This window comes from Capsicum annuum, chromosome 2 (assembly GCF_002878395.1).
Source record: "Capsicum annuum cultivar UCD-10X-F1 chromosome 2, UCD10Xv1.1, whole genome shotgun sequence".
Classification (NCBI taxonomy): domain Eukaryota; kingdom Viridiplantae; phylum Streptophyta; class Magnoliopsida; order Solanales; family Solanaceae; genus Capsicum; species Capsicum annuum.
Window position 1 is genome coordinate 14,471,023 of NC_061112.1, and position 68,213 is coordinate 14,539,235.

At 34.9% G+C, this 68,213-nt stretch overlaps 1 protein-coding gene across 9 annotated transcripts; it reads right to left on the reverse strand.

The window, feature by feature from the left end:
- Positions 1-15,678: 15,678 nt before the first annotated feature.
- LOC107853316 (probable 3-hydroxyisobutyrate dehydrogenase, mitochondrial) lies at positions 15,679-42,947 on the reverse strand. Of its 9 annotated transcripts, XM_047404843.1 has the most exons (11): positions 42,721-42,913; positions 42,414-42,502; positions 41,826-41,940; positions 41,474-41,624; positions 40,473-40,555; positions 39,581-39,676; positions 36,708-36,850; positions 29,170-29,254; positions 26,945-27,024; positions 17,211-17,263; positions 15,679-16,003 (listed from the first exon to the last, which is right to left on the reverse strand). In XM_047404843.1, the coding sequence occupies exons 1-11, from the start codon at positions 42,823-42,825 to the stop codon at positions 15,864-15,866; spliced, it is 1,140 nt and encodes a 379-aa protein (XP_047260799.1). In that variant the 5' UTR covers positions 42,826-42,913; the 3' UTR covers positions 15,679-15,863. The 9 variants fall into 9 exon arrangements, 7 of the variants coding, with proteins under 7 accessions (XP_047260799.1, XP_016553804.1, XP_047260808.1 ...); XM_016698318.2 differs by lacking the exon at positions 17,211-17,263 and having other exon boundaries at positions 42,721-42,947; XM_047404852.1 differs by lacking the exon at positions 39,581-39,676 and having other exon boundaries at positions 42,721-42,914.
- Positions 42,948-68,213: the final 25,266 nt, after the last annotated feature.

Genomic DNA, 68,213 nt, shown 5'->3' on the forward strand with positions numbered 1-68,213 from the left:
AGACTCTACTTAACGCGGCTTGTCAGACTCCCTAGGACTCTATAAACCTTAGGCTCTGATACGAAGTTTGTAACGCCCCGTAATCGGGTCTCAGAACGTCACACGGTGCTTAAGGCTACAAGTAGACCCAAGCTAACCCTTTGAGCCTTCTACTTCATATATTAGCTTACTTAAAGATAAAAATTATGAACTCAACACTGTGACATCATTAAATAAGAAACATGAATGAAATACTTAGTCTGAATAAACTACAAATCAAAGAAAATCTTAAAGTGCTGATAATCTGATGACTAGTCTGACAAACCTCTACTACTCCAAACTAGAGAGCCATTGGGACAGGTCCCTAACTAACTCATACTCAACTGAAAGAATTAAAAAAACTACAAAATAAAACTAGAATTCTAAGAATAACCGATCCCCAAAACATGAGGACTCACCACGGCTAATATATAGATAGGAGTGCTCAAAAGGATCACTGGTGAGGCTGAGACTGAGCACCTGAAACTCTATTACAAGAATATATGGCACACAGACAAAATATGTGGGTCAGTACTTTGGGAATATACTGAGCATATCGGGGAGTGTGCAATTAAAATAATCACTATCATAAGCTTTTATAGAAAACCTGCATGGTGTAAAACATACTCAGATAGCTTGAAATAAATATATACCACAAGACTCATAAATTATCATGCTTTTACTTAAAACCTCAAATTATCATGACACCTGAAATTATTAGGTCCATAGCTTTCAAAACACGTATACTTTCCAAACTTTGTAACTTTAAGACTAAAACTCTTTGAAATTTGGAAGACTTTAGAACTTAGAGAACTTTAGGAACTTAGGGAGTTTCTCTTAACCGACATAAACCATGTGAGCTACATGGAGTCCAACATCTTACCCACGTTGGGGAGAGCTGTTCTATCCTTGCCATTGGATAAAACCTTAACTTTAGTGATCACTATCTTAACCTACTTGGGGTATATCAAGAACCTATGGGGGCACATAGTTCTGGGGCATGAGACCTCGGAATCACACCCAACTCGGAGCTAAATGCTACTCCCTTACTTAGCTCAGAACTTTAGAAAATCCACCTTAAAACAATTCAACAATATATATATATAATGGGAGTCAAAATGCATCCCCTTTACTTCAAACTCAAGAATGTGGATTTCTATCTTAACTTACAATCAAAACTCACTTCTTGATATTCTTTAAAAATCACTAACATCTCATTATCAAACTCATGATTTAACCATAAGATTCAATTCACAACAATAGGACTTGAAATTCGCAAAACATAATATAGACATTGAATTATGCAACTTAAACCATAAATTGATAATTTAAAACATTAATATGCATAATAATATTACAACTCAAAGCTTGGGTAAGACATTGTTTCATAAAACTCACAATATAATAACATGATAGGAATTCTCTATGATTTTACGAAATACTTTACGAAAATATGTAACTTTTAGGCACAATAACAAAAAGGGTGTTCTTGTTTAAAACTACATACCTTAAACTTGGAGCTTTTGGATTACTTCAAAAATTTCAGAAGGTTATTCACGAACTATTAGGTTTCCCCCGTAGCCCTCTTAACAGGAAATTCAAATATGCAAGAATTATTGAATTCTCACGGTTGAATCTCTAGATAATTGGATTTTTATATTGATACCCTAACCTTGTGGTTGAAGGTATGCAGAGAATTTTGAGATGTTTAACTAAAGAGAAATAGAAGAAAATATATCCTCTGAGGATTATAAGTCATGGGAAGTGCATGAAAAAGACCAAAATACCCTTGTAAAAATATCATTAAATTACTGAAAAAAATAGCTGACAACATTCGTGACAAGTCATCAGACTTGTGACAAGTCATCACGGAATGTCATCACAAAAAGGTGAATTTTATGATTTTCGGCTTAAAGGTTGACGACATTTTGTGACAAGCCATCAAACTCGTGACAAGTCATCACAAAATGTCATCACAAAATGTTGGATTTTGTGATTTTCTGCTTATGGTGATGACTTTTGTGACAAGCCGTTAGTCTTGTGATAATTCGTCACAAAATGTCGTCACGAAATTTTCAGGTTGATACGCTAGAGTAAAATGGGCATAACTCTTTGCTCCAATAACGGATTTTGGCAAAATTAGTATCGTTGGAAAGCTATTTCAATTATGTATCTTTTGGCATGATTTTAGAAATTCATAGTATAATGAGAGATATACTTTTTTGAATTTGACCATACCAATATCCATCTCAAGAATTCAATTGGCAAAGAATGTTTTGATTCGTCTAATAGCTAGGACACTTTTGAGGACCTAATACTCATCAAGCTAGATCATGTATCTACCAAATCACTAACTTTATTTATAACGAGCTTGGAATAGGGTTCTACTATTAGTTTAAATTCTCGGGGTATTACAGCTGCCAATATCTGTTCATCTGGAAAACTTTCATCAATTTCTAACCCATTAGCAACCTTATTCATAGCTTCCTCTTCTAGTCTAGACAAGTGATCTGCAACTTGATTTTCTATGCCTTTTCTGTCCTTCACCTCAAAGTTAATTTCTTGCAACAAAAGAACCTATCGAATAAGCCTAGGATTTGCATCTTTTTTAGCCATTAGGCACCGCAATGCTGCATTTTCAGTGTGCACAATCACCTTTGTCCCAATAAAGTAAGATCTAAACTTTTCAAAGGCAAAAACCACTTCCAATAACTGTTTCTCTATCACAGTTTAGTTCTTTTACATAGGATTTAGTTTCTTACTAGCATAGTCGATGGGATGAAGAATCTTTTCTTTCCATTGGCTTAGTATAGCTACTAAGGTCACTCTACTAGCATCACACATAATCTCAAAAGGTAAAGTCCAATCAAGGAACACAATGATTGGAGCAGTCACCAACTTGTCTTTTAGGCTTTCAAAAGCCTTCTTACATTTATTATCAAAATTAAATTTTACCTCCTTCTCAAGAAGCTTGTAAAGAGGATTATCTATCTTTGAGAAGTCCTTGATAAATCGCCTATAAAAACCTACATGCCTCAGAAAACTTTGATTCCCCTTTATAGAAATTGGGTAGGGTAATTTCTCAATCTTTGCTCGATCAACCTCTATGCCCCTCTTTGAAATCTTGTGTCCAAGAATAATTCCTTCTTTGACCATAAAATGGCACTTTTCCCAATTAAGTACCAAATTGCATTTATCACACCTTTACAGAGCCTTTACCAAGTGAATAAGACAGCCATTAAAAAAGTCACCAACAACTGAAAAATCATCCATAAAAACTTTAATGGTGTCTTCGACTATATCAGAGAAAATAGACATCATACATCTCTAAAATGTGGTTGGGGCATTGCATAGCCTAAATGGCATCTATTTGGATGCAAAGGTCCTATAAGGACATGTAAAAGTTACCTTTTATTGGTCCTCAGGTGCAATAGAGATTTGATTGTAGCCTAAGTTCCCATCAAAAAAATAGTACCATCATCTGCCTGCAAACCTGTCTAACATCTGATCCATGAAAGGCATAGAAAAATGGTCCTTCTGGGTCCATACAATTAATTTTCTATAATCCATGCACACTCTCTATCCAGTGACTAGCGTTATAGGTACTAGCTCATTCTTCTCATTAGGCATGACAGTTATTCTGCCTTTCGTCATAATGCATTGTACCAGACTTACCCAATTATTATCTGCAATGGGAAATACCACACCAGCATCCAACCACTTGATTATTTCCTTATTCACCACCTCTTGTATAGAAGGATTTAGTCAATGTTGATGTTTAATAAATGGAACATAATCCGGCTCAAGTTGTATTTTGTAAGTACACAAACTAGGAAGAATACCCATAATATCTACAGTGGACCATCCAATGGAACTCTTGAAATTCTGCAACATTGAAAATAATGCTTCTACTTCTGATTATCTTAGATCAGCTGCAATAATAATTGGAAAAGTTTTGTTGGCCCCGAAAAATGCATATCCTAAGTGAGATAGAAGGGGCCTCAACTCTAACACAGGTGGTTCCTCAATAGATAGGCAAGCAGGTGGATTCATTCTATTCTTCAAGTCTAAATCAAGACTTTTGGTGCAAAATTATAAGAAGTATTACCATATAGTGAACCTACTAACTCCTCATACTCTTTGATACCATCAAAGTTAAAATTCATGATCACAACTGTAAGTGTTTCCACAGCTAGTCTTTCTTCAATAGGAACAACTGCATCAGAACCATCATCCCACAAAATTATTGCATCAACATAATGGAATTAATCATCCTCCTTATCATGCATATTAATAACAGATATCACTCTCAATTCGTCAAGTTGCCTCATGGATTTTTATGCATTGAATATCACATATTCATCATTCGATCTTAATATCAGATATCCCAGCTCTAGATCAATCAGAGTCATTTTTGTAGCCAAAAATGGTCTTCCAAGAATAATTAGGACTTGGAAATCCACTTCAATCTAATACCACAAAATTAGTAGGAAAAATAAAAAAAGCCACATTCACCAATACATCATATAGAATACCAACTGGCTTTTTCATGCTTCCATCTGCCATAACTAGTCTCATGGTGATGGATTTTAGATCTTCTAACCCTAATTACTTGAATACAGCAAATGGCATGAGGTTGATGCTAGCACCCAAGTCACACAAATCACGCACAACTTTGAAAGATCCAATGGTGAAATGTATAGTGAAAGAACAGGGATCTTTCTTCTTTTTCACCAATGATCGAGTGGCTATAGCACTACAATGATGAATATTGTCAACCAGCTCATAACTGATTGCTCTCTTCTTGGTGATCAAATTCTTCATGAATTTTGCATATCCAGGCATTTGCTCCAATACCTCTACTAGCGGTATGTTGACTGAGAGTTATTTTAGCATAGATAAGAACTTCTGGTACTTACCATCTTCTTATTTCTTTTTCAATCTTTGCGGATAAGCAGGAAGAGGTTTTGGAATGGGCTTCGGCACAGGCTCTGTACCCTTCTCTTCTCCTTCATTCTGCTTGCTACTAATCCCTAAATCAACCAACTCATCATCATTGTTATACTCATCACCAGTGGGTACAAATAGATCTGTATTACTTTACCACTCTGAGTGGTAATGGCATGGCATTGGCTATCATTTTTGGGGTTTACCCTTGTATTGCTTGGAAGAGTGCCACACTATCTTTGATTTACTATGGCTGACATCTGGACAAGTTGTTGCTCCATCTACTTGATTGTTGTAGCATGTGACTTAACTTTCTGGTTCAATGTTGGCAGATCAGCTTTGATATCCTTCAGGCAGTTTTCTTGAATTTTTTATCCTTTGACCAGCTTAGACAAAAGATCATCTATTCTAGACTTTGTATCTCAACTACCTGGTAGAATATACTTGTCACTCTTCTCCTTGGAGTCATCCTTACATCACCAATCACCATCTTTGTCTCTACTCCTATCTCTATCATTATAATAGTTCCGACCTTTATTTTTTTACCCTTGGGCTCGAAAATACACCAATCTAAGATCAATATACTTTGTTTTTTCTTCAGATTTAAACTTAAATGGTTTGGAAGTAGACCTCTGTGCTACAACTACATTCACCTTCTCAGCACTCACTGACGTAATTTGTTATGTAAGCAACCCAATATCTATACGAAGTTGTACAACCTCTTGGCTACCATATCATTAGTTACTCCATAAGTATTTGTTGCTCCACTAGCATATGTACCACCACCATATTCTAAATCTCTAGTATGTCATCCCCTATTGGTCATAGTGGTATAATCTAGCATTTTCTATGCAGCATGCCAACGAAGATGCATAAATACTCCTTCTAAAATAGTATCCACCATAGCTCTCGAACTATTATCCAGTGATCTATAGAAGATTTTGGACAAGTTAGATCCTCTGATTCTGTGGTTTGGTACCATGTGCCTCATACATAGACTCTGCAGGTAACTATCTGAAATTGTAAATTTCATCCTTCAATTGTAGCATTCTTGTAGGAAGAAAAAATCTGCTCAAAAACTATGTCTTTAACTCGTGCCAAGTAGTAATAGATCCTCTTAGAAGTTTCCTTAACCATAGTGATGCTTCACCTGTCAAAGAGAATGGGAATAACCTCAATTTTAAAGCTTTCTGATTAACCTCTGGAATAGTATAAGATGTGCAGATCCCAATAAAATGTGTAAGGTGCATATTTGCGTCATCCTTCGTTATACCCAAAAATACACCCTTCAGATTCAAAAATTGTATCATAGCACTAGTGATATCAAACTTCACATTAGGAGCCAAAGTAGGAGGAACAATGGCTTTAGACTTAGTAGGCTCAACATAACCCAGATCTTCATCATCCTCTTCATATGGGTCTAAGTGTTGATATGTTTGAATAAATAGAGATCTGCCTCTCTGAACTCGACAATCAACCACCTGTCTACGCCTGACTGGTCCACCTTGCTGAGCTAAATCTGCCTCTGCAGCAAGTCTAGCCTCTTCGGCTTCTCTACATTCTCACTCTAACAGTTTTGTGTCTGTAAGTCTACAATATTTTATGGATATAATGGAGAACGAGGGAGTGCCATATTTGGATCCACAGGTGGGGAGTCTTGAACCCCTTCACGAACTTATCCTGACATCCTTCTTGATGTTTGAAGGATTCTCTGTGGTTCTGGATCAGAAGAGAGTAAGGGATTGTCTCTACTTCTATTACTTGGCATACAGTGATGTATGCCAAATCAAAAACAAAAATTAGAAACCCGAGAAATATCACCAATTCAATTCACTACTCAAACTGTTTTCCTCGACAACGGTGCCAAGATTTGATGTCGCCCAAAACCACACTCCAATTAAAAGTATAATATGGTCGATTGCAAATATAATATCCCCACTAGGTTGGGGTTGATCCATAGGGAAAATGTGAACATTTTCTTAACTTGATATAATCCACGAGCAGTACAGGAAAGTAAATGGGGGGATTTTAGTATCAATCGCAAATAGTCACTAAATCTTGAGTGCTTTTGAGTTGTAGATAATATGAGATAAACACTAGGATTGTGTTCCCCCTATATTCTCAGCTCTGTAAACTTCTCGTGATCAACCCAACTATTCTATTATTCTACGTGCAAAGTCTACAAGATAGGTATTATCAGCCGCCTTGTGGGCGCGAAGATAAATATCACCCTTTATCGGTTAAGTCTCAAGGCGTCGCCTTGTTGCTCCTTGCTACGACCTCAGTTCACCTTTTCTTTTGTAATAAAGTGATTAGATGAGATGCGGGGACTAAAAGGTGGAGATAGAAATCTCAAATCATTGTCTTAACTTCTTTTCCCAATCACAAACTCCCTTGTGGGGATGGACGCGAATACAGGCTATCTCAAGCTACTACAGCTACTTGAGGTTAATTGTCGTAAAGAAGATTAAGATACATGCATAAACCTTAGAACATATGAGTTTCACATTTTCTCTACGTAGGTAATCCACCAGGGTTCCCACAACCCTAGTCAAGGAGATTAGCCGCTCATTTTTGTGCAAGAAACCATGTTACCAATGCAGAACATATATAATTAATTGCACAAGAATAAGATGAATAAATTCCAAAGTCTTTAATTGAATAATCACCCAAAATCTCAAGAACAATTGTAAAAGTATTGTAATAATATGTAAAAGAGTGCAACCTAATAAAAGATAAACCCTAGGGTATTTATAGTATCTCAAAATAACCTACAAATCCTAATGAAAATGGGAAAGGTAAAGTTATATCGGCAGTCGATACGACTCGGTCTTCCTCATACCGGTATCATACAAGTCATACCCTGCCTTGTCATATCTGTTCTAGTATCTTGTTCTCCCAAGTTCTCAACTTTCTATTCAACATACGACTTCCACTTACAAGTCGTAACAGAGTGTACGACTCGTGTCCTTCACTCGTATCTACATGGGACAAAGTTTTTCCAAGTTTTGAATACTGGTTTGTGTACGACTTCCCTATACGATTCGTACTCAAACTTCTATCTCGTATACTTCTGAGACTTCAACTCCTGGATAGAAGCTCAGGTTTTGTTATGCTTACGACTATTTTGTACGACTCGTATCCTAGCATCTTTCCCATACTTAGCTCCTTAGGTTGGATTTTGGTTCTGTTATTTATATGATTCAGCAGATGAGTCATACTGGTTGTTTACGACTCAAGAGTTGACTCGTACCTTGATCAGACTTGGTCTTTTGCTTCTCTTTTTCATTCACACATTGTTGTAAACCTGTTTTACCTGCAATATACACCAAATTGCATCATATCTAACAAAATATCCTAAGTTTACGCGTAAGTTCGCGGTTTTACGCATCGAAAGTGTCGTGTTTCCACGGCACATAAGTAACTTATTATAGATTCCGACTTATACTCACTTAACATACTAACTCAATTCAAAATTTTACATAGGTGCTACACTTAAGATCTTTTGAGATCAAACACATTCCAAATCTTCAAGTTCAAGTAAGTTTATCGACGTACAAAATTTTCATACGTAGTTCACGTTATGGGGTAATACAAACATATCTAATCAGAACTCTCAACACGAAGAATAAAAGCCCTAAAGTTCTAGTTTGATTTTGCAAAAATTTCAACAACCAACTTCGAGATTACAGAATTCCAGTCTCCGCTAATCATACAATTTATCTTAAATCATACTTCGTAGGTTGTAATGCCACATATTAGATTCTTAACGTAATAAATTCCTAGATCAAATATGATAATGGAACCCAAAATAGATTAAAAAAACACTTTGATCAAATGACATATCCCGAGCCTAGATCTTGGATGTGACCAACACTCGAACCCACTACTAACTCAAGTGTATCCTTCGTCTGGCATATTAGTAAAAATAAACTAAAAAATACGCGGAACATCTGAAATATAAAGCAAGACCTTATCTTTTGAAATAAGGTAAATTATATTTTTATAATCAAAGACATAAAGTCAACTGAAAAGTAAATATAATTGAATTGATAATTCAACTGTCTAATGAAGCCTCTAAACAACTTAACTGAATAATATCTACCAGGACAAGGCCCCCGATCTATCTTTATTCAAACAAAGTGAACAATTGAACTATAGAGTACTGAGCTTGACATAACTAAGTCCTATGAATGCGAGTAGGACTCTCCAACGAGATGAGGAGGTGAATCTAATGAAGCCCCTAGTAATGGATCTGAGTAGCTAAATCTGCATCATTAAATGATGCAGTGTCAAATGGTGTCTATGCATGAAACGTACTGTATGTAATAAAGCTGAATTGAAGTAACACTGATAACTAATAAAGTTGTATAATTGAACACGAGTGTGACATACACCAAGATCCTGAAGTAATTGTATACTAAGTAGTAAATAAACTGTATGCAATGCATTACAAACCTTTTATAACTATTGACTTTGGCCAAATTCATACTTCTTGAAATAACTGAGTAATAAGTTGTATTCAAAGCATTATAAAAACATGTTTCCATTTGGCATTGTATCATTTAATGATGCAAATTCAGGTACTCAGATCGTTCACTAGGGGTTTCGTTAGGTTTCACTTCCTCAACTTGTTTGAGAGTCCTTCTCACATTCAAAGGACTAAGTACTGTCTTGCTCAGTTCAGTAGTTTAGTATTTCAATTTGTTTGCATAAAGGTAGATCAGGTGCCTTGACCCGCTAGACATATTCAATTTAGTTGTTTAGAGGTTTCATTAGATAGTTAGTTGAATTATTAATTTAGTTGTATTCAGTTTCCAATTGATTTATGTCACAGATTATAAAAAAAACATAATTTACTTTATTTCAAGTGATTAGTCCTTTCGTTATATTTGAGAGCTTCCATAAATATTTATCTTTTAGCAACATGTTAGACTAAGGGTACGTTGAGTCACTAGTGGCTTCGAATGTCAATCACGTCTAGGGTTTAGGCTTAAGGCGTGACATCCGATGGCATGCTTATTTTGAGGCATCATAGGGCAAACCATATTTCTCTTTAGTACCCTTCCTTAAGATGGTAGTGTTGATTGAAAAATCATCACACTTTTATTTGTCACTCTCTTGGTATAGCAATAAGACAAACATATATAGGGTGAAAGAGGGTACCTAGTTACAATTATTGAAACTCTATGAGCCCTCCCATTGGGCCTTACTTGCTTAAGCCTAAACTCACCACCCCAGTAGACTAACAAAGCACATTAAGGGGTCATCTGGTCGAGTGTATTAAAAAAAAAATTGTATTAATTTTGTGTATTACTAGTACCTTGTTTGGTACCTATTTTCAACTTATGTCTCTATTTGGTATTAAGATGTGTATAACTAACACCTCGGCATTAGTAATCCAGTGCGTTTTAATGCATGCATTAACATGGTTAAAGGACAATTCACCTTCAAAACTATTACACATCCTTTCCTACATATTTGTAATCAGTACTTTTTTGAAAAAGATTATGCACTGCATGTTACTTTTAATATACCAAACTAAACATTGCATAACAAAAATCTCAACATAAATGATATCAGCTTAACTAATGCAAGCATTACTAATACGTCATATTTTGTATTATTCTTATACACTCTACCAAATGATCCCTAAATGCCCGATATCACACTATAACTGAGCTCGTTGATGGATATACAACTAGAAATAATCATCATACAAATAAATATTTTAAATAATGTAAGCCCAATTTTTCAATAAATATAAATTCGACAACCTAAAATATCTAAATAGATATTTAAATTTAAATGTAAAGCAGTAGACTTTTCTTAACACTAATTATTCCACTAATAGAGCCTGTATCTGCTAATATCTTAACCACCATTAGTGGGAACTAGTGTTTTTGAAGGTTTCAGGGAGCAAATGAAAGGGGTGGATGCTTAGAGCGTATGCCCTAGAATATGGGACGTAAGCTCCAAATGTAAAAACGTAAGTCTTAGGCGTAAAGCGCATGCCCCGAACGTTAAATTTAATTTATTATTTTAAATGAATTTTTACTATAAATCATATTTTTATTATTGGTGAAATGGTATTTATATTTTATGCTATCATTTTTTTTCAAGTTATAGTGATTTTTTAAAAAAATATATCAATAAAGAAAGGAGCTTTCATAGAGAATAACAATGTCATAAATGTGTTTTGTAAATAATCATGCTGAACTAATAGGATAGAAATACCATAGCACAATCTTCCTGAGACAACTTTATTCATATTTTGTCATTGCTCTTAAAAAATTAAAAATTTTGTCCTTCTCTTTCTTTGAAATATATAAATAATAAACATTGCAAATATTAGTCAAGAGTAGAAAGAACTAGCAAATGTGGTGACAGATAATGCTTTCATTTAAAAATTATCTCAACTGTTATCATTCTTTCTGTTGTTACTCTTATAAAATAATGATTTTAATTTTTTTTTATATCATTGTTGATTTAATTAAATTTATTTGTAGAATTATTGAAATTCTACTTTTGCTTGTTTTCTTATTAATAAAATTATAGAATTGAAGAGACACTGAGATATACGCCTCATAGATCCATGAGATTTACTGTTGAATTTTTTTTTTAGTTACTGCAGTAGTTTTTAGCAAAACAAGTTGTTTAGTTTAGGATGAATTTGAATTTTGAATTTTAGCTAGGTCGTTTGAGTTGTTGAAACATTTTAGATAGTTTGAATTTTAAATTGACATTTTTGTATTGTAAGGTAGCTATTTAAAGCCTCCAATACTTAATAAATTATTAAAAATAATTTTAATCCATTGAGTCATTTTCCGTTGAGTCATTTTAAACCCCTCTTTGTTGTCCCATCATTCTAAAAAATTCAATAGTGGTGTCAAAACTTCATTGATCTTACGGAATCTGTAAGTTCTTTCAAATAACTAACATATTATTTTAATTCATCAGGCCTATTTTCAACCATATCATTTTTAACCCGTTTTTTAACCATGACAAGCAGTAGTATCTCTTTGAATGTCATATTTTCACAGGCGAAAACTATCAAATTTGATTAATAAAAATGAAATCAAATCTTCAAGTCGATAATCTGTAGGAAGGTGTAAACGGGAGATTTACCCTTATAACCTTTTTCGTGCAATTCCTATCCTTGTCCGATTAAATCTCATTCGGATGAAAATCATTACTTGTGAGACAGCAAAAGAAGCTTAAAAAAAATTAAAAAAAGTATCAAGGAAGTGATCAAGTCAGACAAATGTAAATTTTGAATTTGTAAAGGGATTTTGAATATCTTAAGATGCAAGAGGTTGAAACTATTGTTAAGTATTCTGAAAAATTTATTTGATTGTTAGTAAAATCAAATTGCTTGGCGAGGATTTTAAAGATGAGAGAATAGTAGAAAAAACTCTTGTGACAATTTCAAAGAGATTCGAGTCTAAAATCTCGTCTCTGAAAGAGTTTAAAGATTTCTCTACTATCTCTGTTGAAGAACTAATAAGTGATCTTCAAGCACAAAAGTAAAAAATGCCTTAAAATAAGAAAATGTTACTGAGGGTGCCTTTTACGCACAAAACAGAAAAGGAAAAGGTAGCAAAAAGAAAACAACATGAAAATACGTTGTTGGTAGAGACCTAATGCAATAAGGAAAAATTGCAAACAAGCAGGCCATGTTACAACATTGCGCAAGCTTAAAAACAATCCTCAAGCAAAAGCAACAAAAGCAGAAATTGAGGAGCAACTTTTAAATCACAATAACTAAAACAAATGAGTGTTGCAATTTTCTTTTAATTACAGTAGTTTTTAGTAAAATAAATTGTTTAGTTTAAGATAAACTTGAATTTTGAATTTTGAGTTGTTGAGACATTTAGGTAGTTTGAATTTCAAATTATGCTCATTTTACTATTAAAAGCCCTCCAATGCTTAATAAATTATGGGGAAAAAACGTATATAGCAATTATTAGATAGGAAATTACAACGTATAACATTCATTTTTTCAAGTTGTAGCAAATCTTATAAAAAAATAAAATATTTTTTTCTTTTTTTAAAAAATACAAAAAAGTAATCACTGAAAAGAAAAATAAAGATTTAATACAACTAATATGCACAATAATCCTTCCTTAAATATAGTTATCCTTAATTATTGATATCAATTCACCCCAAATCCCTCTAACCATTTTTCTTTTCTCCTATTTTAATACTTTCATTAAGAGTTTCCATCTTCATACACTACCTTAAGAGTTTCTATTAATTATTTTAATGAACAAAGTTTAGTTTTTGTATTTAAGCAGTTTTTTATTCGGTGTTATGCTAATTTAACAGTTGTTTTGTATTTCACAGCCCCCCAGACCCCACTTTGTGGGAACACACTGGGTTTATTATTGTTGTCGTTGTTGTTTGTATTTCACATCGTTGAATGAATCGGATATCAATTAAGTTTGTGTCAATCAGATTTACTACAATTTTTCTTTAAAAATTGTGATTATTTTTTTCAGAATAAAAGATGATAGTGTTCATTAAATCTTAATTTAATACAAAAATAGATCAGATGGAATCTTGATGCAAAGAGAGAAACACTAGTGTATGGAATGAGTATATAATTTGGTATCACCTAAATTTAATACCGCAATCCATAAATATCAATTTATATATCTATTTCATACAAATGTGACATATAAGAAAACATATAAACCGATTTCATTTAATTTATAATCTTAAGTATATCTTCTTAATTGAATATCACAATCATTATACTCACTTCATATAATAAATATAACATGTAAGAAACTATTTTATAAATCTTGAATATAATATTGATATTATACAGGTTTCATACATGAAATAAATCAAAAAATATAAGTTTGTCTATTTATTTCATATACTAAATAAATAATAACGTATAATATTTGGTGAAAGTCAATTTCTATACCAACTTCTGCAATCATTATATTTATTTCATACTTATTTTATATAGAATGCATACACGAAACAGTTTAATAAGTATATACAAGATAATTTTCACTATATTATTCTTATGAAGGATTACGATCTATATTTAAATCCTTATTTATGTTGTTACCAATACAAACTGATTGTTCAATATTTTTTTTCTAATATTCATTGACATATCTTTTATTGTTATATACAATGAGTATTTAATAAAGAAATTGACAATACTCCTTATATCATATTATTTTAAAGAACAAAAGGAAAAATAGAAGAAAGAGAATTTCTGATGAAGGAGAACAAATCGCTGGTTGAATAATGATTCACAAAAGAACAAATCGTTGGTTGAATATTCTAGGACTTCTATGCGATGGAGTAAAATCGGATTTTGGTTTAGACATGATTCACAATGGAGAATGAAAAAAACAAATATATCAAGTTTATGTTTTTCGGAAAGAAGATGAATATTATCTTAAACCCACTTTTTTCAATGAAAAAGATGAATATTATACGAAATCCACTTTTTTTCAATCTTGTATTTTCAAGGGAAGGATATGAATATTATATGAGTAAGTTAATGGAATCAGAATTTTCAATTAATTTTTGAAAGGTTGAGTAATAGAATTAGGGTGGGCATGATACGGTACGATACGATATTTTAAACTTGGGTACGGTAACTTCGATTTTCGGTATCTAAAAAAAAAATACCATTACCATAGAAAATTAGTTCGTTATTGTTCGATAATTTTAAATTCGATTTCGGTATTTTAAGGTATGGTAATTCGGTAACCATACTTTATTTGATTTCTACTTAACGTATATTCATATAAAAAAACTATAACTTTAATTTTAAAAACGTCTCAATTATATTAGACTAACAACTATCTTTGTTAATCAATTACACAAAAATAACATTTCGATAACGATTGAATAGTGCGAGATGCAAACTCTGAATAACATTACTTAAACTTAAGCATAGTACTCCTAAATAATAAGCTTCCCAAAAAATTTACTTCTTAACAAAAGTTACTTTTGTATTCAATTGGTTAATGAATGATATATAAATATATTTAATAATCTTAAATATAATATATGAGTTTTATATGTTATTTAAAAACTTTGGTGCGGTATATGATATTTTAATATTTATTGCATAAATACCAAATACCGTACCAAATGACAAAATAATTTAAATTTCTACCAAATATCATAACATCCATACCGCAATATAAAAAACTTCAGTTTCGGTCTGGTATTCGGTATATATCATACCATGCCCACCCCTAATTAAAATCGAGAAAGAGAACATATCTTTACCATAATTATCAATACACAATTTAAGTGAAATATTGACTACAACCCTATAAATATGGAACTAACTTTAAATTATATAATTAAAAACGAATTTTGAAAATACAATTAAAATAATATATCTTTTAATAAATTGTTATAACTTGTAATTAAATTGTTATTAACGCAATTATCTAAAAGTGCGCTAAAATTTGTTATTTTAGATCTAATAATACTATAGGGGATAATTTTCTCATAAATTATTGAAAGTCACTTCAATCTATTGAGTCATTTTAACTCCCTTCTGCTGCCCCATCTTTCTAGAAAAAAAAAAAAAAAAAAAGCACTGACGCCCCGGGGCTTATTCATTGCCCCCTACCACATAAAACATCTCGCCTGGTGTCCCCGCATTTTAGAACACTGGTGGGAACTACATAAAACATCACAAAATCCTATACCCACCATCAGATAGAACCTGAAACTCGAGTAGATAAAAAAATTCAGTTCACCAACTTCACTGTTCATCATTTATACACGACTCCAACAAAAGTGGATAGTTGAAATGCAAGAAAAGGATTAAGAACACCTAGTATACAGACTTGAATCTTTTCCGCAGCGCCACCAGGCATGTAATCATGGATCAAGCTTTCCGGATTCTAAATTGTGGAACCAGAAACTGGGGACAACAGATCTACCTTACTGAGAGGATTACTGCTCTTCCTTTCCAGAGTAATAGTAGCGGAATACACCGGAGAAATCCTTTGCCTCATGACCGTTATTGCAGAGCTCTGTGAAGCTGTATTCAGATATGGATTTCAGATACTAAGATAACATTTAGTCCAACAGACATGCTAATAACCAGAAGACAGTTGTAACAATATGATGTTTTGGGATATTGTTGTTGTGATTTTAGTCCCTCGGGATGGTGTCACCCAGCCGTTTAAATGTTACCAAAGTGTCATGACCTGAGAAATGGCAATAAAAGAAATGCAGCCACTCAAATTTGAAACTAGATACACAGCGAGGGAAATAACTAACACTAAAATCAATGGCCACGATTAGAATTCAGTTAATGACCTCCGAGGGCTCAGATGCGGCCAGCTGGACAAATTCTGTTATAAAGCCTAACAAACTCGTTGGGCAGAGCATTAAGGAATATCTGGCATCACTCTTTCCTCACCTGTTTCTCTCTCTTCGCTTCTTCCTCATTCTTCTCTCCTCTGCTCTTCTCTTCTTCCTCTTACTCAATTCTTTTCCATCTGCAGGTCCTCATATACCATGGCTGCTCGACAGTGTAGTTATAGAATTTTAGTTTTGTTATCTCTAATTATGTTATTCCTTTTTGCCGAAATTATAAACGGAACATTGTCCCAAAATTTTCTTTATATTCTGTTTACTTAATACATTAAGTTGAGGTCATAACACAAACCTTCCCTCTATCTATGCTATTCACCACTTGGTTCTATTTTATATCCTAACGAATATTTTTCATAGCATCAACCAAGTTGTAATGTGCCTTAACTTACTCTAGTCCTTCTTCATGCAGGGAGAATTCTTTTCGAGGCTTGAGAACTGAAGATAGTGGTGAAGTGTTCAGAACTTCATGGTCAATGAACAAGTTATAATGCTAAAGAAGTCGCAAGAAAATAGACATAATAAAGGTGTTGGTTATTTTAAGATAGTGCAGAAAAATGTTTAAAATATTTTGATTGAAAATGTGTGTATAATTTTATTGGATCGCTTTAAATAGCCAACTTAAAACACAAAATCTGCATAATTTCAAATCCAAGAAAACTTAAAAGATCTCAAAAATCTAAATCATCTAACAGAAATTCAAATTTAAATAAAGCAGACTCCTACAACTTAACGGTGTATTATTCAAATCAGCTGTAACAGAAGTAATTTCAACACGAGGACTAAAATTGAATAAATAACATTGATCGAGTTCACAGCCAAGATGTTTAACTGGAGAAAAGCACCACACAGCAACAAGGTTTACTGACCAGATTTTATTGCAGAAAACAATTTCCAAATCACAGAGAATGCACCAAGCACACTGAAAGCAAATAATAACAGATAAAGTATAGAGCACTTTCTGATATTATTCCAGCAATAATTATTTGCTCAGATAGATTATGAAATCTCTCTGACATGCATTATCATGATACACAGTACATTAGAAAGTCTACTCTGTTATAACTGTTAATTCGTGTAATATCATTTACCAAGTGCATTATTTAAATAGCAAATAGTTCAAGAAAACATTGTCAATCCCGAGTAAATTAGCATAGAATGTTGCAACTGGAATTGAATATTAATATATTATACCTACTTTTTCATGTATACGAAAGCAGATGCAACTGAGAATATTACAGATGGCAAAATGCCTAAACCCTGGATTAATGCATCGAGTGGGCAGATAATAATATACGGCCAGCACATGATTGAAGTCACTGTATAGCTCCTATTTCTAACTTCACATCCATACAATTTTCTGCTGTCAACGCCACATGAACTACCTTATGTACTTGAGAAATTAGAGGAAGAAGAGCAGAAAACTTGGGAATTAATGTCTTGATTATCCCCTCAAGCTAGTGGGATTAAATAGTGTTGCATAGAATGTAAATAAGGAAGAAAACTAATAAGAATATTGCACAAAATTTTAAGTGTCTAATTATGGAGATTTAGGGGTATTTTCATATCTACGCTATTTAGTGATAAGAGATATTCTCATATCTACATTATCTGATAATGAAATCATATTGAACACTCCCCTTCAAGCTGGAGCATATAAGTCATGCTCTAGCTTGCCACAAATATAGTTAATTCTGGATCTTCGGAGTGATTTTGTGAAGATATCCGTCAGTTGATCTTTTGAGTTTGACAAAACTTGTGGAGATATATCTAGACTCAATCTTCTCTCAAATGAAGTGACGGTAAAGAAATAGACCTTGGACCTAACTCAACTCCAATGCTAGCTCATGATGGAGGATTGTCCATAAGGAGACCAATTACCCATCCCTTATCCGATGTGAGACTCTTAATACTCGCCGTACACCCAAAACTTGTTAACTAGAGCATGGGCAATAATGGGAGCCCAACATCGATGAACAAAGAATTTGAATGGGTTTGACTCTAATACCATGAAAAGGAATGGACCTTGTCATGAGGGGAGGATTGTCTAAATCCATACAGCAAAATTAGTTACCCATCCCTTATCTGATGTGGGACTCTTAACAGCAACAATCTATCTCAATTTGCTTCGTTCTTCCATGAAACATGGCATTAGAAGCGATCTGTAGTGCAACTTGATTATTACAAATCAATTTCACTGGTTCAACTCCTCCCATCTTCAATTCTTGGAGAAATTGTCTCAACTATATAAGCTCACACAAATCCAATATCATAGCTCGATACTCTGCCTCTATGCTTGATCTAGCTACGACATCTTGCTTTTTTTACTTTTTTAGGATATTAGATTACCTCCCATTGGAACCCAAAAACCTGAAGTAGACCGTCTATAAGAAGGAGACTCAGCCCAATCCGCATCAAAATACCCAACAATGTGGGTGTACCCCCTGTCTTCATACAATAAACCTTGTCCTGGAGAGCTTTTGATAAATTGCAGAATGCAAATCACAGCGTTCCAATGACCATCACAAGGTGATTGCAGAAATTGGCTAACTATAATAACAACAAATGTGATATCTGGTCGCGTGATCGTAAAGTAGTTGAGTTTGCCAACAAGTCCCCGATATATAGTAGGATCCTTAAGAGGCTCCCCTGTCTTGGAATAAGCTTAGTATTTGGATCCATGGGATTAGACATCCACGTGTTTGCAATCCAACATACCAGCGTCTTCAAAAATGTCTAAGGCATATTTTCTTTGTGTAATAGCAATACCATTAGCAAACTGTGCCACTTCAATGCCTAGAAAATATTTCAAGTTGCCTAAATTCTTAGTCTGAAAGTGACAAGTGAATTGAAAGGTGTTGTTTGAGTTCAAAAATACCTATGAGATCATCACCTGTGATAACGATATCATCAACATAAACAATTAAAAAGATATATTTGCGATAAAATGAATGCCTATAAAATACGGAGTGATCAACTTTTGTTCAAATCATTCCAAACTCTTGGACAACAGCTCAAAAATGACCAAACCATGCTCTAGGAGATTGGTTGAGAACATAAAGGGATCAACGAAGTCTACATACTAGTCCAGACTCCCCCTGAGCAACAAATCCTAGTGGTTGCTCCATATAAACCTCTTTAGCAATTTCTCCATGAAGGAATGCATTTTTAATGTCTAGCTGGAAAAGCGGCCAATGTTTCATTGCTTCCATAGATATAAGGAGACGAACGAAATCCATCTTGGCAACGGGTGAGAAAGTATCTCCATAGTCAATGCCATAAATCTGAGTGTATCCCTTAACAACTAATCTCGCTTTGAAACGATCAATAACTCCATCTAATCATGCCCTTAATTGTGAATACCCAACGATAACCAACAATTATTTTGCCTTTTGGTAAAAGAACAAGCTCCCAAGTACCATTCTCATGCAAAGCAGTCATTTCTTCAATCATAGCCTGACACCAACCTAGATGAACTAACGCTTCTACCACATTCTTGGGAACTCTAAAAGTGGATAAGCTAGGAATGAAGGCATGACATGAATGTGACAAACGATGATAGCTTAAATAAGTATGAATAGGAGCTTGATTGGCAATAGTTCTGTGAGAATTAATGAAGAAAAATATTATTGAAATTGTGTGTTTACATAATCACATCGAGACCCTATTTATAGAAAGTATAGTACAATCATTCTCCAAGTAGAATTCTATATACTATTCCTATTTCTACTCATATTCTAACACTCCCCCTCAAGCTGGTGCATACAAATCATATGTACCTAGCTTGTTACAAATGTAATTAATACGAGGACTGGTGAAGGACTTGGTGAAGATATTTGCAAGTTGATCACTTGACTTCACAAATTTTGTAACAATATCTCCTGAGAGTATCTTTTCTCTGACAAAGTGACAATCAATCTCTATGTATTTAGTCCTCTCATGAAACACTGAATTTGATGCGATATGAAGGGCTCTTGATTATCACACACAAGTTACATCTTACAGGTTTCTCTAAATTTTAATTCTCTCAGCAACTGTTTGATCCAAACTAGCTCACAAGATGCTACAGCCATTGCTCGACATTCTGCTTCCGCACTAGATCGAGCAACCACACTCTGTTTCTTACTTTTCCAAGACACCAAATTACCTCCTACTAAAACACAATATCCGGGGGTAGAATGTCTATCAAAGGGTGATCCCTACCCAATCAGCATCTGTGTATCCAATAATATGCTCGTAACCTCGATCCTCAAAGAATAGTCCTTTACCTGGAGTTGATTTTATATATCGCAGAATACGAACAACTGCATCCCAGTGACTATCACAGGGGAAGCCATAAACTGACTTACAAAACTCACGGAAAGGATATGTCCGGTCTTGTCACGGTGAGATAATTCAACTTTCTAACCAATCGTTTATACCATTCAGGATCACTGAGTGGCGCCCCTGTCCTAGTAGAAGCTTAGCATTTGGATCCATAGGAGTGTCAATGGGTCTACATCCCATCATTCCTGTCTCCTCAAGAATGTGTAAGGAATACTTGCGTTGAGAAATGACAATGCCTGATCTGGACTGAGCAACCTCAATACTTAGAAAATATTTCAGTCTACCGAGGTCTTTGGTCTGAAAATGTTGACAGAGATGTTGCTTCAATTTAGTGATACCATCTTCATCATTGTTAGTGATAACGATATCATCAACATAAACCACTAGATAAATACACAGATTTGGTTGAGAATATCGATAAAACACTGAGTGATCAGCTCCACTACGAATCATGCCAAACTGCTGAATTTTCCAAACCAAGCTCGAGGGGACTGTTTCAGACCATAGAGTGACCTGTGCAATCGACATAAAAGGCTACTAGACTTCCCCCGAGCGACAAAACCAGGTGGTTGCTCCATATAGACTTTTTTCTCAAGATCACTATGCAGAAAAGCATTCTTAATATCCAACTGATATAGAGGCCAATGACAAACGGCAGCAATGGATACGAAAAGACTTACAGATACTATTTTAGCTACCGGAGAGAAAGTGTCACTATAATCAAGCCCAAATATTTGTGTGTATCCTTTGGCAACAAGGTGAGCCTTAAGCCGATCAACCTGACCGTCTGGACCAACTTTGACTACATAAACCCAACGGCAACCAGCAGGAAGGGAAACAAGCTCTCAAGTACCACTCGCATATAAAACAGACATCTCATTTATCATAGCTTACTTCCATCTTGAATGAGAAAGTGCTTCACCTATAGTCGTAGGAATGAAAATAGAGGACAAAGATGATACAAAAGTATAATTGGGTGATGATAAACGATGATAACTCAAGAAAGTATAATGTGGGTTAGCATTACGGGTGGAACGCATACCTTTTTGAAGTGCAACTGATTGGTTAGGAGAAGGCAAGTCCGCAGTAGGAGCAGCGTCCGACGCATGACATGAATCATCTGGGACTAGCGGTGGACGCGGACGATGATAATAAGTCAGAAGTGGTGGCACTGCAGCTGGAGACGTAGAAGTAACAATGGATTCCTCAAAGGTTGGTTTGGGTTAGTCTGGAGATACAGGTAAGACTGGAGATATAGGTAAAATTTCAGATATATCAGGATGATCAGAAGATATATAGTAAGGTCTAGATTCAAAAAAAGTGACATTGGCGGACATAAAGTACCGATGAAGATCCGGTGAATAACAACGATACACTTTTTGAACTCAAGAGTAACCAAGGAAGACACACTTGAGAGCACGAGGGGCTAATCTATTTTTTCCAGGGGCTAAGTTATAAACAAAGCAGTGCTTCCAAAGACATGAGGGAGGATAGAGTAGAGATGTGACTGTGGAAACAATATAGAATGTGGAACCTTATTCTGAATGGAAGATGATGGCATTCTATTAATTAGATAACAAGATGTGAGGACTACATCGCCCTAAAAATGCAGCCGAACATGGGATTCAATCAGAAGAATGCGAGCAGTCTCAAGAAGATGCCTATTTTTTCTTTCTGCTATGCTATACCACTCTGTTGAGGGGTGTACGGACAAGATGTCTGGTGAACAATTCCTTGATGAGTCATAAACTCCAGAAACTAAGAGGATAAGTATTCTAAGGAATTATCACTACGAAAAGTACGAATAGAAACACCAAATTGAGTTTGGATTTCAGCATAGAAACTTTTGAATATAGAAAATATCTCAAAACGATCTTTCATAAAGAAAACTCAAGTACATCTTGAAAAATCATCCATGAAACTAACAAAATAACGAAAACCGAACTGGCTCTACTAGGACCCAAACATCAGAATGAACTAATGAGAAAATAGACTATGAACAACTCTCAATACTACGTGAGAAACTAGCACGGATGTGTTTCCCAAGTTGACATGACTCACAATCAAATGTGGATAAACAAGACAAACTAGGCACTATCTTTTGTAGTTTGGATAGACTCGGATGTCCCAAACGTTTGTGAATTAGGTCTGGAAGGTCTGTAACTGTCCCGTACTGCGGTCCTGCATTAGAAAAGAGTCATCAAAAAAGGTTATACTACAATGAAGGGCACATGTCAAACGACTAATAGATGCAAGATTAAAAGGACAACCAGGGACAAAGAACAGAGTCTAGAGGGACAGAAGATAGGGGTTTGGCTTGTCCAACTCCTTTTGGTTGCGTTCGGATCCCATTGGCTAAAGTAATAGCAGGAAGAGACTGTGAATAAACAATATCAGACAAAAGTGATTTGTTACCAGAAATATGATCAGAAGCACCTAATTCCATAACCCATGATCCAAGAGTACTAGACTACGAAACACAAGCAAAAGGATTACCAACAACATATGCATCAGGCTGGGCAACCGAGGCTATTTTTGGAGATGTTTGTTTACTTGCTCGATACTAAAGGAACTCATCATATTTTGTTTGGGCAATATGAGCATTATTGAATGGTCAATTAGGCTGTGGAGATATTTGCTTATGTGCTCGATTCCGAAGGAACTCATTATATTCCTTTACAGCAATAGGATCACAACTGGGTGGTGGACCACGCAAACTATGACATATATCCTGAGTGTGTCCAACTTTATGACAATAACTACACTTCGATCGAGATTTTCCAAAACGACCTCCTCGCCGATTTTTCATAGGTTGATATGTTCGTTTTTCTATGGTTTGAGATGCAAGAATAGAAGAGTCAATAGCGGGTGATGAAATTACTTTGTGACTGGGAGGCGCGGCAAGACGAAGCAGCCGAGAGAACTCATCAATTGTAGGAACCGTAGGACTAGCTAAAATCTGATCACGTACATCATCATGGTCAGTAGAAAATCCAGCAAGTGTAAGAACTAAAAACAACATTTGTCTGTGCTCTTGTTGTTTTTCCACATCTGCAGCGACGGGCATCAATGTATCAAATTCTTCCATGACTGTTTGTACCTGTCCCAAGTAAGTAGACATATCGGATTCTTGTTTCTTCAAATTGATCATTCGAGATATCACGTTATAAAAACGAGATATGTCATTAGTGTATAAAGCACGAGCCTTTTCCCAAACTAAATAACACGTCTGGAATGGACGAAACAAGGGCATCAACTTGGAATCAATAGATCGCCATAAGAGACTACATAATTGAGCGTAACTTTCTCCCATTGTTCTTTAGCTTTCGCATCTTCCGCGCTAGACTTACCCTTTTCATCTACCACACTAGCCTTGTTCGTTAAGTGATCTTGGACACCTTGACCTTTGCACCACAACTGAACCGACGAAGCTCAGGCTAAATAATTTGAACTTCCCATTAATGGTTCAGAAGTGATCATAGGACTTGAACTTCCGATACCAGTAGTTTTGGGGCCAAAAACATCATACCCAAAAGACATCTTGGGAATGTTAACTTGAATGTACCCAGAAACAGAATTTAGATCTCTGAAAAAACTGTCACAAAAAAAAATATTTGAAGCCGCCGAAACCTTAATTCCAGCGGTTGGAATCTTCAAAAAAAAAATTGTCAGAATCTGAAAAATAAAGTAACTGGCTGGATCGAAAAATAACGGCGACCCAACAAAAAAGGAACCACTCAAAAAATTCTACTGGAGAAGACTCACGCGCCGACGCGTGATGTAACTCGCCGTATTTCCGACAGGCGCGTGGAGGGTGATTTTCCGGTGGTTTGGGTCGGATTTTTGTCGGCTGAGCTTTCCGATCCTCTTGGTGGTGTTGTATTTTTCACACAACCCACAAAATAAAATGACACAAATCAGTCACCGAAATTGACACACGGTGACTGAGTTTTCTTTTCTGAAGTTTCTCACCAACTCTCTAATACCATGTGAGAATTAATGGAGAAAAATATTATTGAGATTTTGTTTACATAATTACATCGAGACCCTATTTATAGACACTATAGTACAATCCTTTTCCAAGTAAGATTCTATATACTATTCCTATTTCTACTCATATTCTAACAAGTTCTAGTACCTTTGCGAAGAGCAACGGGAAGATCATTTGATGAGTGCTCAACCGGAGCAGGAGACATTATTGGAGCAGGTAATGAGTCACCAAGAGTGCCTTGTGTACCTGTATCAGAGTTAGAGATACTAACAGAATAAGCAGGCTCGGAAGAAGGCTGAGGTTGTCGAAAATAGACGTTAAGAGAAGGCGGTGAAGCTGGGGTTAGAATAGTTGGAATTGGAAGGACTATCGATATGGTCTTTTAATTTTCCATATTACGAGAAAAATATGGAGAAGACTCAAAACAGGTAGCATTTGCTGAGATCAAGTACTTATTAGTAAAGGGGTCAAAGCATTTGTAACCTTTTTGTAGACGAGAATACCCAAGAAAGACACATTTAAAAAGCCTTGTGCTGAAGTTTGTTTTTCCAGGGTGAGGTTATGAACAAAACAAGTGCAACCACACACGTGGAGGAAGGGGAAACAAATTATGGTCCGGATAAAAGATTGGGTGTGGACTATTGTACCGCAAAACCAAAAACGGCATATGATTGATTAAATAACAGGCAATAATAACGGCATTGCCCAAAAACGTAAAGGGACATGATTGTGAATGAGCAATGTCCAAGCTGTTTTAATTGGATATTTGATCTTACGCTCAGCAACTCCATTTTGTTGAGGAATACGTGCACAAGAAGACAAGTGCAATATGTTGTGAAATAACATAAAAGAAGAGAAAGCGGAAGAGAAATATTCTCGGGCATTATAACTAAGTAACTTCTTAATGATAGTACCAAATTGATTGGGAATTTCAGAACAATTTCTAAAGGACAGAGAATAACTCAGATCTATTTTTCATTAAGAAAAATCATGTGCATCGAGAATAGTCATCAGTGAAAGTCACAAAATAATGAAATCCCAAGGACAAACTGCCAAGACTTGGACCCTATATGTTTGAATGAACAATTTCAAACACAGAGGTGGCCTATTATTTACGCGCTTTGGGAAAGAGGAACGATCATGCTTCCCATGCTGACATGACTCACATTCTAACAAAGATAAACTAGATAAACTGTGAACCGTCTTCTGTAGTTTCAAGAGACTGGAATGACCTAGTGGATTATGGAGCAATTCAAAGGACGTAGTGGAGGTAAAAGCAACATAAGGTTGTGGGGTGGATAGTAGGTACAATTCCTGTGACTTTAGGTCCTTTTCCAATTATCTGGCCAGTATTCCAGTCCTACAGAATTCCAGTCCTACAGAAGAACAAAATCATCAAGAAAGTTATAACACATTTCTGGTTTTTGGTTAATTTGCTAATGGAAATAAGATTATATGGATATTCAAGTGCAAAAAGAACTGATTTTAAAGGTATGGAGGGAAGAGGGTGAGCTATACCTATCCCTTTTGCAACAATCTTTGATCCATAAGACAAAATCACAGTAGAGAGGATAGAAGGGGTAGTAAAATTAGAGAGTATTCTTGTCACCACCAGAAATATGGCCAGAAGCACCAGAATCATGAAGACCAACATAAGCAAAGGAGTTACCAGGTTCCATTGTGCAAGCACCTGATGAAGTTGATAACTATTGCCTTGATACTTTGCACTGTAGGTTAGGCAATGTAGTTTGTTGCAGTTAAAGTGATTGATATAGATAATCCGTTGCTGAAATCAGGTGTGGGCAAAACACCATCTCCATTATGAAACACATGTCTTGTGTATCTAGGGTGCTCATTATCGCGTGGAGGCATGATTTATCACCAAAAAGATGTAGAAATCAACTGTAACAAAAAACTGACAATTTTCTTTTTTGTGTCTGCTATTTTGTTTTGCATAACTTGTCAAACTTTTTTTAGAAAAAAAAGGAAAATAAGAGAAAGGAGGGCTCGTGATACCATGAGAAATTAGAGGAAGAAGGGAAAATAATTTGGGAATTAGTGTCTAGATTATTTTCTCAAGCTAGTGGGATTAAATAGTGTTACATAGAATGTAAATAAGGAAGGAAACTAATAAGAATATTACACAATATTCTAAGTGCCTAATTATGAGAATTTAGGAATATTTCTCATCTACACCATCTAATTATAGAGATATTCTCATGTCTAAATTATCTAATAATGGTATCATATTTAACGGTACTCATTACTGAAGTAGGAAGGACTTACATCTTTTCTGCTTGTGATGTCAAAGGACACTTGAATCCAATATCTTTTGCTGATGCTGCAGCAAGGTTCAGATCTTTAGCCTGAACAGAGGACACAAACATCCATAACTGATAGCATAAACCCCCAAAACCATAATACAAACTACACTATTGTTGACTTCCTAGAAATTGTGATTTAACGTGATTATGCAGCAAAGACAGAAAATGAAAACGAGTGGAAACGAAAAAGGAAAGTAGTTCATAACAAAGTGAAACAGATTCTTATTCAACTGAAGTTACCCTGTACACCTAATGAACTTGGTTCTCTCTCTGTAGTGAACACAGGAGTTCATCAAACACAGACACAGAAAGGAGCAGCAGATCGTTTGCATACTCAAAGTTACCACAATTACTGAGCAAAAATATTGCCAGCAATTGGACAGGAGTAAAATCCAACAGAGAACACGGTTAAAAGAAATGCATATTGATGGTGCGCTTAAAAGTGAACCTTAACATGCATCTATAAACAGTGGTGGATCCAGGATTCTATGTTTGTGGGTGCTCACTGCTATAACATAGAATTATTTAAACATGATCATCGAACTAAAACTATATGTCCCAAATTACTTGTCCAATTAAAGTTTTCACATTTTACCCCTACAATTAATAATCTTTGGAAGGTGGCGGAAATGAGAATGTTATGTTGGATGTGTGGGCTTACTAGAGGGGACAGAGTTAGGAATGAGATTATCCGGGAGAAGGTGAGAGTGGCTTCGGTGGAGGACAAGATGCAAGAAGGAAGGCTGAGATGGTTTGGGCATGTGATGAGGAGGGGTGCGGATGCCCCAATTCGTAAGTGTGAGAGGCTAGCTCTGGATGGTTTTAGGAGGAGTAGAGGTAGGCCGAAGAAATACTGGAGGGAGGTGATTAGACATGACATGGAGCAGCTTCAGCTTACTAAGGACATGACCCTAGATAGGAAGATGTGGAGGTCGCAGATAAGGGTAGAAGGCTAGAGTGAGTGAGTGGGTTGTAGCAAGCAGTCAGGAGAGATCTTGTGTAGCCGGGTTCGTAATCCTAGGACTGTGTACTTAGATGTCTTTGGTATGTGAGGGCATGTACTACCAGGTGGGGGTCCTATTTTTTATTTCTTAGTTCCTATTTTCTTATTTAGTGTTGCCCTTATTTCTCGTATTTCGTATTTTCTCTGATTTCTATTCTATTATTTCTTATTCCTGATTTTCTGTTGTGTCATCCATCCCCTTGTTTACTATTCTTTATCTTAAGCCGAGGGTCTATCGGAAACAGCCTCTCTACCTCTTCGGAGGTAGCGGTATGAACTGCGTACATCTTACCCTCCCCAGACCCCACTTTGTGGGAATACACTGGGTTTGTTGTTGTTGTTGGAAGTGTAAAAATAAGTTTATAAAGTTCCAAAAAGTATCTTAAAGGGTAAATTAGTAAACTATCCTTCTTATTTATGATTTCTTAAGAAACATGCAAAATGAAAGTGGATCAATTAATATGGGATGGAGGGAATAGTTTAAAGTTAATGGAAAACTACAATTAATATTTACCATTACAAAAAGAAATCACTTCTTGGGGTGGGGGGGGGGGGGGGATGAATTGGTTCGAAGGATTATTTTAGCAAATAACAAAAAAATCTTAAAATGAAACAAGAGAAGTGATTAGACCATGATTTTTCTTTTCCACCAAAAATTAAATAAACGCAAAAGGAAATTATAAAGTAAACTTTAAATACACAAAGAAAGTGAACAAGGAAAGGAGACCAAAGAAAAGAAGGAGAAAAATATCAAAGCATCTGATCCAACTGGGAATCGAACCGTGTACCTCCCCCACTTAAGAATCTCCACTTTGACGCCCAAAACTCCCATGTTGGTTTGACCAAGCGATTTTCAACATATCCTGGATCAAGTAAAAACTCTGGGGTTCCAACAAGCTACTGCTTGTCGTTAGCTTTTTCAAATTCTATCAAGATTTCCATTCCAGCAGCCCAACCATCGCGCCCATCAAATTTTTGGTTCAGTGGGTGCTGCGGGTTTTCCATTTATCTCTTTTTCCTGATAAATACATATAGTTTACGTTGGAGTCAATGGGTGCTCAAGCACCCATAAATTGTATGTGGATCCGCCCGTCTATAAATGTAGAACTGAGCTTCATGTTCTCCAAAATTTTAGCAGGTACATAGCATGGTTGTAATATATCAAGACAGGATTGAAAACGTACCATCAACTTAGACGCAAAACCTCCAATATAATTCCTGGAAGATGGCACTCCATCCATTATCCCAGGCACTGGATTATATGTGTCACTGTCATAAGAAACACACAAGCATAAAGTTAGTAATAAGCTAAACTATGATTTTGTATATGTTAGGAAGGGACAGATTTATTTAATGCTACGGACAAGATTTAACTTGCATAATTTTGCTTTCATGGAGTGTCATTTAACTATTTTCTATTTTGTATGCTAAGTAGTCCTCCTTCAGTTTTTCTTATGTTTAGAAATTAACTTACTTCAATATGAACCTTGAAGTAGGATAAGCTGAAGGGCTTGAGCATGAAAGGCAAGAAACTGAAGTATTGTTTCAGAAACATAGGTATTTTCAATTGTAAGAGACAAAGGTATGGAGAATTTCGTATATTATTTCTCAAAGAATACATGATATAAATACATAAAGAGACTAAAGCTAATTATAGTAACCAGATAGTGAAATCCCTATAAATCAGCTACGCTATCCTGTACAATCATACATATATGTTGTGATGCTGTAACACTCCCCATCAAGCTGGAGCATAGATATTGATCATGCCCAGCTCGTTACATAGATAATCAATTCGAGTTCCAAGTAACGCTTTTGTGAACAAATCAGCTAGTTGCTCTCCTGTCTTCACATAGCCAATGGAAATAAGATTTTCCTGAATCTTCTCACAAACAAAATGACAGTCAACCTCAATGTGTTTAGTTCCTTCATGATACAGTGGATTTGAGGCAATATGAAGAGCAGCTTGATATCACACTAGAGTTTTGCTTGTGTATGATGCTTTAGACCAATTTCCATAAGGTGATAAATCCACATAACCTCACATGTAGACTGTGACATAGCTCTGTGCCGGATCTAGATACAACACTTTGCTTCTTGCTCCTCCATGAGAAGAGGTTCCCTTCAACGAAGACACAATAACCTATAGTCAATCTCCTATCACTCTTGGATCCAGCATAGTCAGCATCTGCAAAGTACTCAACACGAGTATGACCATGATTGCTACACAATATGCCAAGTCCAGGAGCTCCGCTCAAGTAACATAGAATCTATTCTAAAGCTTCCCAATGTTTGACTGTAGGTGCAGACATGAACTAGCTAACACCACTTACTACAAAAGCAATATCCGGGCGAGTCACAGTAAGGTAGTTTAACTTCCCAACTAACCTTCTATATATCTTTGGATCATCAAAAAGATCGCCATCATCTTTCACAAGACGCACATTGGGAATCATTGGAGTACTGCAAGGTTTGGCTGCCAACTTTCCGGTGTCTACAAGTTGGTCAAGAATATACTTTCTCTGAGAAAAAAATTCCCTTCTTGCTTCTATTTACTTCCACTCCCAAGAAGTATTTCAACTGACCAAAGTCCTTTGTATGAAACCTAGTATGCAAGAAAGACTTGAGGGAAGAGATCACTCAAAATCGCTTCCCGTGATGACAATGTCATCAACATATGCAACAAGGAGGATAGTACCAGTTGTTGATTGCCATTAGAAGACTGAGTGATCACATTTATTCAGTTTCATCCCAAAATCCTAAACCACCTCACTAAACTTGCCAAACCAAACCCGTCGACTTTGCTTCAAGCCACACAAGGACTTCTTCAAATGACAAACTTTCCTAACTCTCTATGAGCAACAAAAACAGGTGGTTGCTCCGTTCACACTTCCTCCTGAAGATCACCATGAAGAAACGCATTCTTGATATCCAACTGATGTAAAGGCCAATTCTCGAAAGCAGCTAGAGAAATGAACAAACATATAGAAGTGAGTTTGGCAACAGGGGAGAGGGGAGAAGGCGTCTGAATAATCTACCCTATAAGTTTGAGCATATCCTTTAGCCACAAGTCTGACCTTAAGTCTTGCTACAGAACAATCTGGATTAACTTTAACAATGAAAATGCACTTACATCCTACTGCTTTTTTTCCCTTCGGTAAATCCACCAAATTCCACGTGTGATTTTCCTCTAAGATATGCATCTCATCAAGCATTGCATTAGACCATACAGGATTATTCAAAGCCTCCTTCAATGTTTTGGGTATAGAGATGGAGTCTAAAGAAGCAATCAAAAATCTAGACGTGGAGGATAAGCGACCATAGGAAACAAAATTAGCAATGGAATATGTGGACCTGTAATTACGTGTACCTTTACGAAGAGCTATGTTACTTGGACTCTTCAAAAGTATCAATAGTTACGTGTCAGATCCTCCAAAAGTAGAGCATTTTTGGAGGATTCGACACGGGTGCGGCAACATTTATGGAGAGTCCAAGCAACATAGACAAAGAGCAATAGGAAGGTCAAGATTTTCTGAAGGATCAACTGGAGGAGGATCTGATGACAATGAAACTGATGCAGGACATGTATTGTTGACCTCTTTCTTTCTCGAATAAAATTGAACAATTGGAGGTCTTGCTGACCCAGATGGAGGAGGACTAGGAGACATAGGAACAACATTATCTGATTTTTATGTCGAAGCATAGATAACATAATAAACTAACCACTCATCTTCCTACTCTTGACTTGTAGAAATAGGAGGTGCATAGAAGAATGGAGTCTTTGAATATACCATATCAGTTGACACCAAATACTTGCCAAGTTCTGTAGAATAACACCGATATCCTTTTTGAAGGCGAGAATAACACAGGAACACACACTTCAATGCCTTGGGGCTTGGGATCCAATTTGGTAATAGACGGTCAGACATCTCGAACATTGCATATGCTTCCAAATACCTTAGGTTCCACCGAAAATAGTGACTTATTTGGAAAAAGAACACTATAGGGTACATTACCATCCAACACAGAAGATGGCATTCGATTAATCAGAAAACAAGTTGTAGAAACAGCATCTGCGCAAAACTGTTTAGGAACCTTCATTTGGAATAAAAGAGTCTGAGCTGTCTCAAGTAAATGCAATTCTTCCTCTTAGCAACTCCATTTTGAGAGGGTGTATGAACACATGAAGACTGATGAAAAATACCGTGTTGTTTCATGTACGTCCCAAATAATTCTAACATGTACGTCCCCCCACCCCGTCCAGCACCCTCCCCTTCTCCCCACACCCCCGCCAGCACCCTCCCCCGTCCCCAACCCACACACAATACCACCACTAACCCCACGCAACAACACTAGTCAAACTTCCCTACCCCCCCCCCCCGTCCTCGTCCCCCCACCACAACACCAGTCAACCTTTCCTGCCCTCCACACAAGTCGTCCCTGCCCCCCTCCCTACCACCACCACCACACCAGCGACCCTTTCCCCTTCCCTTCCCCCCCTCCCGATTTTATAATATATAAATTTTAATTTATAGTATAAATTGATTAAGTTATATTAATATAATACAAATTGTTATTTTAAATTTTTAAATAATGATGGAGATGAATTTTATTTTAAAACTAAATTTTTCGTTTATTATTTAATGGTAGAGATGATTTTTTTTAAATGATGGTAGCGATGAAATTTTTTGTTGTTGAAGTTTTTGATTATATGATATATATGAGAAATCTCAAGTCAAAATCTCATCGTCGTTATTGAAGCTTTTGATTTTATAATATAATTACGAGATTTTATAATTTTGAATCGTAATTTTATGATATATAAATTCTGATTTATATTATAAATTGATTGTTATATCAATATGATATAAATTTTATTTAAAATTTTTAAATAATGATGAAGATGAAATTTATTTGTTTAATATTATTGATTAGTAATCCAACAAATTAATTAAAGAAGATATTATGACATGTTAGTGACATGGATATGATGTGGCATTTTTTTAAGGAGAGTGAACCACACACATGGTCAGAAGGGTTCAAAATGTTGGATTTTGATGGGTTGAAGAGTTCAGATGACAAAGGGCTAAGTAGAAGTATCCACTTTACAACCGGGAACAAGTACAAGAGTCCACAAAGACCATTTCGCCTAATTCTTATGTTGGTGACTTTATTAAGTTTAAGGATGATGATATCTAGCTATATAATAAGTTATTAACTATAATCGTTAAGTTCACTAAGAGTTAGTTGTTCCCATCTAAAATTGAGCATGACATTGTTAAATATGAATTCTCACTTATTGAAACAAGGGATAATGTTTGTGGGCGGAGAATATGGATTATGAATGAGTTAGATGATGATTCTTCTTTTATTCTAGTGTCGAAACAATTTTGTGTGATGACTTATAGAAATAGGATTTTTTTTCTATAGGATAAGACATAATTCTTCAAGTCTTGGTGATTGTAAGGTTAAAAAGATGTTAGTGATGAGGAAATACATGAATATTATGATACCCGTGATCAAATACCCTTTGTTGAACCTATTCATGAGTCCTTATTGGAGAACGTGAGCAATTACTTAGAATTAATAGAGATTCCATTTTGAGATTAAAAGGCTCTTCTAACCTTCTTGAAAACTCCTAATCCTTGTGTGAATAAGTTTTAAGTGGAAAAATCTTTAGAAAGTGTAATTTGATGATGCTTGGCTATATCATAAAAGTGTTCAATTTGATACATATCCTATGGAACTTACGTCGTCTTTGACAAGCCCATTGTGGTACGTTATTGATAGAGCTAAATTGGAGAGGCACATATCATTCCCTACATCATCTATACGTGAATTTTGTTGTGCTCATACAAGGAAGAGAATTTTCTAATGGGATGATGATGTCCATATGCTTTATTGGAATTTTCTATTTCGATAACCAAGACTCAGATTAACTTTTTGCTGCTTAGGAAGGGGGACAAGGCGTTGTACAAGGATTGTAAGGTCATTCCGAGTGAGAATCTCTTGACCCAGCATAGGCTTCCAGTGATGAACTTGATTATCAAGAAGGGTAAGAAGAGGAGGGGCGGGGAGGGTCGACCCAGAGTTAAGTAGGGTGGCTTGACGCCAGTTAATGCACCGGAGATAGGGGAGAAGGTGGTGGAAATGGGGGTATGGGAGTGTAGGAGGGACGTGGATAGTATGTGGGTAGGGCTGCTAGTTGCATAAAGAAGACAGCTAGAGAGGTGTTGGGTGTCTCGAGAGGCCGGGCCGAACAACATCGGGGGGGACTGGTAGAGAAATGAAGAAGTTAAAGAAAAAAGTGGAGATTAAGAAGGGGGCTTATGCTAAGTTGGTTGAGAGTAAGGACGAAGAGGAAAAGCGGGTGAAAAGGAAGGAGTACAAGTTATCTAGGAAGAAGGCTAAGTTAGCAGTTACGACGACTAAGACAGCAGTGTTTGAGAGCTTGTATGCGGGATTAGAGAAGAGAAGCGGGGGAAAGAGGTTGTATAGGCTTGCTGAGGCTAGGGAGCGGAAGGGTCGTGACCTTAATCAAGTGAAGTGCATTAAGGGGATGATGACAGAGTACTAGCGGAGGACGTTCACATTAAGAGAAGATGGCAGTCGTATTTTCAGACTCTTGAATGATGAGGGGGACAGAGACATTGTGTTAGGAGAGCTGGAGCACTCAGAGGAGGGTCGTGATTCAGTTATTGTAGATATTTTAAGGTTGAGGAGGTCAGAAAGGCTATTCACTGGATGCGAAGGGGTAAGGCGACGGGGCTTGACGAGATTCTGGTGGATTTTTGGAAATATACTGGCGGGGCAGGTTTAAGGAGGTTGATTGAATTGTTTAACAGCATTTTCAAGACTGCGAAAATGCCCGAGGCTTGGAGATGGAGTACTATGATTCCTTCATATAAGAACAAGGGGGACATCCAGAGTTGCAACAACTATAGGGGTATTAAGTTGTTGAGTCACACTATGAAGATTTGGGAGAGTGGTCGAGAGGAGGTTGAGGAGGATCGTGTTTATTTTTTAGAATCAGTTTGGATTTATGCCCGTCGCTCGACGACAGAGGCAATTCACCTAGTGCGGAGAGGGGTGGAGCAGTATAGGGAGAGAAAGAGGGACTTACACATAGTGTTCATCGACCTGGAGAAGACGTACGACAAAGTTTCGAAGGAGGTTCTTTGGAGATGCTTGGAGGTGAGAGGGGTCCCGATGGCGTACATCAAATCGATTAAGGACATGTATGATGAAGCGAAGACTCGGGTGAGGACGGCGATCGGAGATTCAGAGCATTTCCCTGTCTTGACAGGATTGCACCAGGGATCGACTCTTAGCCCGTTTTTATTTTCCTTGGTGTTGCATGTGCTGGCGTGGCATATTCAAGGAGAGGTGCCTTGGTGTATGCTATTTACGGATGATGTAGTTTTGATTAATGACACACAGGGGGAAGGGTTGAATGATAAAATTAGAGGTGTGGAAACAAACCTTTTTGAGTCTAAAGGGTTCAGGTTGAGTAGGACCAAGACGAAGTACATGGAATGCAAGTTTAATGACTTGAGGCAGGAGGACGGGGTAGTAGTGAGGTTGGATTCCTAGGTTGTTTGTAAGAGGGATAGTTTTAAGTATCTTGGGTCTATGATTAAGGGGAATGGAGAGATTGACGAGGATGTCTCTCACTGTATTGGGGCAAGTTGGATGAAGTGGAGGCTCGCCTCGGGAGTGTTGTGTGACAAGAAGGTGAAAATTCTACTAAGTGGGAGTCCGCCTGTCAATGCTGTATGGAACGGAGTATTGGTCAGTCAAGAACTCCCACATTCAAAAGTTGAAGGTGACAGAAATGAAGATGTTGCTTTAGATGTGTGGTCATACAAGGGGAGATAGGGTTAGGAATGAGACGGGAGAAGGTGGGAGTAGCTCAGTGGAGGACAAGATCCAAGAAGTGAGACTAAGATGGTTTGGGCATGTGATGAGGAGGGGCATCCTGTGAGAGGTTAGCTTTGGATGGTTTCAGGAGGAGTAAAGCTAGGCTGAAGAAATACTGGAGAGAGGTGATTAGATGTGACATGGTGCAGTTACAGCTTGACGAAAATTTTAGAAGGCTAGTGCGTATGGGTGAGTCGTAGCCAATAGTTAGGAGAGCTTTGGTGTAGTCAGGCTAGTAGTATTAGGGTTGTGTCCTTAGGTTAGAGCTTCTAGTTAGGAGGGTTTGGGTGTGTTGGATGCCTTTGGTTTGTTAGTATTACTTTGTGGGTGTCTTATTTCTGTTATTACATCTTGTTTCATGTTTTGTTACAACTTTGTTTGTTGTCTTTGGTCTTGAGCCGGGGGTCTATCGGAAACAGCCTCTCTACTTCTTCGAAGGTAGTGGTATGGACTGCGTACATTTTACCCTTCCCAAACCCCACTATGTGGGGAGTACACTGGGTTTGTTGTTGTTGTATTTTGTTAGACAAATTTTCAAACTAAAATAAGCATAGGCAATAATCACCTTTTCCGAGATGCATGGTATTGTACTACTGCAACAAAATGCACATTCACTTACTAAACATAGATACACGTGAAGATACCTTCTACCATAAATGAATGTCCTTATTAACATTACTAGAACATTGTGCAGAAGACAAATACTTACTAAAACAGATTATTTTTCGTGCAAATAGATCATTAGAACTTTTGTCTTATTAGGGATTATAATAGTTCTTCAGTACCAGGTTGCAGTGGGTACCTACTCCAACAGCGAGCACTTGAAGAATTGAATATTTTTGTGAGAGTGCTAGCTGCAATTCCCAAAGACTGACCAAGAGCAAAGGCTTCTGACACCCCAAGCATACCAATAGCCATTGCCAAATTGTTGCAGATCTTTGCAGTCTGAGAAAGAAAAAAAGTTTCCAACATTAATTTTTTTACACTGTTTTTTCTAGGAAGAAATGGATTTAAGGATATTCTATTGTTTCTCTCATAACCAAAGTTTCTCCGAATTTTGTTAGTTAGCATTAAGACAGATCTTTTGAAAAAAAAGATTTTTCAAAAACCTTCCTTAAAGAATCGTTTGACAAATTATTTTTTTAAATTTCCTTTCTTTTTTTAAGAAAAAGGTAACTTAACTTCCATATATCCACAGGTGTACTACAACCCCCTCCAAAAAGTTCTACTTACAACACCAAGGATCTTCTAGTTACAGCCGGCCAATAGCATTAAGAACATCTTTTGTATTGCCTATCAATACATGCTTACACAATGTGAGAAATATAAGAGAAAAATATTATTGAATTGTTGTAACTACATTATTACATTGAGGTGCTATTTATAGACACGACATTACAATCCAATTCCAAGTAGGATTCTATATGTTATTCTTATTCCCAATCATATTCTAACGCTCTCCCTCAAGTTGGTGCATAGAAGGTATGTGTACCAAGCTTGTTACGGATGTAATTAAATACAAGGATCGGTGAGGGACTTGGTGAAGATATCTACAAGAAAATTGATAAGGACTGCTTTGGACGTCTAGAACAAACTAAAAAAGTGATCCGAAAAGTAGTAAACATCGCCAGAAAGCCAATTTGTCGCTGGAAAATTGCAGGAAACTGGTATAAAATATATGAGTCATCTCGTAAACAAGATATGAGTAGATCTTGAACAAGAAAGTCACCAAAGAACTGGTCGGAACATGCTCACGTGCCGGATTATTAGATTTGATGGCTGAAAAGTGGTCGCAATCTGAGAAAAAATTATATGCGTAGGGTCGGATGATGACACGATCCCACTCAGAAAGAGAATTACATAGGTAAGGTCAGATGATGGCACGAACCTACTGAGAAATAGAAATTATATGGGTAGGGTCAGAATGACGACACGACTCTACTTGAAAATAGAAACTATATGGGTAGGGTCGAAATGATGACACGACCTTACTGAAAATGAGAAACTATATGGGTAGGGGGAATGACGGCACGACCCTATTAAAAAAGAGAAATTATATGGGTAGGGTCAGAATGACGGAACGGCCCTACTGAAAAAGAGAAATTATATGGGTAGGGTCGGAATGATGGCACGACCCTACGCAATCAGATCTGAGGAGTCACCGTAAAGACGCATGGAACTACGCAAATCAAATAAGAGGAGTCACCGGAAAGACGCAGAATGCTATGCAACTCAGATATGAGAAAGTAGTTCGAAAAGATGCACGATACTAAGCAAATTAAATATGAGAAGTAGATTGGAGAGATGCACGGTGCTACGAAATTTAATATGAGAAAGTCGTCACTAAATAGATGGACGCTGCTGCGCAAATTTGATATGAGAAAATAGTTACTAGAAAGATACACTGTGACCCAACTTTTGCGAACATAATCATTGGTCAAACGGGTGGCATATATGGATAATAGCCGCCCACCGGCAATGGAAACTCTTTAATTCTTTACCAAGATCGTGGAAGCTCTGATACCATGTGAGAAATATAAGAGAAAAATATTATTAAATTGTTGTAACTACATTATAAAATTGAGGCTCTATTTATAGACGCTACATTCCAATCCTTTTCCTAATAGGACACTGCACTACAATCATTTTCCAAGTAGGATTCTATATGTTATTCCTATTCCTACTCAGAATCTAACACACCAAAAATAATAAAGGCCTAGGCAGTCTATCTTTAGCTTTTGCATGTTGCTCTGTCTTCCTTCAAAACATCTCTGATTTCTTTCTCTCCAAATAGTCCACCATATGCAAGCTAGACATAAAATGGGTGAAAGAAGTATATTCTCATTATGCCTCATCTACACAATATTTAGGATTTACAAAAGTATGGGAAGAAGATATTGATAATCCCAAATCATGTGCTACTATAATCCTACAGAATATTCTAATTGATACAATCAGTGAGAATATATCTACTCATTAAAGGAAGATCAAAGTAAATCTACTCATTCTGACACTCCCCCTCAAGATGGGGCATAGATATCATGTATGCCCATCTTGACAAGTGAGTTGCTAAACGCCTGGAATTACACTGGTATGTTATTGTTGTTGTTGTTGGCATGAAGTAAACCCCTGCTGGTGAACGATGATCATACACTTCTATCTGGTATGTGCTATCTGGATATAAACATGTATGAGTATAAGTAGCGGCAAAGATGTCACGCTAACCTTCATTTTATGTATGACCAGAAATTTTTAAATAGATATACACCCACATGAACAAGACACTGATTGAAAACAATACAAGTTAATATTAATTTGGGCTAGGAAGTAAAGTCTTAAACTGCCACAGTCCCAAATCCAAACCACTTAGAAGCTGAAACCTGACAATATGTCCATATTAGTTGCACAAAATCTTCTGAACACGCTACTAAATCGACTTAACTGCCTGCTACCTATTCTGATACAGAAAACTGGACATATTACACTGTTTTATATCAATCCACGGCGTACAGTTTTATCAGTTCCACCTCAGTGTTTAATCAAGTCAAAGATGGGAAAACAAAATATAACAGAAGGGGCAAAAAAAAGGGGTTTCCCTTTCGAAGTCTTTATCAGCACTCAGCAGACATATAAAACTCAAAGTGCAAAAGTTTGAAAAGTAGGTCCAGGACATACTGCACCATTCCCCGATCCACCACAGTAGATAGTGTTTTTGCCCATCGAGAGAAACAAGTGTTTGGCAGCTGTGTAAGCCTCCTCTGGGCCCCCAACCTACATGCATATGTTGCTTATTAGCTCAAACCAGCAGGAATCTGACTTTAGGATCCAGCAGGTACAAGAGAGAATTTTCTGTCTGGAATAGGATTATAATCTAATCTCCTTGCTTTCTATATCCATAAACACGTCTGCCATCCAGTCAGGTGATTCTGATAAGGATAAACAGATCCCCTCTTTCCCAATCCCACCAACCAAAACGAAACGAAATCCTGTATTTTGTTAATCCAGCATTTCTTTGGAATGCCGTATGTAACCAAAGACAATGTTTGCTGTAATTTAAATTTTCCACATTGAAACATCTATGAATAATTCAATGTACAAACTACATCTTACTGCCAGAAAGGAAAAAAGTTCATACAATTGTACGTCATGAAATGTAAAATCACACAAAGTTGTAAGATTTCCAGCAGCTGAAATTAAAAACTAGTTTAGGAGTTAATTCAACTTGTACTCTAATGCATTGGAGGCGGGATAGATAATTAAGAAATAGATTGCTTAGAAAAAAAGTAAGGTCTTGCATTAAAAGTTTACCCCTCCACAAGGCCATGATTAACGAAAACTACTATTACTAATGTGCAAATCTTAAGAGAACCATGGGTTGTCAGCTTCGAAATCTGTTGAAGGCGTCGAGACTTATAAGGAAACAGCAAAACTTTTTCATTTTTTTTACCAAAAAAAAAAAAAATTCATTTAAAGAATGATTATCAAACAGCCAGTCACCGAAGGAGCACATGGGTGTGAAATCATCACGAAAACAGTCACTTAAGAACCACTTAGATTGTAGAAATACCATGAAAGTAAGAGTCCCATTCTCTGCAGCCAGAACACCGCCAGATACAGGAGCATCCAACATAGCAGGAGGCTTCCGTCCATCTGCAAAGACAACGGTGAATTTGCTAAAAGACCAAAACATTAGTTGGTGATATTCTTTACCCAAGACAGGAAAAACAATTATCATTTCACATGATGCAATAAACCCTTGTTTTTATGCGAAAATGGTTACAGCATAACAGAGGCTGTCATCCTAAGAAAAACTCCCTCAGGCTGGATTGTATTAATCTTATTTAGCATGCAAAGCTGAAAATGCATGTCACTGTGAAAACCCCAATCTTTTGGTTGACAAGTTAGCAAATTGATCAACAGACTTCATACTCATAAGATCGCATTAAATTCTCTCCATAGAAGAAACTACACATGCTGAAGAAATGTTATAGACAAATATGATAAATTAAACATCTTGGCATTTCAAATCAGAATTAGTTATGTAACAAGTTCCACACAATATAATGCATGGGTTTGATTCTGTTTTCATCAAATTGAACCAAGTTACTGTAATTTTATTGCACACAATGTGGATGAACAATAAGGTTTAATATGGGGAAGAGGGAGAAACTACCATGGAAAAACTTACCAGATATACCATCCAAACAATAAAATAGAGTGACAGGTACATTTGCTGCCCCATTTTCGTACCAAACTAACTTTGAACCCCATGCTTTTTGGGGCCATTGGTTGAATAAGTAAGTAAAAGAAGAAAAACTCATAAAAGAAAATAAGGTACAAACAGTGAAATTGTCATGGATGTTGCACGAGAAAGGGGTGTGTTTGTTTTGTTTTATTTGTCTCCCTGTATGGATAGTGGGTAACAGAGGTAAGCAGTGACTTATATGCCTATACCATACAGTGAAATTAGGACCTTATGACCAGATATTATGTAGTTAAAACATATCACATGCTCTATCAAAACTACACAGAAATTGTAAAGTTAATTCATTTTGTTACTTAATATACCTTTCTTGTCTATCAAAGAACAATTAGACACAGCTGCAGAGACTTTTCTTGATGTCTGAGGATCAATTGTAGAAGAATCAATAAATAGCCATGGTCTGAGTGGATTAAAGCCACTAAGGAAACCATTTTGTCCGGTATAGACATCCAAAACCTGTATGATTAAAGATTTATTGATTCATCAGACAAATATTCCAACATATCTAACCCATCATCATCAATAAAAACAACAATAATAATAATATCAGGGATACATTCACATCAATGATGAAGGATTCAGGATAATTAATCAGCCTCCAAAATATGAGAAAGTGTGTGATATAATAAAAGTATAAAAATGGTATGCAAATCTCACATGGTTTGATGACGGTAACATTGTAATAACTACATCACTTGTCTCTGCAACTTTTAAAGGCGAGTCTTCTGTGAGAATGCCTTTGTCCGAAAACATCTTCATAACATCATGATTTCTGGGACAAATACAAATTGATGAACTCAAGGTCAAAGAAACGTCACATTAATTGACTTAGGCCTGAGTAATCCTTTAAATCAAACAAAGTATCAATATAAGGATTCCTATTCTCAACCACCCCATCCCGCATTGTGCTACACCAAAATCTAAATATATGTGTCCAACCATGTAATTTTTGCTTCTTGTCCAACTACACAGTCCGTTTCATAACACAACAGAGGTACCTGAAAGATGCTACTTTATATCCAATTACATATGGAACTATGCCAAGACGTGAAACCACCTAGGCTTATAGCCTAGTGGTACCAGTGAGAATTTTCCATGCAACGGACGTGGATCTAATTCTCACTGTTCTCACTCTGTTTCGACTTCCCCTTTCCCTTTTCAATACTTCTTATTTAACAGAAAAAAGTGTAGTTGATTCTACAGTGTAAGCGGTTATAAATAAGTGAATGAAGTTGAAAGCATTACATGTCATGTACCGCAACCTCATATCCAGCTTTAATCAAGCTATCGGCCATTCTTGATCCCATGTTTCCGAGTCCTACAAATCCAATTCTCTGTAGAAAACAATATAATCAGCAAACCTGAAATAAAAAATTGCAGGCAAAGGACATGAAACTTACTGTGACCATATGCGGCCGGGATAGGAAGGAAACTTTATACAGTGATCACTCCATAGTAAAGGAAAATAGAAATCATCAACCAATTTTGTGATCATTTGATAAATGAAAACAGAAAGAGAACTGGAAGAAGAGTAGCTCGAAAGCTTGCTTACACCAAAAAGAGATGAAGAGTAGCTGCGACTTGGATATAAGGGAGAAACTGAACAAACCAAATTCTGGAGACCCTGAAGTGATCTCAGCCTGGAGAAAGTTAACATAGCTGTAAACGATGAGAAAGAGGACGGCGCTTTTGGGTTTATTATGCCATCTACACCTACTTCTTCAAATTGCGTTTGGAGTATTGCGCTGTTTTGTGTGACCTATGTAGTGGAATTTACCTGTATGATAAAATTTGAAAAGTCAATAAAAAAAAATTATATTTTTAAATATTTTACATTATTTGTTATTGATTTATAGTACTTCTATATAATTTTCAGATACTATATGCTATTTTTTTATTTCAATTTATGTGGCACTAATAGAATATTTGAGAAAGTCAATCAAATTTGTTATATTATTTTAGATATCTTAAACTATTAATTATATTATGATTTATATAATTTTCTACATAAATTTAAAGTAATATCCCTCTATCTCAATTTATACGAAATAAATTATTCATTATTGTAATTTGTAATATGTTTTACACAATTTCAAATATATAACAAGTTAAATAAAATAATTAAATTAAAATTTCGATAATCAATTATTTTTTAATATATTTTTAGATTTTTTAAGTCGTGGGCTATTGTACTTTATAATACTTTTTTGGCATTGTAATTTACTATTTTAAACTGTTAGCTATTGTAATTTTTTATACTCTCCTTATTCAAACTTTTGTGGCACTGATAGTCAGTTATATTTTAAAAATAATTTAAGTTTTTAATTATTGTGATTTGTCATACTTTTACTTCTATTCCAATTTAAGCAACACTAATATGATTTTAAAAGTCAATCAAATATCACAATTGAAGTAGCAAATCAAATATATCTTAAATGAATCATAATTATAATTAATTAGAAGTGATATAGCAAAATTGCTATAAATAAATAGTTGTGAATTTTTTTTTTAACTATTCCTTATATAAGATGTCAAATTAATTTAAAACGTCAAGAGTTAATTTATTATTTTATGTCTATTTTACTTTTTTTATTAAATATTATTATTTTTTTAATACTTAGATGACTTATAATAATTAGCTAAGGGTGATATAGTAAAAATATGGTTGAAGTTGTCATAAATGTCTATTTTACTTATTTTTTATTAAATATTATTAATTTTTTAATACGTAAATGACATGTAATAGTTAATTAGGGCTGATATAGTAAAATCATAGAGGAAACAAGCAGCTGAAAGCAGTCATGACAATCGCCAGCTGTCTGCTACTCACGCTTATATATATATATATATAGTAGTAATACGATATTTTTTAACAATTACAAATTGGAAAAGGGTTTAAATACCCCTACTTTGATTAATTGGTTATATTTGTCCCTAATCAAACTATAGGATCAAATATACCTCTACTGTTAATAAAATTTTTAAACATACCCTTCATTTTAACATTTTTTTCACCTTAGCAAGTTAAGAGCCATGTGATGTTACATTTTAAGTGAGGTGGATGCCATGTGGCATGCCACCTCAGCATCCGATTTTTCTATCCTTTTTTATTTTAACCTATTTTTAATTAAATTTTATTAATTTATTACTTTTTTTAAAATACGAAATAAATTATTTTCAAAACTACAACTCCAGAATTATAATCATAAGTTTATGCTTCTGCTCCAATTTAAAACCATTTGTTTTCTTCTCTCGGATTCTGAATTCAAACCCATATCCGACCTGTTTCCTTAACCCGGATAACCCAAACAAACTCATAACACAACTTCATCTTGTAAACCCGGTCCAGTACTCAAATTAGACCGGCACCAAATCGATCCATTACCAGCCCGGTTCTCGTTAAAAGAAACCTGAACTTCTCTAACAGCCTGTTTAGATGGTGGTTTGCCATGGTATGGTATGGTTACCATAGGAACCATGTTTGTTTCCATGGTTTTCTAAAAATGGTGGTATGGTATATTAGTATTCCATGGTTTGATAACCATGGAATGAGGCAATTTCTTGAACCACCAATTTTATGGTGTGGCATAGTTCTCCCTTTTTTTTTCAACTTTGCCCTTATATAATTTTATTAAAGCCCATTATACCCTTTTACTCTTCTTAACCTTATATACTCTCTTCTTCAACTTAACTCTCTTCTTCACTACAACATCTATCTCCGGCACCACCCTAGCATTTAACATACTAGTATCCTCAGAAGAAATAAGAGATGTTGTTACCCCATTGACGCTTTTTAGGATTTTTTCATTTTTGGGGTTAGAATTTTCGGGTAGAATAAATATAGGTATAGGTATTTTGTGAGGCCGACCACGACGGGGATGGTGGGAAGTGGAAGAATGAGATGGGTTGATGAGCTCAACGTAGCTAACAGAGAAAACAACGTCATCAATACCCTCATTGAAAAATTGTAACAGGTAGGGATATTTTAGTAAAATTACCCGTTAATATACAATACCATACTATCAATCCAAACAAAAAAACTATTATTAAACCATAGTGAACGATACAGTCCATCCAAATATGGTACAAACTATACTGTACCATACTATACCATACATTATGAAACCATGGCAAACCACCATCCAAACAGGCTGTAAGAGTAAGAACTCCATGGTTAGGACTATCCTCAACCCTAAATAACGGCGACATCTGTGAATATGGCGATTACGTTATAAAATCAAAATTTTTGCTACTATTCTTCATACGTTTCATTGTTGTATCGTTAGAGAAATCGTAACTGGAATCTCTATCTACTTTATTCGTAGCATTCTCATCACCACTGGCATTGTATTCAACTGGGTTTTGGAAGAAAATGATGAAGAAGAGAGTTCAGCTTCTCTAATGTTGTTTGTTTTGACAGTTGATTCTTTAGCATCAGTTGTATTATCCATAGTTGGAGAACCCATTGAAGTTTCTTTTAGCAAATTTTGACGTTCTTCAATTGGGTGCGAAAGTGAATTAGCACGATGAAAATGATGAACTGGAGACAGATCCATTCAAGAATTGACAAGGACAAATAATGAGTCAGAAAAAGTTGAATATTTGCCAAATCCAAATACATATACAACCTCTTAATTTGTCAAAATTATTCATTTTAAATACCGGGTTAAGAAAACAGGTCGGGTACATGTTTGAATCCATCGGAAAGAGTCCGAGAAAAAAGAACAGATGATTTCAAATTGGAGCAGAAGCATAAACTCATTATTATAATTCTAGAGTTGTAATTTTAAAAATAATTTATTTCATATTTTATTTTTTTTTACAAAAATTTAATAAATTAAATATATTAATAAAAGTTGATGAAAAAAATTAAAATGAAAAAGAAAAGAAAAATTATATGTTGAGTGGCACTCCACATGGCATTCACCTCACAAAAAATGTAACACCACATGACTCTTAATATGACCCTATAGTAGGGATATATTTGACCCTATTATTTGACTAAGGACAAATATAATCAATTAATCAAAGTAAAGGGGTATTTTTTACCCTTTTCCCTTACAAAATTTATCCGAGTTTAAAATAAAATACAGTGTATTTGAGTTTAATAGAATTAGTGTATGTTTTCGTGCGATGTACGGGTCTTTTTTTTTTTAAAAAAAAAGGAAAAGGTGAAAGAAATAATAGAAATATATGTATATAAATCATACGTAATATACTTATATTTTTTTCTCTTTTTTTTTTGGATCATTCTTGCTATACACTAACATTTTGTATGGTATATATAACTACTATTACTTTATTATTGTTCAACAGTAAAAAGTTTTTTATATTCATGATTAATATTTTTTTATATACAAAAGTGCACAAATCTAACACTTATGTGGGCTTACTCCATAATAAAAGAAGGAAAAATTATAGAAAGTAGCATACTTAAGACTATAATTATAATAAATAGCAACACTTTTGCAAAATTACAGTTTATAGCAAGAGTAATATTATTTTGCCCATAAATTTTAAAAATGCATGTTTTACTTCCCCTCTCCTATTTTCACTCCATTATTTTACATCTCTTCTATTTTCACTCCATTAATTTACCTCTCTCCTATTTTCAGTCTATTACTTTACCTCTCTCCTATTTTCACTCAATTAATTTACCTCTCTCATATTTTCACTCCCTCAAAAAAAAGTTTTACGATGTACTTTTCTACAACTAAAATCAAAATCAACTCAATTGAAGATTTTTATCTTCATGAATTTCAAAAATTCAAAATAAATCATCAATGATGTTACAGGTATTGAATCAAAAAATTATTTTCGTATATCAATTTCAGCAACTTAAAACGATTTAATGTTATTTGATATCGATTTTATGTCTTTAATCGTTTTTTGGTCAATTTTTTTTCCAGCAATTAGTTTTTTGAGTATTTCATGTGTGAATTTTAAAAAATAAAGGCGACTGTACTATTTCATCGAATTAGATGAAAATCGAACTGATTGAGTTATTGTTTGTTCAAACTAGATTTTGATATGTTAAATAGTAATAAGTTTTTTTCGAATTTCATCGAATTGTATAGTCGATTAATCTGTTTGTATATTTGGAATAGTGAAATTGTAATATACTGATTTTTATTTGTATATATCATTTGTGTTTGTACATGTTGATTATGTTTGTATATTTATAGCTTTGCTTGTATATATTAATGTGTAAATGTATATTACCAGTTTATTCGTTTATTGTAATTTATTTGTATATTTTCTATGAATTTGTGTATTTTAGAAATAAATTGTATATTATGTTAGCATTTGTATAATTAGAATTATGTTGTATATTTTGATTGCAATTTGACTTATGATTATATGTGTAAGTAAAATTATTGTATTTTTTAATTTATAATTTTTATAAAAAAAAATTATGTGAAAGGATCGACAATGGGAATCATTCCAATTCTTGTGAAGTACTCTTAGAGATGAACATATGAACAACATTGTGAAGAATATATCACTGACGCTATGTTCTTTAGCACGAATGCATCCGATCGAGTAGAGCAAACTCGTATACATAATGACATGGGTTTTAAGGTGTATTCATATCTTTGTTTGAAAAATACATATACAGATACCTATTTGTATTAGCAATTCAATTAACTACTTAATTTTATTTGTATTTGCTAAATATGTGATCAATGCATGTGGTTACTTATATGTACATGTTAAATATATATACAGTTTTCTATATGTATTTGTAATTTCTGTTTGAAATAGCACTGAAAAAACTGAAAAGTACACATATTATACAATAATTGAAAACAAGATAAAATATGCAACATAAAACTAAAGTCAAAATCTTCCATTCAATTCAATACAGTATGAATCTTCAAAATACAATAACATAACATAACTGTCAAATACTACGCCACTACATCACTATCAACGTAGAAATAAATTTTATCAAATTTAAAATATAATAAAATCATCGATGTTTCCTGTAGAAAATTTAAAATTCTTGCTATCCAGGACTGCATAAGCATGTACAGATAGTATCTCATCCAATTGAAATGCATGACAAAAATATTTTTTTTTCTTAAAGCAAACGATAAAATGCTTCTTTTGCCAAGTACTATATAGACATACTTTGTGACTAGTACAACCTGAAATTAAAAAAAGATAGTTAAAAGACTTAAATTCAGTTGTACATTAGTATTTTTTGATTCTGCATATGTATTTATAGGTCTGCATATGTATTTATAGGTCTGCATATGTATTTTTCAGCTCTTTTATGTTTGTATAAGTATTTTATGCACAACTATACATATATCTTACATAATACACATGAAAATATATTTTTTCCTGGAATCAAATACGTATATACATATAAGTAATAATATACAGTAATTACAAATGTATATAAGATAATTAAATGTATTTTGGTATACCGTTATACGTGTACACTCTAATTTATTCTGTTGGAGTATTTCTTGAAATACAAATGTCAAAATAAAATACAATTACATTTATTAAATATACAAATACAATTACAATACAACATACAATTACAAACGTAACTACAACATACAATTAAGATAAATACATATCAAGATAAATACAAATCAAGATAAATAGTATAGTTGTTTTATACTGTTTTAAGCTATTATATTTTTTGTTTAATATGACTATGGTATATATTTTGTAAATATATATGAGTTTACATATGTATGTTTTATATGGTACTATACACTTTGGACCAGACATGTATTCTGAAAATACATATGCAAGGATATATGAATTTCTTGTAATGTAACATGTATGATGTAATAGAAAACATATATGCTGGAAAATAAAATTCTCGAGACCAAAAATAAATAATTCGAGACAAGAAAAATATTGCAACAATTAATTTATTGATTTCAATATGTGAGTGTTACAATCTTTATGAATCCTCTGATTCGCCTTTTCAAATATAAAGTCAAGGCTTAAAGATCTTGAATTTGAACTTGATATATTAATTTGAGAGACTTGATCTTGACTTGTGCTTGAATTCAAGGGCATTTGAGCTTGTTCTTGAATATTGTGGTCTTGATCTTGAATCTTGATGAACTTGATTTGAATGTTTGAGCTTTGTAGAGAAATTGCGGCGTTTGATCCATGAGCTTTTTCTTTCTAGGGTCTTTTTCTGAATTATAAGACCCCTATTTATAGTTGTGAAAAGAGAAGAGTCATGATGAAGATGGGTTTTCTTTGACCAATCATATTTGAATGACATGACACCTTTTATGAGTTTTGATTTCATTGGGCCTCCTGCATCATTTTGACATGTGGCATGATCCTATTGGCTACTTCTCTTGACATGCCACGTCATTTCACACGTGACGCTTATTTGGACCTCTAGAATATGACAATATCTTGGGCTTAGCAAAGCGGACTCATTATTTGTAGCCCAAATTAATGGACTAACCAATAAAGATTGGACTTTATTTAAATCCATACATATTTGGACTTAAATAATTAATCCAATTATATTAATCCGTAATATTTATTTGGGACTAATATATTTTGAATTTAATGTAACCCAAATTTCGTATGGATTTAAATTTAATAAAATTTCAATACCCACAAACTGCTCCCTACTTCAAAACTAGTCAAAATATTTAGATATTTGTTGACTAGATTTGAATTATTAATTGTAATTTGACATATGCATGCCGATTGGGTCATGTTCAAAATGTCATGCAAGATTATGAGTTCAAAGAATAATTATTATTATAATAACAATATTTCTTAACTCTGTATAAAACATAATTCTTTTGAATTGGACTAAACCAATCCCATTGCTTAAACCAATTAGATTAAATCAATTATTATTATAATAATATCCCTTCACTTTGAAGGTATTCAAAATATAATCCTTAAAGGATTTATTGCCTCCACCGCCTTAACAGATTAATTTTAATATGAAAATTTAATTTTCCAGTTAATCTCGTCCTCAAATCTTTCCTTTTTTAACTAAAACTTGTATGAATCCTTTTCAAAGTTAACAAGGATTAGAGGGGGTAACCCCCCTCATGTCGCCTATAAATAGAGGCACATCACATATTATTTTAATACAGTGTCGTGGGAATAGTGATAGGAGCTCCATACTTGACTAACAAGAGCAGCGAGGTAATTTCTTTTCCTCTGTGTTATCTTCTCCTCTTTATTTTGCTTCCTCTTTCTTTCTTTTTTTGGTTGAAATAGATAGCAATATGCAATAATCTCTTAAAGATGGTGGACGTTGACTTAAGGTGAGAGGGTTTAATTATGCTTTTATCACCTAAAGACCCGACCAATTTTGTTTGAAGACGATGGACGTCAGCTTAAGGTGCGAGGGTTTAACTTTGCCTTCGTCACCTAAAGACCCGACCAATTTTGCTTGAAGATGGTGGAAGTCGGCTTAAGGCTCGAGAGTTTAACTTTGCCTTTGTCACCTCAAGATAGACCAATTTTGCTTCAAGATGCATGATTTTCTTTAAGTATGTGCCCTTTAACCGATGCATTTATACAATGGTCTTCTCTAAGTATGGGCTCTTTTTAATGGTCAGCTTAAGGTGCGAGAGTTAACTTTGCCTCTGTCACCTTAAGGACTGACGAGTTCGGCTTCAAGTATACATGACTATATTTTACGAAAGCCAAAACATGGAGGAGCTTTTTATTCTTTGGTATTTTCTTGCAGGTATTTTTTCTGAATCTTGACTCTATGTTTGACCAAGATTCTTTTGTTTATGCAGATTGCAGAGATGGTTCACTTTAGAGACTACACATCTTCATCCTCTAAAAATAAGTATCTCCTAATTGAGGTCGATAATGGTATGATTTTAACTAGGTTATTGACTGAATCTCCAATAGTAGGTAGGTATGCAGACCCGTGGCCACCCTTGCAAAATTCTCTCCATATGTAAGATTGGACTTCAGAATATGACATTGGTGCTAATCGATCGATTAAAGTATGGCTTCTTCAGACTACTAACCAATGTCAATTGAATATTGCGAGCACCATTCGTTGCTTAGGACGTCGGATACTCAAAGAAGATATACATTGGGAGACACTATGGAGATAACTGGTAAATATCATCATACGCAAGGATATTGGGAATGGGCTGAGGACATATTGGCCGGAAGTGCACAAACCTTGAAGGCAGCAAAAATATATGAAGTTGTTTATGCTTCACTGTTTACATATGATCGAAACTCAAACATATTACAGGCATTCTTTGAGGCTTGGTGTCCAACTACCAATACATTGCTTACTCCAGTTGGAGAGCTATCCACATCCCTTTGGGACCTATACAAGATTGGAGGCCTACCAATCGGAGGTCTTTCTTATAAAGAAGTAGTACCTAAAGCAAAGGAGCTTACGGGTGTTGATGAAAAGAATGAGAGGTTTATCCCTCGTTCTTTTAATTATTATTTGTAGCTTTCCAACATCTTCAAGAAAGAGAGGTTTCTAATCCGAGAGTTCCTCTAAGTAAGTGGATAAAGTTTTGGTGCAAGAGAGTATTAAGATACGAGTCAGCTCCACTAAGGAAGGAGAAAAAATCTGTTCGCTTGAAGTCAACCCATAACCCAACTAGGACTATTTCGAAACTAGTGAAATGGTTAAGTACAGATGATGCTACATTTTCCAAACTTAGAGTGAAGTATGAACATAGGACTGATACATATTTGACAGCGTTCCTATCATGTTGGTTGTGCACCTTTGTATTTTACTCTAAGGATGGACATTTCATTTGTCCGGAAACTTTTAGAGTTGTAGCTTTGATGGCAGATAAACAAACTTTTAGTCTCGCAGTTCCAGTCCTATTGAGCATTTATAATGGTCTCAACAGAGTCTATAAATCTTCGCAGCTTGAGCAACTCATAGTTTCTTTCCTATCCATTATGTGTATGGTTGGCTTCTTACTATTTTAAGATGTATTTTCCACTTTCTAATGGACCGTCTATTCCGTTGATGACGACATATTTCGGCGAAGGTGGATCATGGTAATTTGATGGAGAGTTTGCCAGATAGTGCATCCATCAAGGAGATAGTGCTATTTGGACCTCTACTATACTAAGCAAGTCCGCTCCTTGCCATTTTATGGATGATGATTAGGATGATGAATCAGAGATAAGCTATTTCATGAGCCTCCATTTTAACCTCCTTACTTTTAGATATGGAGTTTCATTCATACTTAAGTCATACAATTCACACCGGTTTAGCCGTCAGTTTAGGTTTTATAAAGGCCTTCCCGAAATCTTGGAAGATGATATCCACAGTGCTTCACTAGATGAAGGCCTTAGATTTTATCAAATTTTTGTATTGCATGGTTCTATGTCAAAAGCAAACTTGCATAAAGCCATACCTAATACGCGAAGACATTCATCCACGAAGTATAAATCTTGGTGGGACAAAGTTCATGAAAACTTTCTCGAAGTTAACTTGCAATCTTTGGTGAACGCTGTGGGTACTATTATTAATACTCCTTAATAACATGGTAATGAGGTCCCAATTGTGGTTAAGCCTCTTGTTTTGAAATCTAAGGTAGTCATTCCATTCAAAGTCAAGTGACCTTCATATGCAAAAACTCAGAAAGGGGAGCCGCCGCCCTGACTCAACAGGCTTTCATTAACCGACCATCTCAAGATGAGAGCGATAACAGTCATGAAGATCGTTATTGGAAGAAGTTAAAACCATCTTTGGAAAAGTAAGGTGATTCTAACTCCCACGTGGAGATTCTTGCTAGTTCATCGAACACTTTGTCAGCCATCAAGAAGGAAACGACTTAACTCTCTACTATTTCATAGTATATGCATAGCTTTTATATACCCCGCATATGATGTTTTTCTTTATATGTGCAACCAGACAATGTCCAAGTTTTGGAAGATCCTCATCAAAGTAATCCATAAGACAGTAGCGAGTCTGTAGTAGGTCCAGACTCAAGAGAGTTACTTTTGTCATCCAAAGAGGTCACTTCTAGCCCTTGCGGTAAGTCAAAGCAAATGTACAGTCAAACTTTCCCCGGCAACCAGCGGTAACCATGTCTATTTTTTATGGCATGAAGGTTATTTCAGAGCTTAAAAATGAATTTATCATAAAGGCTTGGGACAGTATCCGCACCAAACTTATAGGCCTTACTCCTAATCATGCTTCTTCTATCTAAGATGCTGTCGGAGTCATAATCAATGATATGAGTGGAATGGGGGCAGATATTTCCTCTTTGCAAAATTTATTGGAGTCTTTCTTTGGGATGGCGACTTTCTATAACCAAGCAAGATCCACCTTGTTGATAAAACCACAACAGTCAGAGCCATATTTGAAAGCCAAAGAGCATCTTGATCTTGTATTAAGGGAGAGGGATGAGAAATCTAAAGAAGTTTATTCCGCCTACAAATCTCTTGAAAAGGCGAGAAAGAAGGTAAAGAAGTTGAAAGCCCGTCGAGATGCTGCCAAGCAAGAAGCTGCAGAGATGGAATCCAAAGTTTCAACTGCTGAAGAAGAGTTTTCCAAGTGTTCTGCTGTCACCCTTGCAACGGCAAATGCCTCAAAGGTCGTGGAGAAGAAGAAACAAGTCTTAGAGGCTGCTTTATAAGATTTAGTCAATTATAACCTATACTTAGATTAGCCTTAAGAGATGTCTTCCTTCAAAACTTCTTGTTGCTTTCTTTTACCCTTTTTATTGAGTAATCGAATCTATTAGTTATAATGGAATTTTTTTTCCTTATATTGCACATTTATTTTAATATTCCTTTTGAATTTCAACTCCAAGAATTGTTTGCTTATTTCGACGTATTGATGTTATAATATTAAACTCTGGCTTTTCTCTCCAAAATTTGTTGCTTATTGGATTCACGTCTTTGTCTCACAACTGAGTTGGACTTGCAACTTCCATTTGAAAGCTTTAAGAATTAAAGCTTTTGACTTGTAAACTTGATAATTGCACGTGTGGCAGATCTATTCCTCAAACTGTAGGCTTTGGGTATTCCAAATCCTATTGAAAGAGCTTTCCCTTTTGGTGGTTGTCCCCATTGAGCCACAAGTATTTGGCATAAGTCTGAAACTTAATTAAGATGTATGCAAACTTAACTTTCATATGGTGGATCAAGTAGGGACACGTATTTTTTTGACACTCATGTCACTAAACTCAAAATGAAATTCCAAGTGCCTACGTACCTTAGTAAAAAGGATCAATTCACAACGTAGTTCTAAGTGAGTGTTTTTTCTTATCCTAACTTTTGCCTAGGCCGCCTCTTTTGAGGTTTTCAATCTAGCAGACTTCTTTATTTTATTTTTAGCCATACACAGTTTATACTCTTATAGGCCAGGAGTGTCTTCTTCCTTCAAGGATAGTACTTCTTCAAGAACTTGGCGTTGATAGGACTAATTTTCACATCCTTTGCATCTATAAGCTTGTAAGCAGCATTTTAATATGCTTCTTGTACGATTATGGTCCATCCCACTTTAGGGTAAATTGCCCCCAGACTTACAAAAAGTGATAACGGGTCTCCTTACTACATGAACTTGATCTCCAATTTGGAATCACCTCAAATGAACTCTTTTATTAAAAGAACGAGATAGACGGGCTTGGTAACATTCAAGATTTTGCTGACCCTCTAGTTTTTTCTCATCGAGAGCTGCTAACTCCGCAATACACAACTTAGCATTTTCTTCATCGGTGAGCCCTTTTTGAATAGCCGCTCTCAAAGAAGATATTTGACGCTCAAGTGGTAGGACTGCTTCAACTCTAAAAGCAAGTAAATATAGGGTTGCTTGCATTGGTTTATGGTAAGTTATTCCATATTCCCATAAAGCTTCTTCCATTCGTTCATGCCAGTCTCGCTTGGACTTGGAGACGAATTTCTTCAATAGATTGCATAAAGTCTTATTAAATGCTTCGGCTAGACCATTAGGAGCAGTATGACACATAGAAGACTTATACTGCTTGAAGCCAAAGAGATCACAAATCTTGTTCATCAACTTGTTATCGACTGGCTTGCCGTTGTCGATTATTATATATTGAGGGATTCCAAAGCGGTAGATGATATTCACTCAGATGAAATTCATAATATTCTCCCTTTTTACTTCTTTGAGAGCAACAAATTCAGCCTATTTTGAGAAGTAATCTGTTGCGGCCAAGATGTATAAGTGTCCACTAGAAGATTTTGGTAGTGGAACAACAACATCCATTCCCCATGCATTGAATGACCAAGATGCTACAGTTGGGTATAGTACTTCAGGAGGTTGATGAATAAAATTCACATAGAATTGACAAGCTTTGCATCTTCTAGCATAGTCCAAGCAATTTTTCACCATCGTTGGCCAATAGTATCCCATTCTTTTAATGTGAAAATGGAGCTTCGGCCCAGACTGGTGTGATCCACAAACTCCCGAGTATGCTTCTTGCAAGGCTTGAATTACTTTTTCCTCTCCCAAAGATCATAAGAGTACTTTTTCAAATGATCTTCTGTACAGTGTGTCTTTGTAATAAGAAAGTGAGGTGCATGACGACGAATGTCAGTCTTTCTCCTTAGATTTTCTGGAAGTATCCTATAACACAAATAGTCAATGATAGGTTGTTGCCAATATTCCTTTACAACTTTAGATACGGCAATGAGGTATTCAACCTTATTTTCTAAATCTTCATTTGACGGTGGTATTACCCATTCTTGGCGGATAGTAACTCGTTATCCCATAACACAAATAGTCAATGATAAGTTGTTGCCAATCTTTCTTTATAGCTTCAGACACGGCAACGAGGTATTCAACCTTATTTTCTAAATCGCCATTTGACGGCGGTATTACCCATTCTTGGCGGATAGTAACTCACGTCTGATTTGGAAGAGTCAGGGTTGAGGCCAAAGAAGCTAGGGCATCGACTTGCTTATTTTCTTTCCTCGACACATGCTGGAGGGTTACTTCTCCAAGCCACCCCATCAACTTTTATGCATAATCGTGATATGGTCGTAGCTCAGGCTTTCTAATTTCATAGCTCCCCAAAACCTGCTTGATCACCAATTGGGAGTTACCAAAGACCTGTAATTGCAGTTGTTTTATATCAACTGATATCTCAATCGAAGTATTAACGCTTAATATTCAGCAAAATTATTAGAGAAATGGTTTATTAGGGTTAAAGAGTATAGTATGACCTCTTCTTGTGGAGTAATGAACACCACACCAACACCAGCTCTATCTCGATGTGCGACATCATCAAAGTACATCTTTCATAGGGGTCTGGCTTCAATAACCATTGCATCTTTATTAGGAAGTTCATCGCTCAGTTCCCAATCATTAGGTATCGGGTGGTCTGCCAAGAAGCCAACCAATATTTATCCCTTTATGGCTTTTTGGGAAACATATACAATCTCAAACTGTTGAAATTGAAGGTACCATCTTGCAAGTCAGTCACTAAGGACTGGTTTTGATATTACAAACTTGATGGGATTTGCCCTAGACACAAGACGAACAATATGATCGTGAAAGTAGTGCTTTATTTTTTAAATTAAGAAGGACAATGCCAAATATAACTTTTCGATTGGAGAATACTTTAGCTCATTTGGTGTCATCATTCTGCTCATATAGTAAAGAGAGTTCTCTTTGCCTTCATTATTTTCTTGAGCCAGTATTGCTCCAACTGACCTCTCTTGTGAAGCAATGTAGAGTATAAATGGTTTCCCAAGAATGGGTGCAACAAGAACTGGTGGCTTCATTAAGTATGATTTGATACTCTCAAAGGCATTACTATAAAGGGAGTGTCCTTCTTCATAAGATGACTAAATGGTTGATATTTTCCAGCCAGGTTTGAGATAAACATCCTTAAATATGCTAGCCTTCCTTGAAGGTTTTTTAACTCATGAACGTTTCGAGGCTCGGGCATCTTTAAATTTAAATCGACCTTGGCTTGATCAATTTTAATTCCTCGGTGTCGCATAATGAAGCCAAGAAACTCTCCGAAAGTAACTCCAAAGTCATAATTCAATGGATTCATCCTAAGTTGATATCTTCAAAGTAACTCGAACACCATCCTTAGGTCTTTTAAGTGGTCGTTTCTCTTTTTTAACTTCACAACTAGATTATCTACGTAATATTCAATATTTTTATGGAGCAGGCCGTCAAAGATGTTTTGTATCGCCTTTTTATAAGTGGCGCCAACATTCTTCAAACCAAAAGGCATCACCTTGTAGTAATAAATACCTTTGGGCGTACGAAATACAGTAAGTTCTTTATCATTTGGTGCCATGCGGATTTGATTATAGCCGGATAAACCATCCATGAAGGACATTGCCTCATAACCAGTGGTGGCATCAATCACCAACTCTGGTATGGGGATCTGAAAATCATCCTTAAGGAAGGCGTAGTTAAGATCCCGAAAGTCAACACAAACTTGAATTTGGCCATTTTTCTTCTGTATTGGAACAATACTTGAAATCCACGTGGGATATTTAAATTTGCGAATAAATCCAGTTTCAATAAGTTTGTTAACTTTATTTTTAATTAATGGAACTAACTCTGGCCTAAAGCGTCTTTGGGCTTGCTTAATAGGACGAGCACCATTCTTGACCGCCAACTGATGGATTGCTACTTTTGGATCTAAGCCAGGCATTTTCTTATAGCTCCAAGTGAAGACATCCATATATTCTTTGAGTATGTCCATATAAGCAATTTCCTTCCCAACTTCTAGAAACGCACTCAGGTAAGTTGGTATTGGGTTTTCATCGGTTCTAAGATTAACTTCCTTTAAGGGATCTATTGTGGCCTTTACTTCTTATTCAAGTTGCGATGGAGTATCTCCAGAATCTTTCTCCTCTTAAGGATCATCGTCATTAATGGATATATGATAACACCAGAAAACATCTTCTATCTCTTCATCAACCTTCATTTGAGACGAGACATCTTTATCATTCTAGGTCGTGACATAATATGAGGAGCCAAAACTCTCTTCTTCTTCCTCGTGTTACTTGGTATAAACCATAATATGAGCCTTTACTTTTAGTACCTCGTTGCATGAAACTACCAGTTCCGTCTGCTGCCTCATTCTAGAAGAAATCAAACTTTGGAAATCCTTCTGAATCTCAGGCGAATAGTGTATTATTGTACTTTGACGACTTATCCGATGCTTGTTATTTTTCTTCTTATTTAGAGGACCCAACCTTTCAAACACAGAAGCTCTTGCGGTTGATTCTCCAAGTCGATCAAATATAGAGGGTCTTTTATTAGTAGCAGTAGATTCTTCTTCCACGGTGATGTAATTACTGACTGCCCTTCTTATGAAGATGCGAATTGGAGGTGGCTGTGTGTATCCTAGGCCATCACGTGCCTGCCTAGTTGTACCCTCCGATGAAAGTTTGCCCAACCTTGATGGATTATTAGGATTGTATCCATCCTTTACAAATAGCTTGTATGTATTTGGGTCGAAGCAATCCTTTGTACGTTTTGTAGGGTGTGTCATATCTTGTGGCGTATTTTGAGCCACAAACTCTCCAAGTAGTCTTGAGAACAGATTTATTGCATCAATTATCCTGATAGGTAAAGTTATCCCCTTTAGCATATTATCTTGGGCGTCAGATAGGTGATCTTTCTCTTTCTTTACCTTTGGTACGTAGCGAAGAATGAGAGTTGCCTTATTTTGATAGGTACGATGCTTTCTTTATTTGAAGTAAAGAAAGGCTTCTTGGTGGCGATTTTTTCGACAGTCACCATGACCTTCTTAGATGCAAGATCATCACACCTACTCTTGGTGACGTATTCAACCCTTTTCTCATTCACAACATAATTCTTTAAGTAGAATTTTGCATCGACAAAGTGTAACTCAGCTTCAGTAAATGGTTTATCATTGAAAACTATCTTTTTCTCCCCTCTATTTTTGAGGTACTTCAAGCATTGATAGTAAGAGGACGAGATAATTTTATTCTCGTGTACCTAAGGTCTACCAAGTAATATATTGTATGAGGTTTTGGCATCTATCACATGCATTTGATTGAAAATTATCCATACAAATCCCCAACTTGACAACTCTTATGGCCCTCTGGCCCTCTTGATTGAAGGCTTGGATCATTATATGGCTTTCGGCCAGTACGTCGTTAGCGATGCCAAATTTTTTTATTATACGGATAGACAGGATGTTAACTCCGGATCCCTCATCAATCAAGATTTTATTTATCTTCTTTCCTAGAACTTGACCTACCATGTACAAGGGATGATTTTGTAGGGCTCCTCCCTGTAGAAGATCATTATTTGTAAATGTGATTTTCGTATCACATACATGTGTCTCTTCGCCAAGAGTTTCAACGAGCTTTTCAGAAGATGAAGGAACTTCCATGGGTAGATCCTCACCCTTTTCCCCTCTTTGGCAGTATTAAAATAAGATGCCTCAAGGTTGACTCGAGCAGTCTTCGCACGAAACCAACTTGGTAAGAATTCTTCCAACGTTACTGGACATCGTGGTTTTTGGTGGTCAAGCTATATTAAGCTCATTTTTTTTAAAAGTTCAACCAGTTTTTATTTCCTATGTTTCTTCACCATTCTCTTTCTGGTTGGCTGCTCGGCCGACTCCTTTCACGAACTCGTCTTTCTTTGTCTACGCCTGGTCACCAGAGTTCAACCTTCATCATCTCCTTCATCAACTAAAGACCTATCAGGCTCTAATATTTTCTCATTATGATTTTTGACATATATTTGGACTGGATCGAGTGAGCCAAAAGTGATAGAGATTTGATGAGAACCGACCATCTCATCGTCGAAGAATATCTTTTCTCATTTGTCAGCTTCATGACTTTATCTTTAAATACAAAACACTTTTCCAGAGGATAACTCACAAGCCTATGATACTTTCAATAATTAGGATCATTAGTCCTTCCAGCTTTGTTGGGTTGTTTCATCTCTGGGAGTTCAATAAGTTTATGCTCAAAGAGTTCATTAAAAATCTCAGCAACACCAGAATCAAGGAAGGGATATTCCTTTTCTTGCACCTCCTTTAAAGTTTTCTGATTTGGACGTGCTCCAGAAGTCGTCTTCACAATTTGTTTCTTGCTCACCTTCGTGGTGACCTTCATAGGAGACACGTCAATATTCATAGATTCCTTATTGTCATTTTTAGGGACAAACTTGCCCCATTTTTTGGGTTCCTGCTTATCTTTTCCCCTTAGAGGGTCATGGATAAGCATTGGTCCCTTTCAAGCAGAAGACATTTTCAACTCCATATCGTGAGCACGGGTAGCTAACTTTTCAAAGGTTTAGACTTAATGCCTTTCAAGATATAGAGAAGCTCCCAGTGCATTCCTTGGACGCACATCTCTGTTGTAAAAGCTTTACTAAGCTTATATTTGCAGTTTTGGCTAGTATTTCTCCAACGATTGATGAAGTCAATGACTGGTTCGTCCTTTCTTTACCGAGTATTTGTGAGCTCTACCATGCTCATTGTACGCCTTGTGCTATAAAAGCAATTTAGGAACTCGTGCTCCAATTGCTCCCAACTATCGATGGAATTAAGCTCAAGGTTCATATACCAATCAAAGGAATTTCCCTTTAGGGAATGAATAAGTTGTTTGACAAGATAGTCACTGTAAGTTCCAGTATTATTACAAGTCTTAACAAAGTGTGCGGCACGTTATTTTGGGTTCCCTTTGCCCTCAAATTGTTGAAATTTAAGGGGTTGATAGCCGACAGACATTCTGACGCTATCTATCCTCGCAGTGTAGGGCTTGGCATAAGCAAGGGACGGCTTAGTGACAACATCATACTTGTCTTTTAGGGTCTCTTCAATGAATTCCTTCAATTGCTCAATCAGGATCATTTCTTCAGAAGAAACTTGCACCTCTTTAGTTGGTGGTGTTTGTTTCATGGGATGTTCTATCTCGTGAGACTCTAGAGATTTCCAAGTACATGGCTAGACTCTCCATTTATTAGGCCTTTCATCCTATTCACTATCTTATCAATTCGAGCATCTTAATTCTGAACATATTTGGTCAAGCCCTAAATTGCCTTTGTCAGATTTGCAGGTTGCACCTCCATAGATGAGGCATCAGTTACCATCGGTTACATGATTACTGGAGACGTTGGAGAGTAACACGAATTATTGCATAAGTTGATCTTCAAGGTGCTCAGCTTATGTGGTTTAAGTAGAGATAATGCATTTGTTGAATGACCATCGCTCTTTGCACAGAGTATTTGGAACCAGAGTGCTCAAGTAGAGCTAGAGTCCTATTAAGCGATTCCATCATATTGCTTCCTCCTTCCGAAGCACTTGCATTGGACTTCGTTCCTTTTGGGTTTGAATATCTAAAAATTAGAGTTGGCGCAGATAACACTGGATGTGTTTGTTATCCTATCAAGCCTGCCTTGCTCCTTGTGATAACTCATAAGCTTCTGAAAGTAACACCAAGGATGCTTTCTAGTTCAGCAGAAAACTTTGAATCAGCAGCTTTGGAAACAGTTGATTGAGAGTTGACCTTCTTAGAAGTCATTTCAGTGTTGTTGAACTTTGCAGTTGAAAAAGTTGAGATGAGAAGTAGAGATTGTCCCACTGGGCGTGCCAGAATTTATTGGACAGTAAAATTGTCGAGACCAAAAATAAATAATTTGAGACAAGAAAAATATTGCCATAATTAATTTATTGATTTTAATGTGTGAGTGTTACAATCTCTATGAATCCTCTGATTCACCTTATCAAATATAAATTCAAGGGCTTAAAGCTTGATCTTGATATGTTGATTTAAGAGACTTGATCTTGACTTGTGCTTGAATTCAAGGGCTTTTGAGCTTGTTCTTGAATATTGCGGTCTTGATCTTGAATCTTGATGAACTTGATTTGAATGCTTGAGCTTTGTAGAGAAATTGCGACGCTTGATCCACGAGCTTTCTCTTACTTCTTTTTAGAGTTCTAGGGTCCTTTTCTGAATTATAAGACCCGTATTTATAGTTGTGAAAAGGGAAGAGTCGTGATGAAGATGAACTTTCTTTGAGCAATCAGATTTGAGTGACATGACACCTTTTATGGGCTTTGATTTCATTGGGTCTTCTGCATCATTTTGACATGTGGCATGGTCCATGGTCCTATTGGCTACTTCTTTGACTTGACATGCCACGTCATTTCACACGTGGCGCTTATTTGGGCCTCTAGAATATGACAATATCTTGGGCTTAGCAAAGTGGACTCATTATTTGTAGCCCAAATTAGTGGACTAACCAATAAAGATTGAACTTTATTTAAATCCACACATATTAGGACATAAATAATTAATCCAATTATATTAATCCGCAATATTTATTTGAGACATATATTTTGAATTTAATATAACCCGAATTTCGTACAGATTTAAATTTAATAAAATTTCACTTCCCACAATATGTATATTATGTATTTTGTATTTTTTGTGAGAAATACATGTAATATAGATTTATGTCATTTTCTTGGTCTATAATTGCCATGTATCAAATATTCATGGTAAGAGTACTTTCAAAAGGAGCAGTAAAAAATTTTTCGTCATAAGAATATTTTTGGTGTCTACATCATGAAGAAGAAATGGGTAGTTCAAGCACAATTAGGCAAATGTATTATGTCACTTTTTGTTATAGAAATTTTGTGTCCTAGATGTTTATATATACATATGAGTCAGATATGTATTTCTATAAATACATATGCAGATATATATGTATGTTTTGTACAATAAATACATACGCAGATCTATATGTCTATGTATTTTGTATATTTTTTGAATATGTATATATGATATAGATATGTGTTTTTTTAAAATAAAATAAAGAGATATAATATTAAAAAAATAAAAAAATCCAAAGAAAAAGAAGTGAACAACGAAAAAAAAAAGAGAAATAAAAGCTAGAAATATAAGTGTAAAATAAAAGTAAAAAGAAAAGAAATAAAAAAATAAAAATAGAAAAAATAAGAAGAAAACAAAAATAGGAAAAGAAAAAGAAAAATATGAGAAAATAAAAAAATAAGAAAACAGAAAAGAAAAAAATAAAGAAAAAAATGCAAAAGGATAAAAAAGAAGAGAAATAGAAGAGTGAAAATAAAGTTGAAAGAAAAAAATAAAAATAAATCAAAATAAAAAATAAAATGATTAAAAAAAGAAACAAAAATAGGAAAAGAAAAAGAAAAATATGAGAAAAAAAAAAAAGAAAACGAAAAATTAAAAAAAAAAAGAAAAAAAATGAAAAAGGATAAAACAGGAAGAGAAATAGAAGAGTCATAAAAGGAAAAGAAATCTTTATGATTAAAAGTAGAATGAATTAAGAGATGGTTACTTCCCTTATTTAACTCTAACTGATGGAGTTAAAATAGGAACTATTATTCAATTTGTATATGTATTTATATAACAATATTCTACTTAAATACAAAATACAACTTGCTATTTTTGTAATTATGAAACAGTTGATATAAAAGTTATAATTATAGTTGCTAAGTTGCTACTTTTGAAATGTTTCCAAAGAAGCAACACTTTTGCAAAATTATAGTTTAAAATATGTTTCATCTGTTTTTTGATTACCTATATGTATATGTATATAATTGTCCTTTTTGTTATAGAAATGTTGTATCCTATATGTTTATACATACATATAAGTCAGATATGTATTTCTGTAAATACATATGCAATATGTATATGTGATATGGATATTTGTCGTTTAAAAATAAAAGATAGAGATAGAAGAGTAAAAAAAAAAAAAAAAAAAAAAAGAAAAAGAAAAAGAAAAAAGAAAAAAATATGAGAAAGGAAAAAAATAAGAAAACGAAAAAGAAAAAATTAAAAAAAAGGAAAAAGGAAAAAAAAGAAGAGAAACAAAAGAGAGAAAATAAAGTGAAAAGACAAGAAATCAAAATAAAAAAAATAAAACGATAAAAAGCTAATAAGAAAAAAAGTTAGAGATATAAGAGAGTGCAAGAGAGAAAAAACCCGTAATGATGCTTTATTTTGAATTTTTGAAGATCATAAAGATTATAATCTTTCATATTTGAGTTTGATTTGAAAAAAGAATTTACTAATGAAAATAAGAGTAATTTATGGAAAAGAAATCTACTGCAGTCATTTATGAAAAAGGAATTTATTGCTTCCTTAATTAACTCAACTGATTCGAGTAAAAGAAGGACAATAAATCTTGTTATATATATATTTTAGTAGCAACACTTTTATAAAATACAACTTGTTATTTTTCGTAATTTTAAAACAATTGCTATAAAACTTCTAATTATAGCTATAAATTTGCTACTTATAAAAAATTACCATAAAAGAATTATTGAAAAATATAATGTTATTTCCTTATTTTTGAAAGGATTTTTGTAAGCAAATATTATTTATCTCGTAGTCGAAAAGCCAAATGAGTGTATAAGTAGTTTGTTTATGGAGAAAATATAGGCATCAGTTAAAGTACTATATATAGGAACTAAAAACATCACGTACAAAATTGAATTATTTCATTTATCTTTTTTCTTAAGTAATTTTAATAGTGATCTTCCGTCATATACAAAATATCTTAAATTTACTTTTATTTTGTGGGAGTGTTTTTATGAAGTAAAATTTTTAAAAAGAAAAACCTTTAAAATCTATCATCATATCTATTTATAATTTTTAATTTTTTAAATTGTAATATAATTAAGACACTAAAATTTTCTGCTGTAAATTCTTATTTTAGTTTTAATTATTAAAATCTCATATATGAGGATCTTGATTATATTTTTAATTCTATTGTACTTATTATACACTCTCTTCCAACTTTAACATTGTAATTAATCTTTTTTCATTTAATAGCCATAATAATTCAAATACTATCATAATTTTAAATTATTAATAAAAGATAAATAGATAAGTCATTTGAATGCCGATATTATTGATTATTTCTATGTATTAAACAATTCAATTTTTCTTCAGTGTTTATATGAAATTTGAATTGAACTCTAATTATTGTAATTACATACATGTGGCTTTTATTAAAATAACTGTGCTACTTGTTTGAGCATATTAATTAGTTATTAATATACTTTTCTATCTTTAAATTCAAATTTTAAAAATTAAATACTTTTATCTATAATCACTATTTGGTCTTATCTATAGTTTAAGTTTTATTATCATACTTTAACGAACTTGCTCATTTTTAATATATTATACCCTTCTATTCCTTAGGATCTATTTTTTTTTTGTTATTACATTATTTACAACGTATATTATTACTTTTTGACGCGATTCTTTTGACATGTCATCTATCTTAATATTCATGACTCCTATTTTCCCCTCAATATAATATGTCTTTGAATGGTTCAATCTGTTTTTTTTTTAAATAATTTAAAAGTTGCATTTTTAAAAAAGACCGTAATGGGATTGAGTATGGATAAAATAATTTGTGATTTTTTAAACTAACAACAACAACAACAACTAATAATAATAATATCTTAAAGACATAGAATAATTAAAAAAGTAAAAGTATGATTGAAAGCTCTAGTAGAAAATTTGATCGTGCATCAACTTCATAGTCCTTAAGTCCCGATTTAGATTCCATGCAGCCCCGTGTTTAAAAGAAAATTTTTGGCTTGGTCCCGAATTCAAATTTTACTTCTATTATTTTTGATATTTATGCGACCTGTTGTTTTTATGGATATTTGAAACCCTTTAAAAATCTCACTCCTACTGTTAATCTTTTAGTGTATGAAATGAAACATTGTGATTTATTGACAACGAAATGATTATTTTGATAACGAAAAATTGTAAAAAAAAATTAGAACTAGGAAAATTATAAGCATCTTGTCAAAAGAAAAAAAAACACTTTACCATAAATTACATATCTTGAATATCCCCCTATGTCTTCTTCTGTATAGCCAGCACCCCTTCTAACGATGGAGTTTTCGGCAACTTGTTCATTTATCGTTCTACCTCATCCTTGACCTCTACCTCATCGCGTGCCACAACTCCTTCGATTATTAGGCCCTTCCATGGGTGAAGCATCAATTACTGGTTCATCCTCATTATTATCATGATCACTACGGACCATGTTGCTGGCCCTATTACCAAATCCTCTTCCGTTATATGATTTGGCCGTATAACGGTTAATTCTGGGCATGCCTCGTCACGAAGCTAGCAGAGCATAAAGTATAAGAGCAGTACCATCTTTCGAGACATTAGGAAAATTGGTAAGCGCTTTTTCGGTCATAGCATCATCCCAATTCAATAAGTCCTTGTAATCCATCTTGTCTTTGAGTCCATAGTAATATCAGTTAAGTGCTCAACATTATCCACCACCTCCATATATAGTTTGTACTCCTCAGACATTTGTGGATTACCCCTAACAAAGAACTTCTTCAAATGAGGACGAAAAATATTTTTCCACTATCTCCATAAAATATATCAACCGGGAATAAACTGCATGGTTATGTGGGCCATTACCTTCATTATATGATGACAAATGATGCCACGTGACTCAAAAGACATGCAATTGCAGCTTAGACATCACCCTGGGGATGATATTCAACAGTGAATACAAATTCATTACCGTAAAAGTTGCTCTGAATTGATTCATCGACAATACTGTATTTTTTCACTGTAATCTCGAATCACCATCAACTGCAATACCTAAATAATAATGTACCATTCGATAAATTTTTCCGTGAAACATCTTAAATATATTTTGGATCAGCACATCATTCATTTGTTGTTCCTAGTGAAAACGACTTTCGCACCTAGTTTTGGTGTACTTGGACTTATGCTCTTCCCTCAACTCCTTCTCATATTTATCTTTAAGAGCAACCTCGTACTGCTCTGGAAGATTTTCAAAGTGCTCTTAGGATTGAAAAAAATGTCAAAATAAGAATGTATTGTCTCGCTCCTTTAAGTAGATTTCATGCTAACCCTGAAAATGATTCAAGTAGACAAGAACCCAATTCTGCCTCTCATGATACATCATAACCAACCAACCAACCAATGTTCTCCATTTTATAACTTGTAATAAAATTTGCCCATCTAGCTTTAAGTTCGTCCTTAGTTAAATTGTCCAGCACAATAGACACAAACTCATTCTTAGCTTCATCGTAATGGATGCCAAGGCCCTTTAATTTCTTCAAAATTTTCACAAAGATATGTCATATGCACAAGCGATGGACAATATCATCCATCACTTCGCTTATTGTTGCCCTTATACTTTCACACTGATCAGTCAACATGGGGAATACCTCCCATAGCATCTATGAATGTGGTGAAAATCCAACGGAATGTATCCATTGTCTTATGTGGGATCAAAGCACAACTAAGAAGAATAGATTGACTGTGGTGATTGACACCAACGAATAAGGCTAATGGCATTCCACATCTATTAATGAGATACGTAGTATCAAAGCTAATGACATTATGAAATTCTTGGTAAGCTACTTTTATTGAGGGTGAATCCACAAAACATTATTCAATCGATCAAGACCATCTAGGTCAAAAGAATAGAAGAAATCTCTGTCCTTGGGTTGCATTTCAATGAAGAATTTTCTGACACACTCAGTATCGCCTTGATCTAGTCTCAATCTCCTTGTGTTATGAATGTAATTTCTATAATCATCTGACAAACAACCCAAATTATCGAGTGCACTTGCTAGAGTTTGATGCGTTCTAATATTTGTTTGGTATTCTAACACCAACTCTAACATAGACTTCCAATGACCTCTTCAAATTGCTGGACACACTTCTATAACCAACCATGATTTTGGACATGGTGGGATCCAACTCGTGTGAGTGATCTACTATCACTCTGCTTATACCAAGTTCCATCACCTTGTACTGAGCAGTTAATTCTAGTAGGGCATAATGACCTCTTAGACGTCTACTTTTTGGTTCTCTCACCACCTTTATCACATGTATATAGACCATAATTGGGAGAATTTGAATCTTTGAATTTTGTAATTGATCTTTTTTATTACGCTAGAACCAACATATTTAGCATGTTCTTGTTGAAAAGCATAAACTACTTTCAAACTAGAAAATTGCATACCTTCAACGAAGCCTTGTTTAGGATTATACATAAATTCAGGATGATCTGCAAAATATTTTCTG

Excerpts from the sequence above, each read along its gene's own strand:
- LOC107853316 (XM_047404843.1), bottom strand. The coding sequence starts at position 42,825 with ATGTTAACTTTCTCCAGGCTGAGATCACTTCAGGGTCTCCAGAATTTG. Across the intron at positions 29,255-36,707 it reads AGTGCTCGCTGTTGGAGTAG|TGACACATATAATCCAGTGC; the intron begins GTACCCACTGCA and ends TTCTTATGACAG. Across the intron at positions 27,025-29,169 it reads GTTTTGCGTCTAAGTTGATG|GCTAAAGATCTGAACCTTGC; the intron begins GTACGTTTTCAA and ends TCCTCTGTTCAG.